Source organism: Pelophylax lessonae (genome assembly GCF_965119305.1).
Source record: "Pelophylax lessonae genome assembly, chromosome: 9".
NCBI lineage: Eukaryota > Metazoa > Chordata > Amphibia > Anura > Ranidae > Pelophylax > Pelophylax lessonae.
Window position 1 is genome coordinate 125,163,567 of NC_138776.1, and position 60,948 is coordinate 125,224,514.

The 60,948-nt window shown below is 40.8% G+C and overlaps 2 protein-coding genes across 2 annotated transcripts in view; both read left to right on the forward strand.

Annotated features, from left to right (window-relative positions):
- The window catches only part of LOC309563624 (lysosomal acid lipase/cholesteryl ester hydrolase-like), a 66,556-nt gene extending 60,121 nt beyond the window's left edge, over window positions 1-6,435 (forward strand). The window contains exons 9-10 of the mRNA XM_082268168.1: window positions 1,055-1,123; window positions 6,048-6,435. Of these exons, the coding sequence (XP_082124294.1) occupies window positions 1,055-1,123; window positions 6,048-6,281 (303 nt within the window). The 3' untranslated portion in view covers window positions 6,282-6,435. The remainder of the gene's footprint in view (window positions 1-1,054; window positions 1,124-6,047) is intronic.
- Window positions 6,436-19,425: 12,990 nt separating this feature from the next.
- LOC309563625 (lysosomal acid lipase/cholesteryl ester hydrolase-like) lies at window positions 19,426-60,068 on the forward strand. The gene is made up of 10 exons (XM_082268169.1): window positions 19,426-19,526; window positions 25,471-25,597; window positions 28,304-28,418; window positions 41,986-42,184; window positions 45,758-45,867; window positions 50,087-50,223; window positions 50,995-51,141; window positions 55,167-55,238; window positions 57,920-57,988; window positions 59,690-60,068. Exons 2-10 carry the CDS (start codon window positions 25,478-25,480, stop codon window positions 59,921-59,923), a joined length of 1,203 nt encoding a protein of 400 aa, XP_082124295.1. The 5' UTR covers window positions 19,426-19,526; window positions 25,471-25,477; the 3' UTR covers window positions 59,924-60,068.
- The last annotated feature ends 880 nt before the right edge of the window (window positions 60,069-60,948 follow it).

The following is a 60,948-nucleotide window of genomic DNA, read 5'->3' on the forward strand; positions in this document are numbered from 1 at the left end:
GTCACCAGAATAGGATTAGAGGGGAAACTATTAGTTGGGACTCTAGTTCTGGTGACAACTTGGGATTTCCTCTAAGGTTCTGTTTTGTCTATGGGATCGGAAAGGAAATCACACCCCTGGGAAACAGATGGGAAAATAAAGCTGAGAAAGGTTATAATCCTCCCTTACTCTGTCCAAAAGGAAAAAAAGTTTTACCCTCAGTTCTACTTTAACTGTCATCGAAAGGCTGTGTAGGTTAGAATCCTAGGTGGTATGCCACCCATCTGCATGCAATGATAGGCTCAAAAAAGCAATCACCTGTGTCTGTTCTGAGCTAGTCACAGAATAATATGCACCTTTTTGTATGGTAACAGGCCGCAACAGTTCTTATTGAACTACAATTGCCAACCGTGTATCTAAAATATAACAAAGTCCACAAAAGTTCAACAAGATCAGAGGATCAAACAAAAAATAGTCTTTAAGGGCTCCAATACACTAGCAGCAGCCCATGCCACCCTCCTGAAAAGTGATTTGCCATGAATCACTTTTTAGAGGGTGGTTGACAGGCGGCTGGGAGGTGATATGTTACCTCCTCAGTACTTGTTTTAACCCTGAAAAGCCCACACCATCACAACTGCATGCATTGCACACGCTTGCAGGGCAGTTGCGGCCCAGCTGTGTTCACTTGACATGAGGTGAAATTTTTGCCACAGCCGTAAAGCAAAGTATTGTGACATAGGTATAACCCCATCTGGCTGCTTTACTGAGTTAAAGGGAGTGGTTGGGAGGTGGTAAAACCATGGCTCAACCGCTGATGCTCAGTTTTTTCTTTTTTCTGTAATCCTGGGGGTTAAATGAGAGAAAATCAGTTAATTCCCTCATCTTTGCTGACAGCATAGATGAAACATTGTCCACTGCTAGCTATTGTATTCAGGCAGCCGCAGCATCTGATTGGATTTTTGGACCCACTGTAAGCTTGCAGGGTCATGGGCAAAGTTTGAGCTGCATAGGGCCAGCTTAAGGGATAGGCAGCCACAAGCTATCTGCATTTACAGTGTGGATTATTTTTTTGCAGGCTGTGAAGTGCGGTGAGCTGAAGGCATTTGACTATGGTACCAAGGGTAATCTTATCCATTACAATCAGGTAAGTTTATTATGTTCCCTTTATGGTTAGAGCTTATCAGTTGTTTCCTGACACAAGCATGACAGCATACATGTATGGGTATAGGCTCTGTCCCTCGCCCAATCAGAATTGGTTATACTATTTAAATGAGTCGCCTCCCCCCAAGGCAGCATTCTCCTTTTAGTCCTTAAATGCTCAACCGAGTAATACTATGGAAAGAAGATTTTTATTTTTGCCCTCACCTTGCCGGCGTGGCCAGCCGCACAGGTTCAGCCTCTCCTGTGTTGAAGTTCCCTCTGTTCGAATGTAAACCGCCTATACAAGGAAAGTCTCCCCAAGGTCCAGGCACTGGGGGTAGGATACTGGTCTCTGGGGACAGTTAAGTAACTTCTCCGGTGACATAGGTTTCTCTCTTCTTTTTCCTGGCTCTCCATGGCTGTAAGGTTCCCTCAGGCTGCTGGGGTCGTGTATGCGCTTTTTGGGGGTGAAACATCAGGCAGTCAGCAGAGAAACGACCGGTAGGGCGGCTGCCTATTTCCAAAATGGCACCCAGTGACTTCCGGCGGCCGTGCTACAGACTACCCTATCCAAAATGGCGCCCGGCAGACTTCCGGTGGGCAGAGGTGCACCAAGATGGCACCGGGTGCCCTCCAGTTTGCTGTAGGCAGCCGGGAAGCTCTGGGAGAGGCTCAGGCAGCAATTGGGGAAGGCAACCGCGCTTATCTCTCAACTAGAAAAGATATCGACACTCTCATACCTCACGGCCTCCCAATGTCTCAGGCTGTTAGGATTGCTAGTGGCTACGATACCCATGGTAAAGTGGGCCCACTGGCGGATGAGGACCTTCCAGGTGGAATTCCTGAGACCATGTAAGAGCCGCTCCACATGTCAACATGCCAGACTGTCACCAGCGATGAAGCGTTCCCTGGATTGGTGGCAGAAACCAACCAATTTGTCAAATTGCCACCAACTCAACGACTGACACCAGTAGTGATCACATTGAATGCATCAGCTGTAGGCTGGGGAGCACATTTCAACAGTCATCTAGCCCAGGGCCAGTGGAGAAGCAGACGGAATGTAGTCTCCAATGTATTAGAACTGAAGGCAGCCTTCCAAGCTCTAATAGCATTCCAAGACCAAGTCAGAGGGACCAGTGTAATACTTCAGATGGACAACAGGGCAGCAGTCACTTATATACGCCGTTAAGGAGGAACGAGGAGTCAAGCACTCCTAGCGGAGGTCGCGCCCATTATGAACTTGGTTCAACAGATGTTTCAAGTCTATCAGACACTTATATCCCAGTTCAACAGAAGGAGGCACTGACCCGGAAAACATTGGACAACAACGAATGGGTACTGAACCAGTCAGTCTTCAGTGGATTTGCAGTCAGTGGAGTCATCCAGACTTCGACTTAATGGCATCCCCGACCAACGGGAAATGCAGACGTTTCTTAGCAGGGGGCAAAATTCCCACAGGCGGAAACAGTGGATGCACTCCGCTCCGAATGGATCTGTACCTTAGCATATGTAATCCCACCAATAACTATAATTCCAATGTTACTCTACAGAATACGCAAACACCCAGGGGTGCTTATAGCAATTATTCCTTGTTGGCTCCAGAGGCTGTGGTGCCTACTACTACAGGCTTTGATGTTTGAATCCCCAATCCTACTACCAGGGATACCAGATCTCGTCCAGCAAGGTTAGTTGCATCACTAATCCCACCAGGCTTCATCTTGCGACTTGGAGATTGAGAGGAGAAGGCTAGGGGAGGCAGCTTGCTCGGCCTCAGTCATCAAAACCTTGCTGAAAGCAAGAGCGGCAACAACGAACAGTACCTACTCAAGCATATGGGAAAAGTTTGCCACCTTCTCCAAGTCCAGGGGATTCGACCCATTAGTGCCACGGGAATCACAGGTGCTAGAATTCCTTCAAACAGGCCTTAAATTAGGCCTACAGGCAAACACACTCAGAGTTCAAGTCTCAGCCATTTCGGCCTTGCCAGGAGTAAGATGGGTTACCCAGCAGTTTGTATGCCAATTCCTGAAAGCTTGCAGTAGAGTTTGTCCTCAAAGAAGGTGATTTGTTCTTCCATGGGACTTACAGGTGGTATTACAGATGTTCCCAACCTCCTTTTTCAGGTGACCAAGCAACCTTGTTATGGAATAGAACGATGAAAGCAGTTTTGCTCACTGCCATTACATCAGGAAGAAGAATATTGGATATTCAGGCCATACGATGCAAACCTATTTATTGTTGCCACTTACCGAATAGATTGATATTAAGAACTCTGCCACAATATCTACCAAAGGTAAACAAACCATTTAATCGGAAACAAGGCCTCTTTCTCCCATCAATACAAGAGAGACACATCTAATCAGAAGCACAAGTTAAATGTCAGGTCTATCTTGGAAGTATACATACAGAGAACAGCCTCTTTCAGAAGAACAGAAAACCTGTTTGTCATCCCAGGTGGGACAAGAAAAGGGCTAGCAGCATCTACCAGAACACTAGTGTTGTGGCTGGTCAAGAACATCAAGAGGGCTTATGAGGCAAGAAGTTTAGAACCTCCAACCATTGTGAGAGCTCACTTGACGAGAAGCCTGGCGGCATCCTGGGCAGAATTCAAGGGTGTATCCCCAGAAATAATATGTAGAGCCGCAACATGGTCTACATAAAGAACATTTTTGACTCACTATAAATTGAAATCGGCAGCCTTAACTACTGTAGAGTTTGGCTGTCCTGTACTGGCCGGAGTTAACAATGAATAAAATACTTCAGCATACATCCCCTTGTGGTTTTATTTGGGCGTGCTACATCCCATACGTGTATGCTGACATGCTTGTGTCAGGAAAACTGAAAATTTTATACTTACCTGATGGTAATTTTCCTTTCCTGATGCATAAGCATTACAGCATACAGATCCCTTCCTTTGGGGCTTATATTTGAGTCTAGTTACGAGAATACCGCTTTATAAAAGGCAACTCATTTATATAGTATAACCAGTCCTATTTGGGCGAGGGGCAGAGCCTATACCCATACATGTATGCTGTCATGCCTTTGCATCAGGAAAAGAAAATTACCATCAGGTAAGTATAACATTTTCTGTTATGATGATGCCTAATGGGGATGCATTATGATTGTACACTATACAATACTGAAATATTCAAGAATAGCTTTTGGGAGTTTTCCCACAACTGTGAACCAGTCTGCATGTATGAAACACTTTAGGCTGCATTCACACTGATCAGTTCTTCGTCTGTTTTTGAGTTTAAAAAAAAAACAGAAGAAAAACACATGACCATTAAAATCTATGGAACTCCTCACTCTGGTTGGTCAGTTGCATGTCCGTTGTATTTTTCAAAGTCTTGCAAACTGTATTTTTGGTGCATGATTGGTGTGGTAAAAAAAGAAGTGCACCAAAAACGCACCTCCCCATTAAAATGAATGGAAAACGCATTGAAAAGGAACCACCTGTTGCGTTTTTGTGTGTTTTTTCAGCCACGTCCTTTTTTCACAGATGCAAAATGCAGCAAAAACACATATGTGTTTTTACAACATTTTTGCTACAGAGCAGTGTGAAAGTAACCTAAAGATTGGAACAGGGAACTTTGGAAAAACTATTTTAATTTTTGCAGAATGTTTGCAGAATGTTCTGTTTTGTTCCAGCTTGTTCGTGCTGCAACATTGGATAAAAATCATTGAAAATATTATACGCCCCCTTTAAGTTACTTTTGTGGTCCCCAAACAGTGACCATTGTTTTCTTGGTGCATCCTCGGGCCAGTAAAAGAAAAATATTTTTTATTCTTTTGCTGTATCTATAGATCAGGACAATCCATAATTGAGTGGTCACCACTTCCTGTTGTGTCTATAAGACAGCAAGTGAATTAAAATCTCACAAATTGAACACAGATGGCAAAACTTTTCTTTTTACAGGAACTCTATCCCTACCCTGCTCATTCCAAAAGAAAATAAAACATTGAGCTTTAGATCTACTTTAAGATTCTTTTAACATGTGTGCCTTTTCAAAGTTACATGACTTTCAGTGTGACTTTTGGCGTGACTTTGATCCGACTTTACATTCTGTGGACCAAAGCCATATCAAAAGTCACACCAAAGTGCAGGCACCTTTTCAAAGTCATTGCAACTTGAACGGGTGCGACTTGTCACTTTGATGTCCAAAGTCACATGACAAGTACCACAAGTGTGAAAGGAGCTTTCATGTCTTTGCTTCTGAGATATTTAAAGATGAACGGCAGCTTTACCTCTTGCACAGCTTTACAGTCTCCTATTTTTGTAGTAAAGTTAATGTGAGCTTCTCACAGTGTGCAGCAGGTCAGATGGAGCCCACTTAATTTTGACTGAAGGGCATCCAGCATCATCTAGGGCTAGGCTCACTCTCTCCGGCCCATTCCCTTCATTCATGGGATTTTAGTTATTTCAATCATTGAAGCTCGCTCAGCATCACATATAGCCTTTGCCTGAGGTGGTTTGCATGCAAATAAATTCTGCCTATGAATGCCCACTCCTCCAGATTGGCACATACCTTTTGAAGGCTGTTTAATGTTTGTATAACCCCTCACAAGAGCCAGCTCACTGCTTCCTTCAAGGTTTTCAGGAAGCTATGTTGAGCAACCTGCCAGCCCCTACCACCAGCCATGATCTGCCTGCAGAGACCCAGTGGTGACATCATTAGGTCCCAGATAGGGTATGTAATAAAAATTTGTGATTATTAGGTGAGTGGGAAAATGGGGGACCAGGGAAGGCAAATCTGGGCAGATTAAACTGTAGCTTTAACCAGTTATTGTTAAATATCTCAGGAGTAACGATGTCAGCGTGGCCCTCACCTAAGTCTGTTTATTTAGATAGTCAATATCTCAAGTCTTATGGATGGTAAAGTTGTGTGCTTGATTCCTTGGTTCATCTCTGCAATGCTGTCTTTCAGACTACTCCTCCTTTCTACAATGTGAAGGACATGAAGATCCCAACCGCTCTGTGGAGTGGAGGCAATGACTGGCTAGCTGACCGCAAGGATATGGCTTTGCTGCTTACTCAAGTCAGCAACCTGGTCTACCACAAGGAGATTCCAGAGTGGGAACATCTAGATTTCATCTGGGGTCTGGACGCTCCTGATCGCATGTACAATGAAATAGTTCAGTTACTGAAGAAAGCTTCCTGAACTTTAACATTTCACAAATAAATGATGTAGCAAATACTAACAGATTTAGCAGGAAAACTTTTAGAAGATGTTTACTATGCCAAAATACTTTTAATTGTGTCAAACCACTGTCTATGGATGGACACCAAACAAACAAGCCATTCTTAAAAGCAACAGGTGTGTCTTGCTGCACCACACTTATTTTGTATAATGTATTTTACCCCCAAGGCTAAAAAGCCAAAGTGTGCCCCCCCACCCCATCCTTGAGCTAAACTACTCCAGCAGCATAGGTTGCACTTGCCTCCTGCTCAACCGCCAGGACGACTGCCTCTACTGCCCACTGCTCAGCCTGGCCTTGACGCTCGTTCAATATTATATGTGTACAAGGGGGACTACTGCAGTGTCCTAGACTTATTTTTACAGGAGGCAAAACATGGCATTAATCTTAGCCTTATGGACCGGTTCACACCATGAATCGCAAAGGAATGCGCTGTGCATTCCTGTGTGATTCACAAGCGATCCGGGTACAGTGTGATTTCAGCCCATGCTTTTGAATTGCACTACTTTAAATGTGCTGAAACCAAATCGCATGGTACTACTTTGTGCAGGCAAACGCACTGCGTTTGCGACCTGTGTTTGGGGTGTCATTAAGTGCAGTGCCTTTTGAACGTGGTGCAGAAAGCGCAATCAGAACACAGGTTTCACGCACCACGTTCTGGTGTGAACTAGTAAGGGGGATTTCTTGGTTTGAGTCAAGAGACTTTATTCTCAGCAGGAGAAACAATTAATTGTGTCCCAGTTGTGATGTCTTTTTTCATAATCCAAACATGTATGTTTTAAAAGGCAAACTCTGCTGTCCATTCTTTAGACTGGCATATCAATTTTTTTTACCGTGTTTTTATTAGTATTAAATGCTTCTCCTTGTACAAACACTGTGCTAATATAGGAATGAATTCTATTTGCAGCTGAAATAGACTGTACAAGCTGCCAGAGGAGGCCTGTGTTGTTGTTACATGGAAGAATCAAATGCACAATGGGGGATCCTGATTAACACTGGAACCCCGCTTTGTAGTCTAGCTATTTTAGTTTGCCTACGAAAAAAGTTTTTGTGTATTTCCAGATTGTATTTTTTTCCTATAGTTCCAAGGTCTAAAGCAGTGGTCTGCAAACTATGGCCCAGGGGCTGAATGTGGCCCTTGGCTTGATTTTCTGACCCTTGGGGCACGGTTCCACCATCTGACACCATTGATGGTTCATTTTCTGCTTGCATTGGGCACAGTCCAGCCCCCCTAAAGTCTGAAGGCCAGGACAATGGTTTGGAGACCCCCGCTCTAGAGTGTATTATCCTTTAGTTCCAGAGTATCATTTTTTTATCTTTTTTATTTGTATGCACACCAAATATAATATATAACATTTCCTTATCAAGTAACTTATAGAAAAATAATTACCTCATTTCCTGTGGTATGTAATGTATTTTCTTGCTCAGGGCACATTAAACATTTTCATTGTGAGAACACACGTTAATGCAGCACATTATCATGCATTAAGGCAGCCCTTAATGCAGCGCCAGACAGTTTATTTTCCATAGGCTAGCAGAGCATTTTAACGCACTTGACCTTTATTTATTTTTATTTTTTTTCAGTGCACCATAGGTTAGCTAGAAATGTGCATTGGGGTTGGCATTCAAAATAAATAGCACTGCATCGTGGATTGCAACTTGATGTGGGTTGTGACAAAATCTGGTAAAATGCGCGTTTTGATATGTTTCGGCAGTTATATGGGCCCATAAAGTTTTACCAGTTCTTTGGTAGTCTGTACACTGGGTTGAATGTTGCATTTTGCACCAGCTACAAAAAAAGTTTCCAATACTCCAACCAGCTTTTCTTTGTGGTGCTGCTATATGGTAGTGTCTATTTTATTACTGGTTCTATGTGGTGCCATCTCATGGCTTATCGTTCACTGCTATACGCGCCACTGGTTATACTAGAACGCTTCTTACTAAATGGTCCTTCAACATAACATGTCTCACGACATGTTTGCTTATCACCATAAACCATTAGGAACAAGACAAAAATTAGGTTAATCCAAAGCACCAAATAATGAACAAGATGTGCTGCAGGAGTCAGCCATCTAATCTCAGTCTTAATAAATCCCTGCACTGCTTTCTACTTCTCAAATACTTGTCATTTATATATATGCAATTTACAAATTGATCTGTACAAGGCCTGTGTGTTTGCTGCCAACAAGGGCGACATTTAGGGCATGGAGTTAAAGTAAAGGCAGTCTTGATTATAGAGCTATTCGTGATTGTGAGAGAAATCCTAAAACTTTGGAAGGTCATGCCCTAGAGATCAGGGTGGGCAGCACTGATTTATGCAATAAAAATGTAGAACCTGTATACAGTATAATGATATATATAATTAGTTGATGCACTCTCATCCTCTAAACCAGCTGTACTCTCAGGATACAAACTGCAATATTTTTTATCGGGTTACAATGTTTGTCTACATGTTTGATACCATAGACTTAACACTATGTGGAAGCTCAGCCATGAAAACAGTGTTGACCACATTACTATAAACTACTTTGTAAAGTATCTGTCCTTAGATTTGTAATCAGAAATTTTACATTCAGTATCTATAAAGACAAACAATCATTGGCGCACTATTTGCTGGATGGAGAATCCAACATTCAGTATCTATAAAGACAAACAATCATTGGCGCACCGTTTGCTGAATGGAAAATCCAACATTCAGTATCTATGCTTACCATATGCAGGATGGATGACTGCAAGGCATGATGACTGTGTACACTCAGGTGCTTAGTGAAGGGTTACATATGTGCTGAGTTACTATTGGATATCAAGCCGGTGGCAGCTAGATACTCTTCTGTACCTATCTGATGGACCAGATAATACTCATACTGATTTTGTGTAGGATTATAATTCAGTATTGAAACAAATCCATAGCTCTATTCCAAACCTCTCCTAATAGGGTGCTAGGGGAAACCATTTTAATTAGATTCCTGCTATCAAATACACAATTTTTATCTTTGAAAATATTGTTTTATTTTTGCATATAGGTTATAGAAAGAAAGTCACATTACTTCTGCATCACACATAAGAGTTATGAAACAAGTATTATGTTAAAAAAATCTATAAAAAAAAAACTTTCAATGATTGCCTTTGAAATGTACAGTATTGTCACTCAGGGTGCTTACAGAGATGCAAAGATTTTCCTAACAGATTGGAAGGGTTTGAGGGAAATTTGATGTTGGAAAGGAAACCCTCAGCCAGATTAATATAATTTAAATACTTATTAGATAGAATGAGTGCAGTTTTAAAGATTTTATGCAGTTTGTGTCCTCTGTATAATCTAAATACTGTACAGCCATATTCCTCGCTGTAAACTCTGTTTGCTTTTTTAAAAAGATTTAATGTTTTAGTGATTTATACACAAGAAAATTGTTCAGGATTTATAGGGGATGTTCCACTTATTATAGGTTGACTGTTATTGACTGGTATGGCTTTTCTTACTATGCTCAGGTCCAATCACAAGTTCTCAAGTTATCCTTTGCTTTTACAAAAAAAAAGATGCTCTTTTTATGTGTGTATATAAACTGTAAGCTAATCACGGTTTTTACCAAGAGCGTGCCAAATAATGTATTTCGAGTGTTTTTCCAGAATAAACTTTTACAGTTAACACCTGTTTGTTTTTTGATAACTTATTTGCTGTTCTTGTGTGTTTATTTAAATTTTTTAAATGTATGAGTTTTTTTTAACAAATCTACCTATAAAACAAGATGTATGGCATATAAACGAGCTAAGCAAATTAGCTAATGTAGGACTTTAAAAAAAAAATCTGAATATTTTTATTTAAGATATTGTACAACATACAAAGTAACTAAGAGGAAACCGAATAATTATGAAATCAAGACAAAAAATACAAAAAAATGTACTTTAGGACAGCACTGTCCAAAAAGCAGCAATACAATTACTGGAGTGGAACAACCGAATGTCCCAAAAAATGAATAATTGGAAAACTGTAATCAATCATGGACAATAACCACAAATTGTCACAGATAAATATAAATAAAGTGAGCAAATAATAAATATTAAAGTGAAATATCTCTTCAATGAAGTGTGAATTATCCCAATAATTTGCATGCAATAGATACAGGTCACAAAAAAAAAACTATAGTGAATAAATCACAAAGGTTGTAACAAAAAATTGTGAAATATTGAACAAATAACTAAATTGAGTGAAAGTCCTTTGTAGTTGAGTGTCCCAAGATGGTGAATAGTAGAAAATAAACGTGAATAATGATTTTCAGCAATACTGGCTTCAACACGGTGCTCCGGTTAAATTAGCATATTCATGAGCTTACCAGAAATCAGAGGAAATAGGCTTGTGTAGAGCAAAAGCTCATATCATCCTTAGGGGAGATCGTGTACTTCAGCTAACTAACTGGGACAGCGATGTTTTTAAGGCACTAATCCTTAATGATATGTCCGGTATTCTCAAAAAAACAAGATAGGCTCCATAGTGTTAAACCGTAAACAATTTATTAAAATAAATGGTAAAATAACTCACATTGTGCAGGAAATAAAACCGCATGAAACAAATAAGCCAGCCGGCTCATAGACTAGCCCGACCCAAACGACGTGCTGACGTCGCCTCGCTTTCTGGAAGGACGGGCTAGTCTATGAGCCGGCCGGCTTATTTGTTTCATGCGGTTTAATTTCCTGCACAATGTGAGTTATTTTACCATTTATTTTAATAAATTGTTTACGGTTTAACACTATGGAACCTATCTTGTTTTTTTGAGAATACCGGACATATTATTAAGGATTAGTGCCTTGGAACATCACTGTCCCAGTTGGTTGGCTGAAGAAAACGATCTCCCCTAAGGATGATATGAGCTTTTGCTCTACACAAGCCTATTTCCTCAGATTTCTGGTAAGCTCATGAATATGCTAATTTAACCGGAGCACCGTGTTGAAGCCATTATTTCTGAAAATCATTATTCACCTTTATTTTTTACTATTCACCATCTTGGGACTCTCAACTACAAGGGATTTTCACTCAATTGAGTTATTTGTTCAATATTTCACTATTTTTGTTACAACCTTTGTGATTTATTCACTATATTTGTTTTTTGTGACCTGTATCTATTGCATGCAAATTATTGGGATAATTCACACTTCATTGAAGAGATATTTCACTTAAATATAAATAAAGTGAGCAAATAATAAATATTAATCTGTGACAGACAATTTGTGGTTATTGTCCATGATTGATTACAGTTTTCCAATTATTCATTTTTTGGGACTTTTAGTTGTTCCACTTCAGATTAGCGCAGCTTTTTATTTTACTTAACTTATGTTTGGTGGTATCTCACTATAAGCTACAGCTGTTTGATCTCTGGCCCCCATTAGAGCGGTTATATACTGGTGTAATACAATTACTGGGTCTATCAAATAACATTTGGAGGTATAGGTAGTGCATTATGCCCAGAGATGTATAGTAACGAAGTAGAACTACTTAAGTACTGTACTTAAGTACCGAAATGCGGTATCTGTACTTTCCTAGAGTAGAATTTTTTTCTCCTACTTCTACTTTTACTTCACTACATTTTTTCGATGATTTTGATACTTCTACTCAAGTATTTTTTTTTTGTGCTGCATAGTTACTCGTTACTTTTAAAAAAATTACCACTGCCAGAACAGTAGATGGCAGGTTGCATAAAGCTCAAAAAAATGTGTATAATGTAATTTGTAAATCAGCGCATACGAAAATAAAGGCTGTGTATAATAAAAGCTGCTATACCAAATCTTTCCAATAAAAAGAAAATATGAAACAAACAAATAAATGGTGCTACAGCGCTTAAAGTGCATCAAGAAACTACTAACAAACACAGGTTAATCATTTGAATAAATCATTTGAAATAATAAAAACAATATGATGTTCAAACTTTTGACTTCTTTAATACCTACATAACACAGTACTTGTACTTCTACTTTCAGTACTTGAGTAGAAATTTTTTTTCAAAACTACTGGTACTTTTTACTTTTAGTACTTAAGTAGCAAATTTTTAGAAAAAACTACTTGCAATACTTAAGTAAAAAAAATGTTGACTACTTTAGTACTTCTACTTAAGTAACTTTTTCTGCAAGCACTTCCACTTCTACTTAAGTCACTTTTTGATCGAGCACTTGTACTTTTACTCAAGTAGAAATTTCGAGTACTTTATACAAGTCTGATTATGCCCAAGTAGTACAAAGTGATGTCATAAACTGGAGACTATCCTGGAGAATATGTTTAGCTTGGTATTAGGTCCAGATAATATCACAGTACAATCCCAAAGGGTAAGTGAACAACAATTTGAAAGTAGTCTGAATGTACAGCCCTGTGTCTGTAAATCAATTAGAAATTGATGGAGAAGGGACAAGAGTCTGACAGTGTAGACGCTCACTATGGGGACCATACTTTATAAAAAGTTTTTGGGCAACACCTGTGCTGGCAATTTCTTTCTCTCCAAGATATCATTAACATTGCTTTGCTATTGAGAAAATGTGGGAGGGTGAGGGAAGAATAACCTTTGGGCTATGAGGCAAGGAAGAATATGCGTATCATTATTAAAGAGGAACTGCAGTCTGCTCACATAATTTGTAATAAAAACATATTTGCCATTCTGAAGCTTCCCTCCAACTACTTTGCATATTATTTTAGATATTCTGACTTGCCAAATATGCTGCAGAAATTACCCTCCACTAAGTCTGGCTGCAGCCTTTTATCTGTGGGCAGCTGAAGCTGCTGCCTGTTCACATCCTGGATTTACACAGACACACATCCACATATTTACAGGCACACATACACACACATACCCAGATACACACACATATATGCTGACAGACACACTTACACCCCTGCCTGCATGCATGCACTTTTCTCCTCTCTTCATGAATACTCATGGATCTCTGCTGTCTCCTGTTATCTCTGCCCTCATCCAGCCCCCTCCAGCTTTGCAGCTCTCCTATGACTCACCCCTCCTCCCTTGCTGGCAAACTCTCACGATGATGGCCAGAGAGAGAGCTGTGCATGATGTCATTAGCCTAGGCTTTTTACCGGACAAGAAAGAAGAAGTGGGCTGTATAAGGTATTTAATAAATAATAAAAACAGTGCAGCACAACTAAACTCATTAAAATCACAATTCAGAGCTCAAATAGAAAAAAGTCCTTAAGAGGAATAAAAGTCCAGAGCCTCAATGAAAATGGATCCTTAAAAGGGAAAACTTCTCTGAAAAGTTCCAACACCTGGAAACATGCATGATTGAGCCCACCACTGGCACACAGATTGCTCGCTCACCTCCAAATTATGACTCCTGACTCAACAGGAAAGTCAAAATACACAGATTCTCATTAGCCTGTGATAGGGCATAATTGTTGCAAAGAAATCTTGGCTGCTCCAGTAATCACACAGTTGTCACAGCATGTATGAAAAAAGTAAAATAAACAAAGTGCTCTCTGTATGTAAAAACGCTTGCTTTATTGCTAAGAACAGTTACACAGTAATCCTCTTGTTATGATGCACATCAAGGCAAGTACAGACACAGCGCCAAACACCTGTGTGTTCCACTCAAGAAATTTCGAATAGCTGTGGGTGACGTCATGGAACGTGGCTCCTCCTACCCGTACGCATTACGTCCTACAGGACCCTGCTGATGAAGTTCCGTACAGTCTGTGACAGCTGTGTGATTACTGGAGTGGCCAAGACTTTTTGCACCAGTTTTGCCCTATCCCAGGCTAGTAGGAATCTTTGTATTTTGACTTTGCTGTTCACTCAGGGGTCATAATTTGAAGGGGAGGGAGCAATCTGTGTGCCAGTGGTGGGCTCAATCACGCATGTTTCCAGGTGTTTGAACATTTCAAAGAAGGAAGTTTTCCCTTTTAAGGATCCCTTTCCATTGGGGCTCTGGACTATTATCCCTCTTAAGGACTTTTTTCTACTTGGACTCTGGCTTGTGACTTGAATGTGTTTTTTAGTTGAGCTGCACTGTTTTTTATTATTTGTCTTTCTGGGTTTTTGTGAAATTTACCCTTGGTCTTCATCCTGCATATAATTTATTAGTAATACTATGGGCTCTTTCACACGGGCGATCCGATCAGATCCGCCTGTCAGTTTTTTAGGCGGATCTGATCGGATCCTCCATGCAGCTCTATGGGGCAGCGGATGTCAGCGGAGACACCTCCGCTGACACCCGCTGCCATCCGCATCCGATCCTGTGCGTGAAATCTGGACGGATGGAAACCCTATTCGATCATCCATAGAGGGCAGCGGGGGCTGAGACACCTCCCTCTCCGCTCTGCAAGCGGAGATGGAGCTGTCATCCGCCGGCTCAGCGGGGATCGCGGATCGATCCCCGCTGAGCAACACGGATCCGCCTACGGAGGCGGACCGTGTGAAAGAGCCCTAAGGGTTGCGCTGATTGTACTTTTTTAATTTTTCTGATGAAGGTTTTTACTGGCAGAAAAAAAAATGTTTTACTATCCAAAGTTAAAACAACAAGGGCAGAGGATTAAATAGATAGAAAGATGAAAAAAGTACTGAAAGTCTGCTCTAACCTAGACATCGGTGATATAAGGTCCTGGGGAAGAATGATCAAAATCGTCCACCATCGGATCAAGCGATAAGGAGATGCTGAGCTAATTGAAAAATGCAAATCCAGTATTTGAAAAGCTTTAAGCAACACCAGAACATATGAATTAAAGAACTGTCAGCACTGGAGCATCTGGGACAGCAAGGTCGGTTAGGCCCCATGGGTGCAATTTCTGGGAGGTGTAATAAACCCTATGTAACAAAGATGGTAATATACTGCGCCAACCTCAATAAAAGCCCATATACCAGCAGCAGCTAACACAAATCCTGAAAAACACATCCATAAAATAGAAAAAATAGGTGTACAATAGTCCACAAAGAATGGTGACCAGAGACCAGTGTCAGCAAATCTTGACGGTAGTGTTTCATTCAAGGACCACCACCAGTAACAGCACCCAAGTGTCAGAGCCTCTTACCGGATAAGACTGACCCTCATTACAAAGGCCAATCAGATGCACAAATATATGTCGCCAGGAAAGCTCGCAAACACTCCCCCTCACGGTCCTCGGTCAATAACCCGATATTAGCAGTACCAGACCTCAGATCAGATAGAAGAGGGAGAGACTCCTCATGGTGCAGATGTATCACAAACTATTAAAAATGTCAGGCAACTTACAAGCAAATCAAGTAAACGGGCTCTCCATGTGATAAAGCAGCTGGCTAGATAACCTATGTAATATGATCAAATAGGTTAATCTCTGGGATGGGGAGAGTTACAGTGGGTACCGCCTCCAGGGCCATTGTTCATTGGTCATCAGTAATTGCCCCTATGTCCTGTCTACATCTCTCCACAGCGCAAATGCATTTTGGAAGATGAATTCAGAAAAGGAACAGAGTAAATATCTCTAATTAGGGCTTTTTTGGTAGTATTCGGAGGTGCTACCATACCAAGGATAGTGGAAGGGTTTTACACTAATAGTGATTGGCGAGATGCCCCTGTATGGCATGGCAGAGTTGTAAATATTGCAAAGCTGATATTGGTCCACCAGTAATTGATAAGGAACAGTATATTATTGTCAAATAATTGACATAGATAATTTATACCTGCCTGCTTCCAGTGGCTAAAGCCTTCCAGTTTTCCCCAAATCTGGGTACCTGATATTGTCCCACATAGGCATATATTGAGAGTAGTCGGAATGACACATTACTGTTTGGGTACCCCTCCAAATTTTGTGAATCAGCAAAAGGGTAGGGAATTGTTGTGAAGGTATGAAAATATCCGGCCTTCAAGGAAGAGACCAGTGGATCTTGTGGCAGTCAGGACAACAAGACGCTTAATGTGGGGGCTTACAATGCCAATTCCCCCCAGCCAGTAAGGTGTTGAATTTGTTAGAACAGAAAATACAGGTTAGGGTTGGGACCTGCTAATTCACCACCATCCTTTGGGAGTTGGAGCACCTCCAGCTAATTCCTTGGCCGTCTACCTTTCCATATGGGATCCCTGAACAAAGAATACATTTTCCTAGAAATGTTTTGGGATATCCATATGGGAACGTTTTGTAGGGCATAAAATAAATGTGACATCCATACATTTGTAAAGGGTTGACTCTACCAATAAAAATAATGGGTAGCTTGAACCAAGCAGTGTGGTTCCTTCTTCTTTTAGTAAATGGTGGATCTTTATTCAGGGTAACGTATTCAAACAATGTGGAAAAAACCTTCATCTCTAGAAATTTAAAGGATGAGACCAAGGCTCTCTGGCTGACAACAGGGAGGAGTGTGTCTGTTATGGGTTATATCGGGATACCCTTTTTGAAGTCGTATTGATAATAAAGGTTAAGGTGTTACTAAACCCACAATAGCAAAATCAAGCATGCTTTACTGTATATACAGGCTATTATACTCACTGTGGTGATCCTTAATCCTCCACATTGTGTAAAAAGGCCGTTTGATCTTTGCTTCTATGATCCTCCCATTCTTTTAATGTACCCTAACTATCTTCTGATAGCCTTGAGGCACACTGCTCATGCTCAGTTTGGTGTATAGTGCTAGAGAGTTTTTTTTTTTTTTTTTCATAGGAGGGTGCATGTGATTGGCACAGGGTCCACTGTCCACACAGAGGGACAGGGGTCCTGCAGCCTCATAGGAAAGTCAGAGTAGAATGAAATCTCCTCCTACAAGCTTTAACCAGACATTGAAAGAAGTAACAAGACTGCTTTATACTGCTGATGAGAAAAGGTATTTAGCAGTTTATATTTACTAAAAATATAGCATTTCCATGTTCTGAGTTCTGTGGGAGACCAAATATAGTGAATGCAGGGTCCTGGGTTTAGTATCACTTTAATTCCCAGAAAAAGTATATTAAAGGACAACTAAAAATCCATCAGGGCTTACCCCCTTACCTGGTCTGATATTTACAGTAGCTCTCCCCAAATTCCAACATTTCTTACTAAGCGGCCCTGCCTGGAGCCACAAAACCATTCTTCAAAAGCATCCTTGCAGAGTTCTCTTTATCCCACAGAGAGCATTTATTTATAACGCCCTCTAGTGGCTCTTCAGAGTATGGCTCTCCTTAGCGGAAAGCATTGGACCATGGTGCCTATGAGCAAGATTAAGGGAATCCAGCAAGGAAGCTTCCTGAAGAAAGACTGCTTCTCTGGGCAATGCGGGCAGGCCCACATAGTAAAGAATGCTGGAAAGGGGGCAGTGGTAAGTTTCAGAACTAGATTGGCCACATTCAGGGGAGGGACCATGCCTTAAAGGACAACCTTTTCAAAAAGTACAGGTCTTTTAAATCTGAATACCACACATAAAATATTTCTCACCATGTGCCCAATCCTTCTATAGTTATATTTATGCAATGGTTTTGCCTTGTGTTTCTTACAGACTCCTGATATCTGCAAAGGCTAAGATTATGTTGTTTGGATCCCATAGTCTTTAGCTAATGACAAACTAACATGATAGAAATGCCTACCTACCATGGGTTCAAAGGATATTTTATCCTGGTCCCCAGTGTATTTGGGTTTGGAGGTGCTCTTTTTCGTGTACATGTAGTAGCTCTGACAATTTTAAAACGTTTTCTAGTGTTTACATTACTATGAAATAAAGCTGTTGTTTATGGTGCTCATTAGCTGAAGCTGAAATTGACACACACAAGTGAATAACTCAGGGCAGCCTTTGTACAGCTCTCTCAAAGGTTTCTGTAAGAGACAACTTACCAGATAACTATTACTGCTGGAGTGCAATAGCCCCAAAGCTTAGTAAATGATGTAAAGCTTCACTTTGCAAAGAGTACTCAATCAAATGCAAGGAACATTTAATAAAAAAAATACCGTATATACTCGAGTATAAGCCAACCCGAGTATAAGCTGAGGCCCCTACATTTACCACAAAAAGATGGGAAAAATCATTGACTCGAGTATAAGCCTAGGGTGAGAATGCAGGGCGGCGGGCATGGTACAGGAGAATACAGGGTACTGGCATGGTGCAGGAGAATGCAGGGTACTGGCATGGTGCAGGAGAATGCAGGGTACTGGCATGGTGCAGGAGAATGCAGGGTACTGGCATGGTACAGGAGAATTTAGGGTACTGGCATGGTGCAGGAGAATGCAGGGTACTGGCATGGTACAGGAGAATGCAGGGTACTGGCATGGTGCAGGAGAATGCAGGGTACTGGCATGGTGCAGGAGAATGCAGGGTACTGGCATGGTGCAGGAGAATGCAGGGTATTGGCATGGTACAGGAGAATGCAGGGTACTGGCATGGTACAGGAGAATGCAGGGTACTGGCATGGTGCAGGAGAATGCAGGGTACTGGCATGGTACAGGAGAATGCAGGGTACTAGCATGGTACAGGAGAATGCAGGGTACTGGCATGGTACAAGAGGATCCGGGGTTGTGGGCATACTACAGGAGATGCAGTGCTGTGGGCATGGTACATGTGGACCATGCCCGCAGCACTGCATCCCTTGTAGTGTGCCCGCAGCCCTGCATAATGGCAAGTAGTGAAGCTGTTTCACTTACCTGTTCCAGAGGCGCCTTCATTTTAAAAATTGCGCCGCCCGGCGCCGACACGTCATTGCGCACGCGCCGCCGCCGCTCGTATAATTTCGGCTATTCCCGGCCTCTCCCGAGCGGCGGCGGCGCGTGCGCGGTGACATGTATGCGACGGGCGGCACCATTTTTAAAGCTTAAGCCCGTCGGAGCGGGCAGGGACTTTTTTTTTTTCCTTGACTCGAGTATAAGCCGAGGGGGACGTTTTCAGCACACAAAAAATGTGCTGAAAAACTCGGCTTATACTCGAGTATATACGGTAAATTAAAAAAACAGCATTTTTTGCTTGCACATAATTTGATGCCAGCGAAGCTTCCCCTTATTTACCAAGCCCTGGGAGAGTGCACAGTCTATTTGCCTTTAGTAAATAAACCCCATTGATAAGATTTACATTAAGCCGAACTCTTTTATATGCTTCCCTAAAAAATGTAATGCACTTCTTTTAATTCTGCATTGCAAAAATGCAATGTCAGTGTCAGATTATTATTTTTTTTTTTGTTCAGCCTACATACTTCAGATAAAGCAAGGCGTGTCAGCGGAGTGAGTTGGGACATCTTGCAATACAAATTGTCTAGTTCCTGGTAGTTCTGACAGTACGTTATTTCTGGTACCTTGGGTGAGTAAGATCTTTTTCTATATGATAGAGTTTAGAGTTTAAGTGATACCCGTTATTGGCTAACTTGACTTAATAAACATGAAAGCTTTGGGACAACTCAGATCCCTTCATCAGGCTTTAAAATATTTCTGAAAATGGTTCTGAACTTCGCATATTTGTACAGTTACAAGGAGGTGCAATGAATTCCACACATTGAAAAATTCTAATATTTTTTCTTGACACATTTTAGTGGTAATACAATGCTTCTCTGTGTGTTAGTATATCTGCTGTGTTTGTATTGTTACATGAAATATGTTTAGTGCAAAATTGCTGATAGCTTACCATTTTTTTTAGGGACTTTGTTCATTTGGATTCATCAGACGCTTTATATATATATATATATATATATATATATATACACACACACACACACACACACACACACACACACACACACACACACACACACAAACATACATACATGAAAGGCTCTGCTAGCCAAAAATGTAAAAAACTTAACTGTCCATATTATTGCCAATAGGTGCTAATAATGTCATATGTAAAATTCATAAAATAGATATTGTAGGACAGATAAGATAAAGAACAGAAAATCATGGACATTGTGGTTATTTTTTTGTTACAATCTGTTGTATTTATCATAATGTACAATACTATAATAAATATATTTTATATTTTATATATTTATAATATATAAAATAATGCTATATAATACAAATTATTGTATGTTGTTTTATTTGCTTCTGGTAACCTCTAGAATAGAAGTAATCTTATTCTTTTATTTTTTAAAACTAGAGCTGGAAGTTAGTATTTCGATTTTCAGGAAGTTTCTAACTAGTTAACTTTATACACAGAAACTTTGCTTTACATTCTTATAATACAATTAAAATGTACAATTAACCATTATAGCTATATGGATACTGTATGCAAATCATCACTTCCATTTTGTTTTTAGAAAACTCATTACATTCATCAAGGTCTAACAAGTCATAAAAATCTAATTAATGCTGGTTCACACTAGTGCGACTTAAGTCACACATAATGCCATGACAATAGAGCCCATTCACATTAATGTGACTCAACACAGTACTACTTTGTTGCGATGTACAGTGTGACTTGTCCCCATAGAATATGAAAAAATGCAGTCCAGACGCATCAAAGTTGCACTACATAATCGCACTGAAAATTGCAGCAATATCACATCGCAGTTTTGTGAACAGAGCCTTAACATTACCTACAAAGGAAATGAAAAACCCAAATGTTCATATAAAAGATGTGGGGCTATAAATGTCAAGTATTATAGTTTATGATGTATGGACAGCACTCCAAAAACTGAGACTGCTTTCCTATTTCATCTTACAATATTAGAGAAAGATTGTGGTTCCTAGTAGGAGTAAAACATTTCTTACAGCACTTCCAGAGGGCCGCACAATAGCAGTGCGTTTTCCCCCACTGAGGTGTATTGCATCAAGCTAGCCAGCCCTTTCAAAAGGGACAGGCTGTACCATACCTCAATACCCAAAAGTTTTTGTCCTGCTACATTTTTTCAATAGAAAAGTAAAAACCCCCAATTGGGAGGGACTTCACTGGCCTACTGTTTTCAAAGAAGTAGAATTAATTAGTAAAAAATACATAATATTTATTCATTAATATTTAAAATCAATAAGAACATGCATCAAAATATACAACATAGAACCTATAATGGAAAGTATGAAAAAACCTCTTCTGACTACATGTGTACAAGATGCTGGTCACAATGAGGACCTGTTGCCTATCACGTGACCCTAGTCCAGAGAACACCCAACGTGTTTCGGAGAATTTCCTTCTTCATGGGTGTGAGGTTCTTGAATGTTCGACACACATTTCTACAATATGAAGAAAGATCTACGTAATATATAGTGTATTCTTATCTCAGTGTGAGTGATTAGTATAGTCTTACAGCTGTATTGCGAGTACACTTACATGGTAGTAGAGGTTATACAAAGAAGCCACCTAATATATATAAAAACAATGGCAAGTTTCAACCGATCATATGAAGCTAAAAAAGACTCAAAGAGTGCAAAAAGTTGTCATCATCCGCACACTCCAACAAGACCCGGCAGACCATCACATGGGTCCAAGAATGAAGTGTATAGGCACAGAGCCTGGCAGGCGGGAATTAAGATATATGATAATGAATAGTTGCATATAATCTCACATTTTATGTAAAAACTGAGATAATGTGGACAGCGCCCAATAGGCAGAAGCTTGCCTTTAAGTATACGGTGCACATCCACCTAGCCATATAGCTATGCATCTGGAATATAATGTATAGTAAAGAAAACATTTTTTTTTAATTATATATAATAATGAAGTAGCTGCTAAGCAGTCTGCCCATAAAAAAAAAAAAAAAAACCAAACGCATCAGGCTGACAAACAAGGCTGATATCAACAATGGAAAAACAACATGACTGTTAGGGGTTTCAAATGCGTAGCTCAGGCATGTCCAACCTGTGGCCTGGGGGCCGCATTCGGCCCGGATCCGCAGGCAATGCGGCCCACTGCCCCCTGACAATTTTTTTTTTTTGCTGGAGAGGAAGGAAGTTGAGTCGGGGGCACAGCCACAGAGGCAGCCTCGGTGGGGATCATCCACTAGTTGTGTTAAATTAGTGCTGGGGGGGCGCGGCAGCACGGGAAGGGGGCGCGGCGGCGTTTTATTACTTGTATACCTTAACTAATGGTATATATTTTATATGCAGCCTGAGAAAATTTCTCTACACTCAATGTGGCCCAGAGAAGCCAAAAGGTTGGACACCCATGGCGTAGCTATATGGCTTGGTGAACATGCACCATATACTTAAAGGCAAGGTTCTGCCTATTGGGCACTGTCCACATGATCTCAGTTTTTTACATTTTAAGTTCTATGTTGTAGCCTCAATGTCATATTTTGATGCGTGTTCTTTTTAATTTTAAATATTAAATAATAAATATTATGTATTTTTTACTAATTAATTCTACTTATTTGAAAACAGTAAACCAGTAAAGTCCCTCCCAATTGGGGTTTTCCCTTTTCTATTTGAAAGTTTGTGATGAAGGCCACTTTATTTCTTGCTCCACTCACTCCTTATCCTTTTCTGCTGCATTTTTGCAGCATACTGCAAAGCACATTGAATAGAGAATTGGCCTACAATAAGCTACATCATTAGTGTCATTGGGCACTATCAGAGCCTCTAGAGTTGTTGTCAGTGGATGCAATAATAACCCACCAATGTTGGAGTCAATGGCCACAACAAAAACTCCCAGCATTGGCGTCAGCAGCGGCAATATCTCCCAGTGCTGGAGTTGGCAGATGTAATATAAACCCCCATCACAGGTGTCAGTGGATGCAATAATAACTCCCATGATTGGTGCCAGTGGATACCATAATAATTCCCAGCTTTGGTGTCAGTGGATCCAATATTAGCTCCCAACATTGGTGTCAAAGACTGCAACAACAACTCCCATCATTGTTGCCAGTGGACGCAATAATAACTCCCATCATTGGTGCCAGTGGATACAATAATAACCCCCAACTTTAGTGTCAGTGATCCAATATTAACCCCCAACATTGGTGTCAAAGACTGCAATAATAACTCACAGCATTGGTGTCAGCAGTCACAATAACTCCCAACACTGGTGTCGCTTCTATCATTGGTGTCAGTGGACACAATAAACCCCAACATTGGTGTCAGTTGACATAATAATAAACCCCAACATTGGTGTCAGTGGATGCAATAACAATAACCTCCACATAACCTCCCTTTATTGATGGCTAGTGGCAGTGTTTTTTAACCCTCACTTGTTGATGGCTAGTAGCAAGGAAGCGGAGCTTTGGATGTCCGCATCATAGCACAGTGGCTCGGAAGATTCCGGATGGATCTCGGACCATTACATTTTGTGTTGCTCATGTTTTATCTTACTCTATGTGAGTGCTTTTAATCTTTTATCTTAATACATTTCTTGAGCCTACTGCACTTAGAGGCGCCTTGCCTTTTTGTTTATGTTTTTCTTACCCCCTCCCATTGGTCATTAGTGGTAGTGCAGTTTAACCCCCCCTCATTGGTGGTTAATGACAGTTTTTTTTAATCCCCAACATGCTTCAGCTCCGTTCTTTTTCTTCTAGAGGCCAGGACTTTACCAGTACTGTGAGGTAGAGATAACTTCTCCTCACAGTAAAGTTTTTTCAATGCCAGGTGCTGGAACAGAGAGAATGTTTCAGCACCCTGCACCTTGCTCTAGTGCCCAGCAGGTGGTGGGCCCAGCCACACACAGCGGGCTTCACACAGAAATTGTTGGGACGTGTATTGGGCACCAGGGGGGTTAGGATCTGTTAGGTTTCAGTGGGCACACTTGATTTGTTTACAGCTGTGAAAGGTAAGATTTCCTCTTACATTGAGAAGGTTTCCACAAACTTCTGTTGGGTTTTTGATGCAGGAAATGAGGTGAAATCTCCCAGGAGTGGACACAGACAACAGTAAAACCCTGACGGAGGGTCTAACCCAGGGGTACTCAAATGTAAACTTGAAAGGTCCACTTACCAATTTTCCATTCAGTCCGAGGTCCGGAAAACTGACCGTCAAATTCCAAATACAGAACGCCAACAACAAAAGGCATTCCCCCAAAACTTTTGAACTATACACAAAAAAATGACCTAACAAATACACAACCAATATGTGAAATATGATGTTTGATCCATAGATAGAGAGAGACTGCAAACAAAATTTTGTGTCTTTTAGCTATTCTTCCCGTCAGCCTGATTTATAATTTCAGCCATTGTGGCGGCAATGATGGAAAACAAATATATATGTGCATGTAAAATAAATCTATAATTTTAACTATACAGAACTACAGAAATGTTTTTGAAAAGATTAATGTATTTCACCTGCATATCCACTGAAAATATACAGCAAAAAATAGTTTGTACTACTGTAAACCATAAAAATGAAGTCTCACTGCATTTTTAAAGAATTATTTTCATTATATTATATGAAAATAATTCTTTAAAAATGCAGTGAGACTTCATTTTTATGGTTTACAGTAGTACAAACTATTTTTTGCTGTATATTTTCAGTGGATATGCAGGTGAAATACATTATTCTTTTTAAAAACATTTCTGTAGTTCTGTATAGATAAAATTATAGATTTATTTTACATTCAAGCATTCCCGCACTTACTTGTCTTCCTAGTTGCTGTAGTGTAGAGAAAAGAAACCCCCTTCCTCTAAGGTGGCATGATCGGTGGTCGGTCGGGGATGCAGGGATGGTCAGGATGTGAGTTTGGAGTGACCCTCTTCGATGTGGTAGGTCCCGGTCTTTCTGCTTGGCAAGGAGATGAGCTCTCAGACGCCCATGCACCTAGCCACCGAGCAGATGTCTCTTCACCACCTGCCGCCGAAGCCCGGCTTCCCTCAGCTCAGTGTCCACAGACTACAACTCCCGGAATGCAGCGCGGCGGGGGTGCTTAGGCGCGAGGAGGAATAAGTTCCTCCTCCGCTGTGAATGCTGGGCGACGGGCAGGGCGGCGGTTGGGTGAAAAGGAATAGGCAGCAGCTTCAGCACAGACAGACCGCCGCGGTCCAGAGCTAAGCGCGCCTGGGTCCGGACGCGGCCCGGAGTCCGCCTATTGAGGACCCGGGGTCTAACCTTTTAATACTAAGAAGTTTTATCAGCCTAATTTGGTATAAATTCTATAGCAGTATAACAGGTCAGGATAAGCATCTTATTGTCAAAAAGTGACAGTAATTTTCAGCAAACTCCAATTATATTTGAAAATTAGGGTCACATACAGGATCTTATCCTTGCATTAGGCATGACAAATATTAGCCTATTGTGAAACATTAAAACTAGAAAAAGTAAAACAAAATCTATTGCGAAAAAAGTACAGATGTGTTGTGCTATTTATATGCTGTGTTTCCTTTTTCTCTTACCAGTTTCGAGATGTGGGTGTTGATGGCTGTGACCATTTTGATTTCCGGATCTATTATAGAAACATTGAACATTCCAGGTGAAGAAAATCAAATGAATCGAAAAGTGGACCCTGAAGTATACATGAATGTTGTAAGTTGTTCTCAGTCGGTGGGATAGAATTTGAAAATGCTGAAGTGTAAAATAACATTAACCAGTGAAAATTATAACACATTACTGTCACTGTGTCATCACATTGGTAGTCACCATCTATTAATACCTAACGAAAACCTTTCCTGAGAAACACATGGGGGCAGCCATTGCCAGTTGTATTTTGAAGATGCTAGTTGCCCGTATGGTACAAGGTTTGAGTCACTGATCTGGAACAAGTACAGTATGCATATCTGTAAAGTAAGACATCTTTATTTTCAAAGGAATTAAAAAAAAAAAAAAAAAAAAAGGTCACCACACTAATGTAATGACATTACATAAGGAAGTCCTGTTGGGTGAAATGCGTTAGGTAGAGGATTTCGTGGGTTGTTAGTTCTAATAAACTGGGATCCATGTGGTCATTGGAGTGTGGCGGCCTGTTTTTTCTTCCTGTGTGTTTGGAGCACGAATGACGCTGTATTATTATTATTATAATACAGGATTTATATAGCGACAACAGTTTGAGCAGCGCTTTAAAATGTAGAGGGGGGCAGTAAAATTACAATACAGTTCAATACAGAAGGGACGGGAGGACCCTACTCGTGGAGCTTACAATCTAAAGGCAAGGGGAGGTGGTACAAAAGGTAATAGCTGCAGGGGATGATCTGATGAAGGTGGCCTGGGCACGGTTCTTAGGTGGAGGTGGGATAGGCTTACCTGAATAAGTGCCTTTTCAGAAATCGCCTAAAGGTGGACAGGGTAGGGGCTGACTGGACCTTCTGGGGTAGAGAGTTCCAGAGGATGGGAGAAGCTCTCGAGAAGTCTTGAAGGCGAGCATGGAAGGAGGTAACGAGGGAGCTAGAGATCAGGAGTTCTTGAGAGGATGATTTGTGCGGTATCTGCAGATGAGGTTGTTGATGTAGCTGGGGGTGATGTTGTGGATGGCCTTGTATGTTGTGGTTAGTATTTTGAATTTTATACAGTGGGGTAGGGGAAGCCAGTAAAGGGATTGGCAGAGGGAGGCAGCAGTCAAGCAAGGCCCGGAGTAAGGGAAGAAGAACCTAGACAGAGGGCCGACATGACAGGGTTAAAAGGGGGTTTGGAGTGGCAATTCAAGGAGGGTAAAAGGAAATAAGGGAAACTTACTGGATTGGTGGAGCGTAGGGAATAGGTGGGGCTTTAGGGCTCAAACAGTAGGAGGGTCCTGGAGAGGTCTTCAGTCACGAGAGAGACAGCATTGAAACAACTTCCCACCCTCCCTCCCCTTTTGTTTGGTGCTTACGTTCTTGTGTGATTTTGGGCTGTTTTACGGGGTGGTATGTCAAAGGCAGCTGGCGGGGTACAAGGTCCTTGTATGTGCTTTATTTGATAAATAAAAATTGGTAGGGACCCGTCTTGGGTACGGCTCCCTGTGGTTTGTCTGGGTTGTACCTGCTAATAGTGGTGTTGTCTCCGAGTCGGTGTTTTGCGTCTGGAGGCCTAAGTTTAGTTAAGCAGGTACGTGAAGTAGTGGTGCCTACAAGGACCTTGGGGGCTCCAAATTTCAGAATGTACTTACTGTTGCTGGTATGATTTATATATGTTATTTATACAATTTGGTTTAATAAAAGGCTGCTTTGGCCATTAAACTCCAATTATGGTGTCCAGTGTTTTACTTGGGTAAAGAAATAAGGTAGATTGTTGGTCAAGCAGTTCACAGAGACAAAATCATCTTTTATACCCTAGTCATGGATCGGTTAGTAAGGTGTATTAGTCTAGCAGCAGTGTTCATTATAAACTGAAGGGGGGATAGCCTGTGTAATGTTAGGCCAGTGAGGAGAGGAGAGAGTTGCAGTAGACAAGGCTGGAAATAACCAAAGAGTGAATACGTTGTTTTGTGGTGTCGTTAATCAGGAAGGGGCGAATTCTGGAAATGTTGTGGAGGTTAAGGCGGCAAGATGAAGCCAGTGATTGGATGTGGGGGCTGAAGGAGAGGTCAGAGTCTAGGATTACACCCAGCACTCTGACATGTGTGGAGGGACCAATGGTTGTGCCATTAATCTTAATGGTAAAGTCATGGGGAGGGGATCGGGGAGGAGGAAATATTGCAAGCTCAGTTTTTTTGAGATTGAGTTTTAGGAAGTAGTGTGACATCCATACTGATACGTCACTCAGTAAGTTTTCGATAGGGGAGGAGATTGAGTTGGTAAGTTGAGGAGTGGCGAGATAGATCTTGGTGGCGTCCACAAAGAGGTGGTATTGAAAGCCATGGGAGGTTATCAACTGGCCTAGGGAAGAGGTAAAGAGAGAATAGGAGGGGCCCAAGGACGGAGCCGTGGGGTACCCCAAAAAAAGAGGAAGAGGAGCAGGGGAGATGGTGTTGTATGTAACACTGAAAGTGTGGTGAGATAGGTAGGAACAGAACCATGAAAGAGCAGAATCACGAAGGCCAAGAGAGCGGAGTTTGTTGAGGAGGAGCCAGTGGTCTACTGTGTGGAAGGCAGCAGAAAGGTCCAGGAGTATGAGTATGGAGTATTAGCTTGGTTTTGGCAGTTAGAAATTCGTTGGTGAGATGGCCTTTATGTGTTTTTTTTTTTAAGCTGCCTGTAATTTTTTTGGGCATTGGTCCATATAGTATACAATTTTAGCTGGCAACCCTAAACCGTTACTAGAAAAACCTGCTGTTTTGCAATATTAATGACATATAATAACATGCGTATAATTTTATAGAGTGAGCTGATCACATACAGAGGATACCCCAGTGAGGAGTATGAGGTGGTAACTGATGATGGTTATATCCTGACTGTAAACAGAATTCCACATGGAACCAAGTTAAAGCCTGCAGGTATGTTCACCCTCTGCGGGGTGATGTCACATTTTCTGTGCGTTTTACTAAAAATGAAAGCTCTGAAGAAATTTAGTATTACTGAGCTGACCTTAAAAATGATGATACAGTGGGGTTGGTTCATTAAACACAAATAGACTGTTCAGTTTCCAAGGGAATTTTCCCTAGCTTAGTGAAAGAGGTGAAGCTCTGCCGACTTCCATCATCCAATCACGTGCAAGCAAAAATTCAATTTTTTTATTTCCCGTGCATGAGATTAAGGATTTTTGATCATTTACAAAGGTCTTGGGAAAATTCTCTTGCAAAGTGCAACTTTCCTTGCACAGTAAACCGTCTTTTTGACTTTAGTAAATCGAACTCCAGTGCGTTGCTATTACATACTGGATTGATTCCCTGATAGAGAAAAGCATTTGCACTCAGCTACACACTGAAATAAAGCTGATTTCAGATGGGCGATTCTGTTCCCCTGTAGACAGATGCAACTGCTAATTCATGAATGCTAGCAATGGGAGCAACATCTCGCTGCCTTGGTTACCAAGGGAGTGATTATTTAGGCCCTTACACATTGGTCCAGTCCTCCAGTGGATTCGCCTGCTCAGCAGGGAATCTCTCCACTGATACCACCGATCCGCCAGATGGATGGGGAACATATCCCCTTCCATCTGTTTTTAGCAGACAGGATCAGATAGGATGTTGGCGGGTCCGTTGACATCTGCTGCACCATAGAGCACAATGGATAGTCCATCAGGTCCTCCTGTGTGAAAGGGACCTTAGGCTGGACATACACTATACAATTTTCTTATTCAACTCTCTTTAGATTTACCTTCATCTATGTAGTGCAAGGGAATGCCTGATTGCATAAACATTGAAAGATGTTAAGATATATGACATTTTGTTTATATGCCCTTATACAGCTTATCCATTGATCTACAGTCATATGAATATGTTGTCTGTTTGTTAACCAGGAAGTGTTTAAATAAAGTTGCACTCACTAAAAAAAAAAAAAAAGGGGAGAAAAGAGGCAGCAGAGACTGCAGTGTGTTTCTTCTGCTGACAGTTAACAGGTAGCATTGTACCCAGCTACCTTCCTTGAATACAAAACACCTCCACTTAAAGTATGGCAAGAAGGAAGCATTATATAATGCTAGCATGCTTCCTAGGGTGACAATGTTGTTCCTTCTAAAAAAAAAAAAAATACAGTTGTCACACTAGGAAAGGAATTGTGTTAAAGGCAGGATTACGAGATGAAAACAAAAAAAGTGTAAAAAAAAAACGAATGCAACCTTCAGGGTAAGCATACTGCTTGATTTACTAAAACTGGAGAGTGCAACATCTTGTGCAGCTGTGCATGGTAGCCAATCAGGTTCTAACTTCAGCCTGTTCAATCAAACTTTGACAAAAGACCTGGGAGACAATTGGTTTCTATGCAGAGCTGCATCAGATTTTGCACTTTCCAGTTTTCCAGTAAATCCACCTCTTTGTATTTTTTCTATTGGGTTTAGATATTCTTTAATGCAATTTATGTTACAAAACATGCTAGTAACATTCACATTACATAACAGTACCCTTATCTGCACCCAAACTATTTTTTTATTATTTATCAAAAAGCAGTTTACAGAATATCAAGACAGTAGGAAACAAATGTTGTACAGCCATAGATGGGAAATACATCCGTAAACTTCTGTTAGTCATGACTGCCAAAGAGAATAGGTAATCAGGGTAAATAACATGTATAAATTAAGTGAAGCGGAGCTAACATTAACCGCTTGCCGACCGCCGCACGAACATATACTGCGGCGGTCAGCCCCTCACAGGCAGAGTGACGTATCGGTACGTCACTAGCCTGGGAGGGTCTGGGGAGCGAGCGCGCGCCGCCGGCGGCGCGCTCCCGCGCGGTCACGGACCCCCCCCCCCCGCGCGTGTGACCGGCGGACCCGATGTCCGCTGGTCACTCGGCAATCGGCGGGGGAGAGGGAGAAAGGCAGGCAGCTTGTGTAAACAAGCTGCCTGTCAGTTCTCCCTGTGTAGAAACACTTATCATACGGTTCTACTATGTAGAACCGTTGATCAGTGTAACTACACCTCAAGCCACAGCCAATCACAGTTAGAATCACGCCCCTAGGGACACACACAGCCCCTCCCTCTCAAATAAAGTTAACCCCTTCACTGCCAGTGTATTTTTACAGTAACAGTGCATATATATAGCACTGCTTACTGTAGAAATGTCACTGGTAACCCCAAAAGTGTCAAAAATGTCAGTCAAGGGTCCAATCTGTCCGCCGCAATGTCGCAGTACCGCAAAAGAAAACGCAGATCGCCGCCATTACGCGTTAAAAGAAAAAACAACAAAAATGACAAAAATCTTTCCCTTTGTTAGTAAACGCAAAAACTTTTGCGCAAACCAATCAAAATACGCTTTTTGCGATTTTTGTAACAAACATATGTAGCATAAAACAAATTGGCCGAAAATTTTAAAAAAATTAGATTTTTACTTTTTTTTTTGGGGGAATTTCATATAAAAAAATTTGAAAAATATTGTTATTTTTCCAAATTGACGCTCTTTTTTTGTTTATAGCGCGTGATCAAAAAATCGCACAGGTGATCAAATACCACCAAAAGAAAGCTCTGTTTGTGGGAAAAAAAGGACGTCAAATTCGTTTAGGTACAGCGTCGCACGACCGCGCAATTGTCCGTTAAAGTCACGCAGTGGCGAATCGCAAAATACCCCCTGGTCAGGAAGGGGGTAAAATCTTCCGGGGCTTAAGTGGTTAATATATTCAAGGGTAGGTCCATACCGTGAAAGGGTGAAAATAAGGTTCAAAACAACATGAAGATCTGTAGACCAGAGTTGGACCCTAATTAGAAGGAATAATAAGATTATTGGAGGAAGAAGAGTGAGAAGATAAATTAGAAGTAGAAGGGAGAGGGGGAGAGAAAGAAAAAGAAAAAGGGGGGGGGGATTGCGGAGGGGATGGGTAAAGGTTGACCTGTCAGGGGGAAGGAACCATCCGCACCCATCAGCCCGTGGTACTCAAAGAGTGGGCTTTACCCTACTTAGAGAAGACAAACATGTTCCACAAAGTCCAGATTTTAGAGTATGGGTACAGCGACGCTGTACCCAAATTAAATTGACATCCTTTTTTTCTCAAAAACAGAGCTTTCTTTTGGTGCTATTTGATCACCTGTGCGATTTTTTACTTTTTGCGCTATAAACAAAAAAAGAGCGACAATTTTGAAAAAATAACAATATTTTTCACATTTTTTTATATGAAATTCCCCCAAAAAAATATGTAAAAATCTAAATTTTTTAACATTTTAGGCCAATTTGTTTTCTGCTACATATTTTTGGTAAAAAAAAATTGCAATAAGCGTATTTTGATTGGTTTGCGCAAAAGTTATTGCGTTTACTAACTAAGGGAAAGATTTATGTCATTTTTATTGTTTTTTTTTAACGAGTAATGGCGGCGATCTGCGATTTTTTTTGCGGGACTGTGACATTGCGGAGGACAGATCGGACCCTTGACTGACATTTTTGACACTTTTGGGGGTACCAGCGACATTACTACAGTAATCGGTGCTATACATATGCACAGTTACTGTAAAAATGACACTGGCAGGGAAGGGGTTAATTTTATTAGTGATCAAGGGGTTAAGGGGGTTAAGTGTGTCCCTAGGGGTGTGCTTCTAACTGTTAAGGGGTGTGGCTTTTGATGTAACCACAGAGACATACGATCTTACATAGCAGGATCATATGATCTCTGCTGTTACATCAGGGAGAATGACAGGCGGCTTTGTTTACATCAGCCGCCTGTCTTTCTCCCTCTCCACGGAGAGATGCGCGGGGATGCAGGGGAACGAGCGGGGGCGGGAGCGAGCCTCCGGCGGTGCACGCTCGCCCCCTGCAGGCTCCTGGGCGAGCGACGTAGTACTACGTGACTTTGCCCAGGAGGGGCTGACTGCCGCAGTAAATATAGTGTGGGCGGTCGGCAAGTGGTTAACTTTATTGAGCCAGAGCCCCCAAACTAATATTTCACATTTGGTTAGCTTTGCTGGGCCTCGTACTCCATATGTGTTGCATTTTTACCCTTGCCGAGTCTCTGTTCATTATCATTATGCAGTATTTCTTTTACATCGGACAACTTTAAAGATATATTTAGAATCCTTTAAGTAGAATTATAGATTTGGATGTGTACTGAGAAATAATGTTGGCGGTAAATGGAACATATAAAATGATTAGAAGAGATTATCCTATGTGGAATGGTGAACTGGAGCTGCGGCTAATTTGTAAGGCTGAACAGCCGCGTGTCTAAGTATTGTGCTGCCTGCAGTCCTATGAGTCATCATTCGAGTCTTACTTTATCCTTCCTCCTCCTGAACACCCACTTTATCTATTATGAAAGACTCTCTGGAGAAACGCTGCTCATATTAAGGACACTTAACCGCATACCTTTTACTCCAAGAGCTCTTAAACTTTGTTCTCTTTAATTCAGGCAGACCACTGAAAAATAAAAAACCCAATGAAATTAGATTTATTAAAAGTCAATCTTATAAAATGCATGAAATCTTTGGAAGGCCATTCCTATTTTTAGCATAGAAAGATAGAAATATAAAATTAATTTACCCTGAGCCTACAATAAACCACAAAGATCCACATAAAAATGCTCTTAATATCAGTTTAAAGGGACATTGCCAGATGGTGTTGGTGTAAAAGCCTCCCCCCGACCCAATAATACTCCCCTTGCCAGTGTTCCCTAGCTGCACCTTCCTCTAGGGCAGCCAACGCCAGATTCCTCAATTTTGGCTGGTGTCAGACACTAGAGGGAACAGTCACATCACTGCCTTCTTCATGTCACAGTGTTTAGGCCTAGCAATTGTTGTTATTTGTTGCTAGACCCCAGCACTGTCACATGGGAAGGGGGTCACATTTTCTACTGTAGACTTTTTTCTAAGCAAGCAGTAGAAGTGATGGCAGATCACATGCATAGTGTAAGCGTTACCATTTGATTGGAGACTTTTATTTGTACATTTGTATGCACATTTTTCATGCGACCTGTAGTACAGGAGCCTGCCCCCATTCAGACCTGACTGTTCCTGTCTTGTGATAACGCTCAAGATGAGCAGAAACACACATTTTTGGCACCATAATCTTTAATGGGAGCGCTTGAGTGTATGTGTGTTTATGTATGTTTTTCAGGCACTTCCGTTTATGTCTCATGAGGCAAAAAACACTTCATTCTATGCGCCAGCAAGTAAACCTAAGCCTAATCTTTGACCTTGACCCAAAACCTAACCCTAACCCCCAGCTATATACATTTTGTGACAGTGCTAGGCCCTGCCACTCTGTGGAAGTAGGCAAAATCAACACAGGGTTCTCACAAATGCAGGGTGAGAGGCTCCAGGGTGTCTTTACTGAGCGAAAAAGATTGGGATTTCAGTTTTCTCCAGATTTTGTAATCCTGGATCGGAATCCAGAGTCCGAAAGCTTCAAAGAGTCTTGGATGGGATGAAGCCTTCTATCCTGTGTCCAGGTTTTATTAGAGACCTGAAGTCTGCGGGAGTGTGCAGATGTGGACACTTTGTATATGCAAAGATCTCACCATTGTGCAGGGATCCCATCAGGAGACAGGTTTACTCCTGTAGCAGGTTTTCCAGGCATTGAGCCTGAGGTGTTGTTACCGGTTACCTCTCCAGCCCATGTGAGCTGTGACCCCAGGTGTGAGAACTGAGACAATGACAATTCCGGCATCTTTGGTTTGGTTGTTTTATTGTATTTAAGGGATCGGAGAAGGGGATGAGTGGGATATTCCTCTGGCTCAAGTAGGTACAACTTTGGGACTCTTCTAGCAAAAATGCCTGTTAGCGCTGTCTAACGCCTGACACCAGCCGACGCTAGCCAACGCTTCCTGACGCTTGAATACACTGTAACACTGCAAGCTGTGGTGGAACCCTGACTTTAATCTAGAAGATCCAGGACTGTAGAATACTTGACTTAAGACACTGCTTTGCTCAAAAGTCCCTGATAGGCTCCCTCCAGCCCTGCGCTGGCTTGAGGTAGCTCTTTGCAAATTCCTGTGCTGCTGCAACTCTCAACTGGTACACTCCACACTGTACACTGACTCTTCAGGGCCCAAACCGCAGGTGCCCCTTTAGCACTTCAGGGCCCTCTGACTAGGTACCCCCTCTAACGTCAGGGTCCTCTGACTAGGTACCCCCTCTAACGTCAGGGTCCTCTGACTAGGCACCCCCTTTACAGCTAGCTGACACTTGGATCCCCAGAACCTCCTCCGGAGTGGGCCCCTCTGACACTAGGCAGACCCCAGGGGCAATCCACAGTACTCACGACCTTTGTAGGCTTTCCTGGGACTGGACCCCTCTCTCTCCACTGGTTCTCGGCACTCTGGATCCCCTTCAGCTCAACTCAGCACCCTCTGGACTCTCAGTCAGCACACCAAGACATCAGATTCCTCTGACAGGAGGAGAGACAGCCGTACTCTCCCTCCTGGGACTCTGCTTCCCGCCAAAGACAATGAGTCATGCACTCCCCTCAAACTTATACCCACTCCCAGAATTCTCTGAGGCAGAATCTGCCTTCTGGGGTAGTTACAAGCCTGAATGTGTCTCTGATTGGGTTTCCTCCACTGCCCAATGGAAAGCCTCTCACAGGGCTAGTGGGGAGACTCTCAGCAGACACAAGTGGGAGCCATGACGACCTACCTGACCAAAAGAAATCATGGCTCTGCTGTTAGGCAGACAAAGCACACTATATTTTACCTAGCACCTACCTGTAGGGTGCTACACTCCTATTAGGAGAGGCACTCTACTGCACTCCATGTTGTGGGAGAGATTTCTTATTCACTGGACTGAGAGAGTTGGGACAGCTAAGCAAGTTTGAAGGACTGGGAGAGCTGAGGCGACTAGGCAAGTCCAGTGGATGAAGGAATCTGTAAGTCTTAGAGGAGTGAAAAAATCCCGGAGTGTCAGGAGAACCCCTATTGAGAGGCCAGGAGTGGGCCCGTACAGCAGGAAGCTTTTACTACAGGCCGAGTGAGCTAGGAGAGCTGGGTTAGATGGTTTGAGAGACCAGTGAAAGAACAGTGATGCTGCTAAAGGGAACCAATGGCTTGGTATTTTCATTTTCTGTTTTGTTGATAAAAATCCCCTGTGTGGGCAAAGGGTGGACTTTACATTTGTTTAAAGAGGAAGTAAACCCTCCTCTGACACTTGTACCTATAGGTAAGCCTATAATAAGGCTTACCTATAGGCACTGTAAATATCTCCTAAACATGTTCCGTTTAGGAGATATTTACCTTACATGCATCCAGTGGCGTCACTGGCGCATGCGCTCTGAAGGAACGGCCGCTGGCTTCAGAACTCCGTGCCGTGACCGTTGGCTCCCGCACGCGTGCGTGGGAGTGACGTCACCGCAGCTCCAGCCAATCAGATGGCCGGATGCCGCGATCCCGGAAGACGGGCGACTGGACATGTCGCCCGTCATACAGCTAAGCGGGCGGCACGGCGGGGGCTCGTTCTAAGGTAAGTATTTCATAATGAGCTAGTATGTGATGCATACTAGCTCATTATGTGTTTCTCTTTCAGGGTAAAAAAGAAAAAAAAAAAAAAAAGGGTTTACAACCTCTTTAATAAAAGTGGACTGGAAAGCCCTAAACTACAGTTTAGATTGGCATGGACTAAATAAAAATGCTTCTACCACTGAGCTGAATTCCTCAAGATCACAATTCTGAAAGTTCTTTTAAGTTGTAACCTGTAAGACCTGCTTTAACCTAAAGTATATCTAAAGCCAAAACTTTTTTATTTTTAGTTTTTGGTAGAGGAAATAATGATTAAAACATGTTTTTGTTTATCAGTATCCCATTGAGGAAATGTTCACTTTATGTGCTGAACACAGAAGAAATGAATGGAAATCTCAACTGTTAGACAGTTGTCCCTGGAACAAGTGTCCCCATTGGAGGACTTCTACTCTAGTCCTGTTCTAGTGACAAACCCACACCATAATGTTTGCAACTAATTTACTCCTGTCCTGATTCTTACTTTATGGACTTCTTTATGACTGAAGTTCTTTTTATACCTTTGTGTGGAGGCATATTACACTTGAGATTTGTGTGACGTTCTATACGCATACAATACAAAAAGGCAGGGTACAATGATCACTGTTTTTTTCTTCCTACTTTATCACAGCCAGAGAGGGTCAAAATGTAGAGAGATCCCCTGTTTCACTTTTATCTAATTAATATTAAAGGGCAGCTGAAACATTGGGTCAACAAAATAAATAAAATAAAGGTTAAAAAAAAGCGAGTTTTCAATGATTGTGATAATTTTGAACCATCAATCAGCATAATATCTGCTTGCTTTGTATTGTCCTTACAAAGGGACATACTTGGCCTAGAGATTTCTTATGGAAATTCAAACATCTACTGACGTACATAATTCAGATCCAAATGAAATCAAATAAAGTTAAAGCTGTCCATATTTTGAGAGTTTATTTATAAGCTCCGAGTTTTCTGTATTTTTGTGTTTTTTTTTTCATTCCCACATACAGGCTGAATTTTTTCAATCGAACAGCTGTGATGTTTCTATTACAAAATGAACAATTTGGAGGCAGCTGCTTCCTGAGCTCTTCACAAGTAGCCATGTTTGTATTAGTAAAGTAACAAATTGAAGGCTTTGGTTCTGCTGGATAGAAAGAAAGAAAAAGATGCAGCTGGAATGCTAAGCAGGGAATGATGGCTAGACAGGAAAAGGAAAGGATAAATAAGGAGATTAAAGAGTGCATATAAAAGAGAAAAAAAATGTTTACCCATTGAAACTGCACGTAAAAAAAAAAAAAAAAAGGTTTTTAAACGATATTCTCTGCAGATCAAATGTTATTCGGTGAAGCAAAAAGACTGTGTAAATGGGGGAAATACCACATTATGGCCACCAGATGGTGCTAAGGAGAATTTTTATTTCATAAAATACTCTGCATCTTCTCATGGCCAACATACCATATTTTTCTCCATTCACACATTTTTTTCGTTCAACCTGCAGAGAATATGGTCTGAGAACATTTGATTTTGCCCCCATTTCTACACAAGAATTTATGGGTTGTATTTTTTAAATTAAATCTGTCAGGAGAGAAGTACAGGGTCTGCCACTGATGACCACCTACTGAAAGTCCAAGTTGCCTCGCTGTTATTCTGACCTATTGGCAATAATACTTTTCAAGTCACTGACACACAACAACTACTTGGATCAGGAGTCCTGCCTTTACTTGACACATAGTTACATAGTTACGTAGTTGGTAAGGTTGAATAAAGACAACAGTCCATCCAGTTCAACCTGTATTGGTGTATATGTGTGTGTACGTGTAGAAAATCATTTTCCATATCCCCATATATTGTGTTTGCTAAGATGCACGTCCACGAGTGTTTTAAAACTATCCATACTTGCTGCTGACACCACTGATTGTGGAAGAGGGTTCCACATCCATACTGCCTTGACAGTGAAAAAATATGTTTAAACCGCTTCTCTTTCCAGTCTCATTGTGTGGCCCTGTGTCCTCTTACACTCCCTTGGACTGAAAAGTTTCATACTTATGCTGGGATCACCATTGCGATATTTGTAAATCGCTATCATATCTCCTCTCAAGGGTCTCTTCTCCAGGGACAATAAATGTAGTTTGTAGTCGTTCCTTATAATTGAGGTCCTCCAGTCCCCATATTCATTTTGTTGCCCTTCTCTGGACTCTCTCCAGTTCCAACACATCCCTCCTGAGGACTGGTGAACAGAACTGGATGGAATACTCCAGATGTGGCAGAACCAGAGTTTTTTAAAGTGTCAGGAATATGATTTTATCTTTGAAGTAAATTCCCTTTTTAATGCATGCTAATATTCTGCTGGCTTTGCTTGCTGCAGCTTGGCATTGCATATGACTCAGTCTGTCTTTTACTAGGACCCCAAGATCCTTCTTTATCCTGGAATCCCCTAGGTGTTCTACTCCTAGTAGGTAACATACACACATATACCTACACAGGTTGAACTGAATGGACTATTGCCTTTATTCAACCCTACCTATTATGAAACTTGTGGTATACTTGAGTGCTTCGTAAAGTACTGAAGGTGAAGGATCAGCATGACAGCCAAGCAACTAGCATTTTAAAAAGAATGTCTGTAGTAGCAGCCTATTTTCATCATGACTGGCATCCTTCAAACAGCAGAAGCAGGGAGAGTGACAAGAATTAGAGAAACAATTCATAGCAAGATAATTTTTTTGCTGGAGGTCCTGATGTGTATAAGAAAAAAGTGAAAAAGTGGGGCATTCCACCCACTATTCCCCATCCATAACTAAAATTTCAGTATTGGCTGCTTTAACATTTTTCATGGGAATATAGAATGGCGACACATTTAAAACAGCATTTAGAATTATACAAAAAAAGTAAGGTATATAATAAAGCTAAACTTCCGGCACAAATGTTTTCATTAAAATATACTGTATTTCTCAGCAACCACAAGACATATACATTCACTTTGTGTGCACCAAATGTCTTTCCAAACCTTCTCTTGTAAACGTAGTAGTGACATCATCACCATGCTTTACATAGCCAGTGCACAGAGCAGAGTTGTGGGAGGGGTTTAGCAGGCCCCACCCATTACAAGCTGCCTGCAGAAAACTACATGAGGATACAATCACCCAGTCACCCTACAGAAGGAACGGGCGTCAGTGAGCAGTCTTTATTACAGGAAGCTCCTGCACAGAGGCAAAGTCTCACACTGGCTTACTGAACAGACCCGAAAGAAATACACAAAATACACCAAGATTCAAGAAAGAATACACATGTCTTTTGTATTTAGACTTTGGGTTCAATGAGCAAAAAACACTTCTAAAATATTGCATGCGCTAAAATGTAATTATTTTATGGTATTTAACACATTTTTGCACCTTATTTTACTGCAGGCTGCAGCAGAAATGAAACCTTTAGCGGTAGTATCCTTGCCATGGCTAAATGATACAGTTCCAGCTCAGAGATGCTGGTTGTCAAGGAGCTGGCATCCGTCAGCATCCTAACAACCAATGACTCATCCCTGCTCTGCTCATTCAGTTGTCAATTGGGGATTCCCAGCTGACAAGCAAATTAATCAAAGGAGCAGGGATGTATTTAAAAGAAAAAAAAACGTTGTGGATATTACCCCCACAATACATACAAGGCACTTCAGGGCTACTTTTAATTTTAAGGGGTACCCAACACCAAAAAAAAATAAAGAAAATGGCTGAGGGTTCCCCCCAAATTCTATACCAGACCATTATCCAAGCCTAGCTGGCCAGGAAAAGGAGAATGAGTGTGTGGCCCCTCTCCTTCTATACTAAGCCACATGCCCTCAATGTGGTGGGAAGACGCCCTTGTCCTCATCAACATGGATACCACACCCCCCCATGTTGAGAGCTTTCGGTCTGATATAGTTCAGGAAGGGTGAGGCACACGCTCGTTTTCCCCCTTTGGTGTATCGGGCTGCGTACTTGGAAGGATCTCATATGAGATTTGGGGAGGACCTCACGCAATTTTCTATTGGTGTTGTATCCCCCCTTAAACCTATACCAGATTAGAAGGGCCTGGTATGAATTGTGGGGGAACTCCCCCCCCCCCCACCACACTGTTTTTTAACTTTTTTTTTATCTGTCCTGGCTACTTTGTTTACATTCATCTGTCACTCGGGAATCCCTGGGTGACAGCTAAATGAGCAGTGCAGGAATAATTCGCTGGTTGTTAGGACTACAGCGGGTGCCGGCTCCAATTCAATTTATATATTCGTATAATAGCGAGTGGCTAGGCCATTAAATATTTTATGAATGTGTTATTTACCATTCATTTCTTGTTTTTTCAGTAATTACTACATCAAAAGATAATTAATTCACATTTTCTTTATGGCATCCAATATCTGAATAAAATGGGTCACATGATCCAAATATCACATGTGATATTGCTTTGTGAATTGAGACCAATATTACTTATCTCAGAGTTCAGCTTTAATACTGTCCACTCTTTACTTGTTTTCCTGCCAACAGACATAGTTAATGTACCTATGTGTTCTTGTTAAAATGTTTACTCTTTAAATAACTTTGATGCTGGTCATGTTCTCTTAATAGCTAAGAGGCTTTCAGCAGACATTCAAAATATGAACACAGCAAATGAGCCAAACAATACTGGATTGCTTGATCTGCCAAGAAAAAAGAATTTACATCTCTCATAATGGTCATTACATAAAAACTTGCCACATAAGTCTGTATACCTTAACACACTGAGCCAGATAAACTATTGTCAATGTGCCAAATAATGGTGTCAAATAAACCTGCTTTTTTAATGCTCCAAATTGTGAATTGACTTTCACATACAAAATACCACAAAGTATATCGCTCCTTATATCTCAGCTAGTTTGGGGCTACCATTATTTGTGAGGTTCTATGAGTTATCTGCAGGAGGGATTAGTTGAGGGCCCATTCATACCTCTCTATACACATGAATGTGCATTAAATCCTGTGTTTTAATGGTTGTTGACGCAATATATGATAGCACATGGTGTATTGAAGTGCCAACATTTTTTTGGCTTTAATTGCCCACTTTGACTTATTAATTGCCGTCTAAACTGAAAAGGATGTCTTAAAGCAACTTGCATTGGCATACAAAAAGTAATGTATTATCCCTTGTATTAACACACACACAGAGGTGCGATGGGGTTCTTTAACTGGTTGGGGTTAGGAATTTTCCTAATGTATAAAAAATCATTTATATGGCAACGTTTCTTTTATAAGACCGTTCTAAGAGATACTAAAAATACTAAAAGTTCAACAGCTTTATATTTGAAGTTTATATTTTGCCCAGGTAAAGCAGAACTAAAGGCAAAACTTTATTTTTCATTTCGGGGAGACTAAGCTGTCTGTTTTTTTTTTTTTGTTATCTGTGTCCAGTTGGGAAGATTTTTCTTAGTTTCCTGTCCTATAGCGAAAACACGAAATTAAAGATATCCATCTAAAGTGAGGAAACTCCTGGTTGCTACCAGGACAAGTGTCCTCAATGGAAGATGTCCCATCTATTCCAGTTCTGGTGACAACCAAAAATTAAGAATCGCAGAAAGCAATAAAAATTTGACAGATGTTCTAATCCCTCTCCTCTATCCAAAAAAACAAACAGAAAAGTTTTGCCTTCAGGCATAATTTAATAATGATCTTAATGAAAAAAAAAATAGCAGTAAAAATGGAAGTGTGGAACACTTTGCATGCCAAATTTCTTTCAATAAATTCACAAACATAATTCTATGTGATGTTTATGTAAAGGAATTTAATGTTTTGTTAAAAATGTTAAAAAATTTTTTTTTGGGGGGGGGATGAGTACACTTGTATATGTCAGCATAGAGAAAGAGGAGCAGATGTGTATATGCGTGTTACCCTTTCAGTGTTGTGTGTCTTCTTATAGCAAGTTATTAGACTGCTAATTTAAAATATATATTAAACTTGAGCTGTCACAACCAACATTTTCATATTAACAATTCTCCACAATAACCTATTTTGATCTTCTAGGTGGTAAACCTGTAGTATTCTTACAACATGGCCTGCTTGCGGATGCCAGTATCTGGGTCTCTAATTTCGAGTACAATAGTCTGGGGTTTATCCTGGCTGATGCTGGCTATGATGTCTGGATGGGAAATAGCCGGGGCAGCACCTCGTCCCGGAAACACAAGAGCCTGTCACCTAAAGATAGAGAATTCTGGGCCTTTAGGTGTGTAAGCATGCTATAATTTATTTCACTCTGACTATTATTTATAATTATTTGTGAGGTTAATCTATAATAGGTTTATATTTATTTGTAAGGGGCAAAGGCAAAAGTGCAAAGTGCAGAAGCTAACTAGAATGCACATAGGAACCAATAGGATTTCACTTTGCTAAATCCACAATAGTAAAACATGAAGTCTGATTGGTTACTAGAGCAGCCTTTTTTTTTAACTTGGGGTGCCTTCAGGTTTCTTCAGGGGTGCCTTGATAAAATTTCACAAAATTTGTATTAAATCCAGCGGATGAATAAGGCCTGCCTTTTAGTTGCGCAAAGAAAAGGTTTTCATGTATCTTTACTACTTTCGAGCTGCCAGCATCCTAACAACCAAATATGTCATCGGTTGATAAGGAGGACATCAGGTGCCTTCAGAGCTGATAAGGAAGACGTCAGGCACCTGCACAGCATCCTTGTTTGCCCCTCCCCTGCCCTTTGCTGTCAGCACAGGGGTTACATTAGCTTAGTGAGAGGGAGAAGGGAAACATTGGAATACTAGCCAACACCAGTGTGCAAAGGTGTATTTGCTTTGGAATAATAAATCACCTCTAACGTTGGGTGTCCTACATGTGTGGATGTTGCTGCATTACGTAAAACTATTAGTTTATTTTTTTACATTTTAGAGTGGGGTGCCCCGAGAGTGTGCATAATTTTAAAGGGTGCCTGGCCTAAAAAAAGGTTGAGAAACATTGTACTACAGCAATTTCACTTTGAACCTAGAGATGTTGGTGTATAATCTTGATGTTGCCATTTTAATAGTATGTTTTTAATTTACTACTTAAACCATGGATACTTTCACAATTTCTTTTGCCTATGCACAGTCAGCTTTTTAGCCCATGACTGTTATCTATAGAAAAAAGGTTTAAAATTTGGCGCCTACCTCTTTAAAATTATTTTATGTAGTATCGCCATCAATTTAAGTTTTATGCTTAAATCTAGTTGATTCGTTTATGTGAGGCGCTACTATCACTTGGGAGATTAAGGTGGAAAAACTCAGTAAAAGGTGTCTTCGTGCCCTTAATAAAGTGCAAGCGTGCTAAAAAGGTGCCAATAATTTCTATTATATCTATATGAAAATAGAATATACAATGCTTATAACTGTGCAATACAAAATAACAGATACACAAAATAGGTTAATTTAGTATTCAAATAAATTAATATTCAAATATTTGTGCAAAAAAATGTATATATCTGTGAACAGTTCATCAGTCTCTTATATTAAAAGAGGAAATTCTTCTCCGTATTTCTGAAAAGGGATAAGTGTTTCAAATCAATAAGGTGCGTGTAAATATGTGCTCCGTGCTCCACCACCTTGGCAAGTAATGGCCACTCACCAGAATCTACAGCTTGGATTAACCTCCTCTGGTATAGAGATGTGTCACTCCTTATTCCAATGGATGGGCTTACTTATATTTCCAAAGTGGCTGACCCAATCGTGGTTTATGTATTCAATATTCCCATGAATATTCCCATGAATATTGCCATTTATTAAAATATTCTTGCAGAAATCAATAAAATACACTCACATTAAAAAGTGCTTCCAGTAGCACTAACTTGAAGAGCCTGTTTGGATATGGTGTGGAAACGCCACTTCCAGTAGCATGCGTTCAACATGTGTTCCACCTTGCCAAGAAGTGAAGTAAACCAGATGTAAAGCCGCTGCGTAAGACCTCAATGCATTTCACTGGAAATGGCGTCCTCAGGAAGTCATGATGAGGTGTAACGCAGGTGGAATGCACGCTATGGGAAGCGACGTTTCCACACCATTTTCAAACAGGCTCTTCAAGGGAATTTCATGGGAATATTGAATACATAAACCATGATTGGGTCAGCCACTTTGAAAATATAAGCAAGCTCATCCATTGGAACAAGGAGTGAAACATCTCTATACCAGAGGAGGTTATTCCTAGCTGTATAGGTCCTGATGGCCTGATTGATTCTGGTGAGTGGTCATTACTTACCAAGGTGGTGGAGCACGGAGCACATATTTACAAGCACCTTATTGTTTTGAAGCACTTATCACTTTTTGGAAACACGAAGAAGAATTTCCTATTTTTTTAACCACTTTACCACCGGAGGATTTTGCTGTCTTACGTCCAGGCCACTTTTTGCGATTCGGCACTGTGCGAATTTAACGGACAATTGCACGGTCGTGCGACGCCGTACCCAAATGAAATTGACATCCTTTTTTTCCCACAAACAGAGCTTTCTTTTGGTGGTATTTGATCACCTGTGCGATTTTTACTTTTTGCGCTATAAACAAAAAAAGTTCGAAAATTTTGAAAAAATAACAATATTTTTCACATTTTTTTATATGAAATTCCCCCCCAAAAAATGTAAAAAATCAAAGTTTTTTATCATTTTTGGCCAATTTGTTTTCTGCTACGTATTTTTGGTAAAAAAAATAGCAAGAAGCGTATTTTGATTGGTTTGCGCAAAAGTTATTACGTTTACTAACGAAGGGAAAGATTTCTGTCATTTTTGGTGGGTTTTTTTTTAACGAGTATTGGCGGCGATCTGCGATTTTTTTTGCAGTACTGCGACATTGCGGCGGACAGATCGGACCCTTGACTGACATTTTTGACACTTCTGGGGGTACCAGTGACATTACTACAGTAATCAGTCCTATAAATATGCACTGTTACTGTAAAAATGACACTGGCAGGGAAGGGGTTAATTTTATTGGAGAGGGAGGGGTTAATGTATGCCTGGTGCTTACTGACATGTGTGGGGGGAGGTGACTGAGTGACACAGGGACAGATCTCAGGTTCAGCTATGCTGAATCCTGCAATCTGTCACTGCCTGTCACTTAGGAGATCCGCTCGCTTTGTTTACACAAGCGGGCGGATCTCCAAACTCGATTCCCCGACGATCGGGGAAGAGCAGCGGCGATCGCCTGGCCTGGCCTGGCCTGGCCTGACTCCCGCTGTGACTGAACGCAGTGACTGAACACAGCGGGAGCGCGCCGCCCACAAGGGGAGGAGTCCATTGACGTAGGTCTACGTCGCTGGACGATTATGAGCCACATTGCCGCAGTAGCAGCAATGTGAGCGGGGGTAAAGCAGTTAATATAAGAGTCTGATGAACTGTTCACAGATATATTATGTTTTTTGCACAAATATTTGAATATTAATTTATTTGAACACTTAATTACCCTATTTTGTGTAGCTGTTATTTTGTATTCCACAGTTCTAAGCATTGTATATTCTATTTTCATATAGATATAATAGAAATGTTATCCATAGAAACCTTTTCAACAAATAGTGCAAGGAGCAAAGTGCTAAGGGCAGAGTACAATAAACCAGAGAAATGTATCATAATTCACTGAAACCACGCTAGTGCAAGCTGAAACCTGATTGGTTGCTCTAGATAATACACTTGGCTTCTACCACTGTGTTATTGATTAAGTTCATTAGAATATAGTCCACAGAGGGCTAGGTATGTTATCATGACCATAAAGACTAATGCAAACCTAAAATAAATTAGAGTTGTGTAAGTTCTATTCACTTTTCTTTTTTCCCTCAGCTATGATGAAATGGCAAAGAAAGATATTCCTGCTGTTATAAATTTAATTTTGGAGACAACAGGTCAGAAACAAATATATTACATTGGCCATTCCCAAGGAACCACTATAGGTGAGTTTTGATTCATTAGTGCAAGTTACTTGTAAATCTATGACTTTTCATGTTTAGGTTTCATTTATGAATAGTGACAACTCATCTTCCTTTCCAGTACGCTCTCCTATCATAGGCTTATTTAATAAGTAGAGATCAGTGGCTGCAGTAACTCACAACGACAAGACAGAATTCAATTTACTCAATAGTCAGACCAGTGAAAGATGACTTCTGACTGGTTGCCAAGAACTATTGCACTTTGTACTATATTAAAACAAACAAGTAAAAATTTGGACTTTTTGAATTAAGCATATGGGAAAAAAAATGTCCTGGTGTCTCCATGGCAGCATACGTGTGATAGTAGCCCCGCCTACTTCTGCCCACAGGACCAGTGCATAGCTAGAAAATATTAACACCCACACAACAGCCCATTTGCCTTTTTTTGTCCTCTCGAAACTTACAACCAGTGTGAAAACCTTTACCTGCCACCTTTGGTGGTCTCTGCATTGAAGGGGGCATATACGCTGGTCTCTGCATTGAAGGGGGCATGTATGCTGGTCACTGCATTGAAAGGGGCATGTAGGCTGGTCTCTGCATTGAAGGGGGCATGTAAGCTGGTCTCTGCATTGAAGGGGGCATGTATGCTGGTCACTGCCTTGAAGGGGGCATGTACGCTGGTCACTGCATTGTAGGGGCATGTATGCTGGTCACTGCATTGAAGGAGGCATGCTCACTGGTCTCTGCATTGAAGGGGGCATGTACGCTGGTCACTGCATTGAAGGGGGCATGTACGCTGATCTCTGCATTGAAGGGGGCATGTACGCTGGTCACTGCATTGAAGGGGGCATGTATGCTGTTCACTGCATTGAAGGGGGCATGTACGCTGGTCTCTGCATTGGAGGGGGCATGTATGCTGGTCACTGCATTGAAGGGGGCATGTATGCTGGTCACTGCATTGAAGGGGGCATGTATGCTGGTCACTCCATTAAAGGGTGCATGTACGCTGGTCACTGCATTGAAGGGGGCATGTACGCTGGTCACTGCATTGAAGGGGTTTATGTACGCTGGTCACTGCATTGAAAGGGGCATGTACGTTGGTCACTGCATTGAAGGGGGCATGTACGCTGGTCACTGCATTGAAGGGGGCATGTACGCTGGTCACTGCATTGAAGGGGGCATGTATGCTCGTCACTGCATTGAAGGGGGCATGTATGCTGGTCACTGTATTGAAGGGGGCATGTATGCTGGTCACTGCATTGAAGGGGGTATGTACACTGGTCTCTGCATTGAAGGGGGCACGCTGGTCAGTGTTTTGAAGGGGGCATGCTGGTCACTGTGCATTGAAAGGGGGCACACTGGTCACTGTGTATTGAAAGGGGGCTCGCTTGTCACTGTGCATTGAAAGGGGGCACGCTGGTCACTGTGCATTGAAAGGGGGCATGCTGGTCTCTCTGCATTGAAAGGGGGCACACTGGTCTCTCTGCTTTGAAAGGGGGCACGCTGGTCACTCTGCATTGAAGGGGGCACACTATACCTTAATTACTGAAGGCCCCTTTCACACTTTTGCGACCTCAAAGTGACGCAATTTTTTACAGCGTTTTTTGCCGCAAAGCAATGTCTATTACATTTTTCTTTTTGCGCCCTCCCAAAACTTTTGAGCACCAGCCGTCACTACATCCAACTTCAAGATGCCTTTGACAGCTTGATAATTGAATCTTAAATTTTTAGACCGGGCATCATGGAGTCTAGGAATCCCTTGATGCTAAGCAGGGAGGTCTACTTCTTCATGTTAAATCTATTGCTGGACATGTGGTGATTGCTTATCTTGTAAGCCTTAGAACTTTCTCCCAAAAAGTTTCTTCACTGGACAAGTCCTATCCTGCAGCTAGTCCTAAGTCAGCATTTAGCTCTTAATATTGCTGCCCATGTCACTTTGTAGCATCTTAAGTAGTTCACTCGTAGCCTTCACTTGGAGAGGTGACTGTTCGAGACTGGTGACCTTGTCTGGCATGGAACCTTTCACAGGTTTAACATAAGACAAGGTTGTTAGAACCCAGTTCTCCATCTTGTTCAAGTTAGTTTCCATCTGTCTCCTCAATCAGGACATCCTTATTTAGTTCTTTGATCTGCATCCAATTCACCCAAAGAAAGTTTCCGTCTCTTGGTTAGATGTGGTCATGTTGGAAAGTTTATCTCTCAGCCTTTACTTTCCTCTTATATTTCAAGATGGATCCTGTACTGATGCTCCATTTTTCTATCTCTATCATTTCAAGTTGACTCAGCAAACCATCAACCAACTCCATGGTCTAGGGTTCAGGTTCCATCCTGTCCTGACAAGATGCACTCTACTAAATCTATGAATGCATCCTGAGCATTTGGCTGCAGACTACAGTTTCTCAGATCGGCAAGGCTACCACCTAGGCTTCTAGCCTCACTTTCCCTGTGTTCTACCAGGGGCTTGGGGTGATTGTAGCCGGATTAACGCACTTGCTGCGGGAGCATTTGGGTGTTTTTCGTTGTCCTTTTTCCATCTGTGCTGTAATTTTTGGGGCAGGTTTTGGGGGTATGTCCCTTTTGAGGGTGTGCATGCCAAGTGCCTGTCCCGGGAATTTGCATGTTGATGCAGATGGGGAGGGTATCACAGATGGTGCTCAATTGTTTTTCTACCAGACAGAAATTCGCCCTTATCCGAAGCCAGCTTCTGGTGTGAGAAATATTGAGGAAGCTCTTTAAGCTGCAGGAAATTCACAGCCTTGCTGTTGTCATGGCAAAAAGAGCCGGTGGGCATTTGTTTGCCTATCCCGTAGTGAGATCGCTTTGTCCGACCTGGGTGAAGTACTCCTTCAATACATCCAGATCAATGATGGCACACTTGCAAATAGTTATTAGCAAGCCAAAGTTGCTAACCTAGTTCCTTGGTAGAAGGCTCTATTGCACAATCACCTTGCGGTTCCTAAAGTTAATTCTATGGTCCCCCCTATATGGCCGGGCTGCAACGACCTAAAGTAATTGCTGTACATTCCTCCAGCAGCATCTGAACATCGCGGGCACCTTATACAGAGATGTCAGACAACATGACAGGCAGAGGAGCCAATCCAGTTCCATTATTGCACATTTATTCAGCACTAATGATGGGCTAAGTAGTCCTCACTACACCTGTCTTTGGCAGGAAGCCAGTAGCTTACTCACTTTCCTATGATGGCATTTTCTGAAACTTCCCACCCTGATAGCTAGTTATTGATCTATCACACGTATGCTGCCATGGAGGCACCAGGAAAACAGGAAATTGTATTAAATTTACTGTAATTTTCTTTTCCTGGTGCCTATCCATGGCAGCATACCACACCCATCCAGTTTGTTCCTAGGGATGTACAGGGAATGGGCTGTTGTGTGGGCATTAACATTTTATAGCTATGCACTGGTCCTGTGGGTGGAAGTAGGAGGGGCTACTATCACATGTATGCTACAATGGATAGGCACCAGGAAAATAAAATTACAGTAAGGATGAAACAATTTTTTGTTTAAGCTGAGGTTGCCATCGTGTCAGAATAGTCACTAATTTAGAGATATAGGGAGCTGGTGCATATCTGAATGTCCTCTTTCCCATATAAGCTTGGCCTGTCCTCATCCTATCTCTGTAGCCTCCCTGTTTCCTCTTTAATATGATGGGAGGTCTCATTAACCCATAATGCTGCTCAGAAGGATGGAGGGGTGGGATTCGAGAGCGTCATATGAATTCAGCTGCCTATATCTCTGGATGTACGGATTATACCACTAGAGGTTACCTTCTGTTTATACAAATGTCGGGTAGCTGGCCTTATAGAACATATAAATTGTAAGACTACAAAGTTTATTTTTATTAGTGTTTACACTTTCTTTTTTTGCAGTTTGCACATAAAAACCTTGACCCATCTGAGTAGCATAAACAGCTATTGGCGGGACCTTGTGTTTGATTATGTTACTTTGTGCTCATTAATTTGACAAGTTTAGGACATTTTATTTAAATAGATTAGGCTGCCTGGGTTCTTTTTTACAAATTTGTACTAAATATTTCCAGGTAGAGGTGAAAAAGTAGGGGTGCCAAATAGTATGGTTGGGAGGGCAAAGCATGAGTATAGCGCAAGATTTCAGCCAGACCTGGCTGGTGCATAAAACTGTTGCACTATTTACAGGATGTAGTTTTAGATAATTATTTGTGCTATTTTATTCATGCTTAACATTGTTTTTTTTCTCTTTCCAGCATTTATAGCATTCTCTGCTATGCCCCAGGTGGCCAAAAAAATCAAAATATTTTTTGCCCTTGCTCCGGTAGTTACCCTTCAACATTCCATTGGTCCAATTGCAGCTTTCAAATTTGTGCCAGGCTGTCTTATTGAGGTATGACAATAGAGGAAGGATGGTGGGCCTTATGTTTTGAGGAGCCTAAGTTACAATACAATGTATGGTATTTCACTGATACCAGTCAGATTAAGTCTTGCATTTTCTGTTTGCTACCAATTAAAGTTTTGAGCATTATTGGCTGGTATACTGTAAGTGTAATTTTGACAAACAACATTATGGTAATTCTCTGCAAGCACTACAGGGCATGAGTGCCACAGTTCAAAGCTTGGTGTTAGATGCCTCCTAGGTCATTCAGAGAAAAGGGCATGTTGTTGACAGTTGATGATCAGCCCACCTAGAAGGACCCCTGCCAATCAGTTCCAATGGCTTTAACACTAGAGTTGCTAAGCCAGAACAAGTGTTCAGATCTGGAGTCCTGGCTTTACCTGGTCTATGCGTAATAATGAGTCAATATTTAAGACAAAGGATTGAAGCTAGAGATAGCCAAGCAATGGTTAATTTCAAAAGAAGATCTGCAGTGGGATCTTAGCACACACTTCAAGGTGGGATCTTAGCTACATCACTGTCTTCAAAGGGTGAAATCCACCTCCAGCCTAGGTAAAGGGTGCAATTTTCACACTGAAATTTCTGGACAGCTCTGTTGCAATACTAAAAACCTAAATTAAGGCAAGAAACCTCTTTAATGTAAACTTATTGTTGACTGCATTCCTGTTTTTTTTGTTTTTTACAAATATATTTTACCTGTAATATACTGTATATCAGTTATGTTGTGAACATTAGTTTTATTTTTATTTTTTTAAATTTTAGGAAATTTTTGGTCACAAAGAATTTCTGCCATCATCAAGCATTATCAAACTGCTGGCCGATAAATTCTGTAGTCATGCTGTACTGGAAGAAATATGTGGCAATACTTTCTTCATCCTGTGTGGATTTAATAAGTGGAACCTGAATATGGTATTTGTAGTATTGTAAAAGTAATCAAATGTCGGAATATTGGCATCAACTTAGGCACTGAATAACCATGGGAAGGGAGAACCAAGTTACGGGTTTGGGATCCCACTGTATTGATGACATTCCCGAATCCCCATGCTCTGACAATGTCATGTTTTAATAGTATCATTTCATTGTACAGTATAGTCTTGTAATGGGTTTACAATTGATTGAGCACATATAGATAGGGCCAGAGGGTATCATAATACCTGATCAGCAGTCTGCTTACATATAAAAAGGCCAATGGATGGATGAAAATTCTAATGATAGACCTAGGAATGGAGGTTTTATACCACCCAAAGCTCTACAAAGCCTCTGCTTCTTAGCTTATTTAAGCAAATAAAATTGTTTTCTCCTCAGCAGCCATACTCCCTGAAACCCCTAATCATGAATACATGAATATCTAGGTGACATATGCACACTGTCCATATTCCTGCCAGCAAGTGCTTTAGAATTAATTTATATATAGATGATTACAATATATATATATATATATATATATATATATATATATATATATATATATATATATATATATATATATATATATATACTATATATATATACTATATATATATATATTTACTGTATATATATATATATATATACTGTATATATATATATATACTGTATATATATATATATATATATATATATATATATATAATAGATCTTGAGAGTCATTGTTCTGACTCATCCAGTTATGTGTAAAGTTTCACTCACTTTGATCTATCTAATCTGAACATCTGGGAGGGGGATAGAGCAATAAAAAGAAGTCTAGAGCTCCACTTGCTGGCAGAATAAATGACTACAATTAAATTGCTTCAAATTACTATTTTAATTTGCAATATGTGCATATTACCTGATATTGGCTAAACAAAACAGAACATAATAAAGAAAGGTAACAGCTAGAAAAAATAGACATTCCTTTAATGTGGAAATCGATCCATTTTGACGTCTAAGATTGGGGTTTTTTTTTAAACATATTTTTATTGGAGTTTTTTCTTTACAAGAAAAAGCAAATAACTAAAACATAGAACTGATAACATTGCAAGTGACAAGACAGCACTCATCAGATAAAGCATAGATTTGGTTTTATAAAAGTGGCATGATTGATAACAGGACCGTGATCACAGGACACAATATATCTAAAGAACCTTTACTGAAACGTTTAGTTCATGTTTTAGGTGCATGAACTGGTCTGTTTTGTCTCAGCTAAGTCAAATCACCTTCAGATCATACGCTGTATGGTCAAGGACAGTTTCTTCTATGCAATCACAGAAAGCTGTCACCACCAAAGTCAATACTGACTCGCATGGAAGGGATTTTTAGTGTGTTACTGATCTAGGGAAAAAAATAAAGCACGAGATGAATGAATATTACAGGAACCCCTAGATAAAAAAAAGGGAGGTGGGCAACTACATGGCAGATGAGGTTCAATATTAAAAAATTTAAGTTTATGAACTTGGGCACTAAAGATATGCATGCAACTTACTCTTTGGGAAGAGCTGCTCTAGGTAACCCTGTGATGAAAAAAGGATTTGGGGGTCCTTGTAGATTACAGACTTAGCTTACAGCATGCAATGCCAACCTGCAGCTAACAAAGCTAGCTTGCCGCTGAGAGCCTGAGCCAGCCATTCCTGCCCCCTGCACAGCCAGGGAACACTGGAGGAGCAGAGCACAGAGCGCTGACTGACAGTCATCACTTTATGCTAACTGAAGACTGAGACCTAAACAATCACTGGTCATGTGACCAATCAGTTCTCAGGCTTTTAGCCAGCAAGGGAAAATTGCAGCATCGGATCAATGCTGCAGCCATATACTGTATATGTGTTTTTTTTTTTATTCCTGCAATTCTTCTTTAAAGGTGATTATATAAACTGTAATAACCCATTCACTCTAAGGTCCCTGAAGAAGACATGTTGCCACAATTTAAAAAGGCAAAAAGCTATTTATTTTTAAACTGTGAAAGGTTTTTTTTTTACAGATACAGCAGTGAAAATATGTAACTTCCTTTCCCCAGAATTGGTGTGGACTAATTTAATGTCAGCGTAATACTTTGGGCTATGGGAATTCTTAGGTTCGAAAGGAGGTTGACCAGGCAGCAAACAACTAGTATAAAAGATTCAACTATTAGTGACGTAAAAATACACGGGGTCTTCATAAATTTTCCGCACTTTTATATATATATCTTAGCTAAAAGAACTGCAAAAACAAAAAAAAGTAAAAAAAAAAAAAAAAGAACTGCAAAAACTTTTTTAAGAACCCTTGTATATATGGCATGATGGCTAAAGAATTATTCTGCTAAACCCATACTGTAACATTCTGAGATAGGAACATTACTAATCCTGTCTGTTGCAGATAAACTTAATCTCACTTCCATTAACCACCTGCCGACTTGCCGATTTACTGCGGCAGGACGGCTTGGCTGCGCATAATTACGTAGATCTACGTGATTATGTGCATGTGGATTCGGCGGCGCGCAAGCGGGAGCCAGACTGTGGGAGGAGCGGGCTCGATCACCAATCGGCTGGAATGACAGAAGAGCCGCCTGCTGTAAACAAAGCAGGCGGCTTTTCTGTCAGAGAGGCAGGGAAAGATTGTGTGATTCTCTCCCTGCCTCTGTCCAACCCATCCCCCAACACAGTCAATAAGCACTATTAGGCATACACTTAACCCCTTGATCACACCCAGTTTTAACCCCTTCCCTGCCAGTGTCATTTATACAGTAGCAGTGCAGAATATTTAGCACTGATTACTATATTAATGTCACTGGTCCCCAAAAAGTGTAAAAATGTCAGTTAGGTGTCCGATCTGTCCGCCGCAATGTCGCAGTCACGCTAAAAATCGCTGATCCCCGCCATTACTAATAAAAAATAAATAAATAAAAAGTCCAAAAATCTATCCCGTAGTTTGTAAACGCTATAAATTTGTGCAAACCAATTAAAATACGCTTTTTGTGATTTTTTTCTTTTTTTTTACCAAAAATATGTAGCAAAATACAAATTGGCCTAAACTGATCAAAGAATGTGATTTCAAATTTTTTTATTGGGACTGTTTTATAGCAGAAAGTAAAAAATATTGCGTTTATTTATTGTTTATAGCATAAAATCTAAAAACCGCACAGGTCATCAAATACCACCAAAAGAAAGCTCTATTTGTGGGGAAAAAAAGGACATCAATTGTATTTGGGTACAGTGTCGCACGACCACGCAATTTTCAGTTAAAGCAATGTAGTGCGGAATCGCAAAAAATGGCCTGGTCATTAAGGGGGTAAAACCTTCCGGGGCTGGAATGGTTAAGACAATACAACCTTAGTACAGTGCACTATGATCTGCGTTGTCAGGCAACTGGACCTAGAAGAATGGGTGCGCACAGTAAACATGTATTATGGTATAACTGAAGGGAAAACATTTGTTTTGTTTTGCATATAATGGAGAGGGATTAGAACAGCTGTCAGATTTATTGCTTTCATTTATTTTATTGCTGTGCCCCCATTAGGGAGATTCACCCTCTCTATTTGTTCTGGTGGTGGTTATCAACAAGTGTGAAGGGGACAGAAATCAAACATTTTGGGTTAACAATAGAACAGTGAAGGAGGGAAAATCTTCCAATGGGGATACTAGATCTGATGACAACCAAGAATTCTCTCATTTTGGAGGGATTTCTTCTCACTTCCTGTTTGGCTATGGGACAGGAAGTGAAGGGAGATCTTAGCAATGGGGCAGGGATTGCAAAAAAAAAAAAAATTACAGGGTTATAACCTTACTTTACTCTATTCAGAATTCCTTACAGGACATTTCGTCCTGAGCAACTCAAGGGAAGTGTAGGGTGATGGCCTTTAAATGAATAGGTGTGCTGCAAGAAAAATGCTAAGCGTTTATATTTAGTGATTTTTTTTTCTTAATTTGAAAATCATCCATTTTAATTATACTGAATTTCCTCTCTAAACTGACATTCTTTATGTATTACTTGTTTGTGATTTGCAGAGTCGGGTGCCTGTGTATTTGTCTCACTGTCCTGCTGGAACATCTGTGCAAAATATGCGCCACTGGTCACAGGTACTGTATTATGGGACGTATTTTATATAATCAGAAAGCATTTAAATAATGCTAACACGGGTATATCTGTAGGATTCTAACAATGCAGGGCTTCCCAAACTTTTTTGGGCCGAGACCCACTTCTAAATACAGTTATTCTTCAGGACCCACTTGCTTATAATTGAATATTGTAAAGCGCTACAGAAATTGTTGGTGCTATATAAATGCAAATAATAATAATAATAATGCATATTTTAAAGGGAGGGGATGTTAAATTAAAAATTTTAATTTACTACTTTTCAATTGAATATTGAATACACTTGCCAGATGTTCTAAGTGAGGGATCAGAAACCTGTGGCATATAAGCGGAGTTGTAAGTAATCAACACCCTCATAGACAGTATAAGGCAGGCAGGGAACAGAAATCAACCACCCCAGGACAGTGATCAGCAGGCTATACATGACAACCAGGGATTCCTTCACTTTGGAGGGATTTCCTCTAACTTTCTGTTTCATCAATGGGACAGAACGTGACAAAAAATTCTTCCCAATGGGACACAGCTGGTCAAAATAAAGTTAACAGCAGTTATAACTCTCCCATAAGCCAGCCATACATGGATCCCTGCTGAACCGTCTGAGTTTCGATTCATGTATGGGAACCCTGAGTGTACACAAGGTAATCTATTGGTTGACTTGTGTACAACCAGCCTGTCGGGTTTTTTCCGAACAATTAGTCCCGCCAGCTATAGCCAGCAACACTAATCATTGTGTTCTCCTGGCAGAAAAGGCTTCCTGTCTGCAGAACACAATAGCACTGTGGGAGGGATTCCCCTAGCAACAATGAATGTGTTGATGGGGTAATGGAGCAATTTTCTTTCCTTCCACCTGTGGTGGAAAGAAAGAAAATTACATAATTGATGGCCTGCCTTACTCTCCCCAAAATAAAAAATAAAAAGTGTTTGCCTTTAGTTTTACTTTAAATACATAGGCAAAAATCAATTGGCCTGACAAAAGGAAACTATGCCAGATACTTGATCACTTCTACAAACTAGTCAGAAGTTTGGAGCTTCCTCTGAATTAATATGTTATTGACTGGATAGAGGGATTGAATTCCAGGGAATGGCAATTCTCTGTAGTTACCTAAATGAATACATTAGTACTAATTAGAATCTTTGGAAATGTTTGAATATGCTAAAAATTAAAGTAAACATGTTGCCTGCTTTCACCCCAGCTTCTTGAGTGCCTTTGGATCCCAAACAGTGCATTTGGATCCCAAACATGAGTCTTACTGACAATAACTGAGGTATGGGAGGCAAGAGGAGACAGGCCATAGCCTGGCATCTCTGGGCTTTCAGGGTACTCAAGCAGATATCTAGTAATACACAACAATCAGTCATAATATTATGACCACTGACAGGCAAAGTGAATAACATTACTTATCTACATACAATGACACTTGAAAGTGGGTGGGATATATCAGGCAGTAAGTGAACATGTCCTTGAAGTAAAAAAAAATGGACAAGTATAAGCATTTGAGCGACTTTGATAAGGGTCAAAATGTAATGTCTAGACGACTGGGTCAGAGCAACTCCAAAACTGCAGCTCTTGTGGGATGTTCCCAGTCTAGAGTGGTCAAGATCTACCAAAAGTGGTCCCAGGAAGAATGACTGGCAAACTGGCAACAGAGTCATAGGTGGCCAAGGCTTATTGATGTACGTGGGGAGCGAAGGCTAGCCCCTGTAGTCTGATCCAATAGAAGAGCTACTGTAGCTCAAATTGCTAAAAAAAAATAATGCTGGTTCTGATAGAAAGGTGTCAGAGCACACAATGCATCACAGTTTGTTGCATAGGGGGCTGTGTGTACATAGACCGGTCAGGGTGACCATGCTGACTTGTGTCCACAGATAAAAGTGCCTACAATGGGCACATAAGCATCAGAACTGGAGCAATAGAAGAAGGTGGCCTGCTCTGATGACTCACATATTTTTTTACATCATGTGGATGGCCAGGGGTGTGCTTACTTGGGGCAGAGATGGCACTAGGATGCAATATGGGAATATGGGCATATTTACCAGTCATGTTAGAAACATAACCATGAACTTCTAGTGCTGCTGAAATTGTTGATCAAGTGACCTTCTAATATTTAATGGCAGAAGAAGAACTCTAATGCTGAAGCTCCATAGCAGAATTATTGTAAAATCCCTTCTCAGTCTACTGTATTCATAGCAGTGTAAGGGGATCTGTATAAGTGCCTGTGCTGACGGGCATTGGGCTTGTGTTAATGGCATCAATTTAAAAGCAGACTGAGACACTTCTGAGATCATTTAGAATTCTTTGACATGTGCATTTGACCTGCAGTTGACCTCCTTCTTTCTGTACTGTAACTTGCATTTGACCAGCTTTAAGGGGGGTTTGCATTCCCATAGATTTGTATGAAAATGCAAAAATAATTTTAGATTGAACAAAGGCAATACGGCCCATAAATATTCCAATAATTGGATTTGCTTGTAGAAGGTCAGTGCTAACTGAAGACATTTTTATGCAGTCCATTTGAATTGAGCAATATTTTAGTAATTACGGTACATTGGTTTCAAAGCTGTAGATTATAATTGCAGAGTGTAAAGATTAAAGGATGGATTTAATTTTTGCCTTACTACTCAATGAATGTATTCAGCTAAATTCATTTTTTAACGTTCTACTCAGACTCTGCATTCGGGCCAGCTGCAGGCTTATGACTGGGGTCGAGAAGGAAATATTAAGCATTACAACCAGGTAATAATATTGATACAATGGATTAAAGTGTGGGTTTTGGTCATTACAAATAAACCATGATTTCAAGTTGTACATTTGTTTAAGGCTGGTCATACAATTTACAATCACATGGTTCAATTGATGAACAATCCCCCTTAGATTTATACACACTATATAATGTAAGGCAACCTTTCTCAATCCCTTGAAATATATTTCATGTCAGGTAACCAATGCTAAATTATATCTCTAGCTCATGATATATTTATGTGGTTAGTAATTTGTAAATATAAAAATATAGAAAGTTGCTATAGCAAGAAAAAAAAATGTTTCAATAACAAACATAATATGGGACAATAACAATAATTGCCCAAAAAGAAACACAGACAGTAAAAATTGTAGTGCCCGCTACATTGGTGGTCAGTGGAAAAGTTCCTTTTTACATTGGTATTCGGCGTAGTGTCCTATACATTGGTGGACAATGTGAGAAGGACCCCTTACATTGTCAACCAGTAGGAAGGCTGCCCCTTCTACAGACAGCTAAAAAGATAATTTATATCAGAAGTTAGTGAGAGTTAGGAATTGTTCTTTGTGAAGTGAAACTCTTGTGACCTCTGGAGAACATCCAGAATTCTACAGAAACCGGGTTGAGAAACCCTGCTGTAAAAACCTACCTAAACTTTGCAGTCAGTCTCCATGTAGTCAGGCAGGCCTTTGTACTATATCGTTTTTGGTTTATATATATAGTATATTGCACAGGCAGGTCGTAATACACTATGTTTTCTAAAGTATTGGGACCCCTGCCTTTACACACACATGAACTTTAATGACATCCCAGTCTTAGTCCGTAGGGTTCAATATTGAGTTCGTTCACCCTTTTTATAGCTATAACTGCTTCAACTCTTCTGGGAAGGCTGTCCACAAGGTTTAGGTGTGTGTCTATAGGAATGTTTGACCATTCTTCCAGAAACGCGTTTGTGAGGTGAGGTCAGGCACTGATGTTGGACGAGAAGATCTGGCTCACAGTCTCCGCTCCAATTAATCCCAAAGGTGATCTATCAGATTGAAGTCATGACTCTGTCCACCCCAAACTCGCATATCCATGTCTTTATGGACCTTGCTTTATGCACTGGTGCACAGTCATGTTGGAACAGGAAGGGGCTCTGCATCCCCCTTAAAGCGACTTGTCCCCATGTTGATGGGAACAAGGGCCTATTCCTGACAACCCTGGGTGGTGGTTGTGGGGGTCTGCAGTCAGGGGCCTTATTGGATTGAGGTCAGTCAATTTCCTCCACCCCAAACTCACTCCTCCATGTCTATATGGACCTTTCTTTGTGCACTGGTCCAAATTATTTGGTGGAGGGGGGATTATGGTGTGGGGTTCTTTCCAGGGGTTGGGCTTGGCCCCTTAGTTCCAGAGAAGGGAACTCTTAGGGCGTCAGCATACCAAGACATTTTGGACAATTTCATGCTCCCAACATTTTGGGAACAGTTAGGGGATGGCCCCTTCCTGTTCCAACAGGACTGCGCACCAGTGCACAAAGCAAGGTCCATAAAGACATGGATAAGCAAGTTTTTTTTACCTTTCCTCCTGTTAGTTTGAGCTCATGTCCTCGATTCATTTAAAACAGATTATATTTCTATATTTTAAATGGTCCAATAAAGCTTTTTTTTGAGATGTGCATTTCTTGTCATGATATTTCTGTATTTTTTCAATTTGTGTAGACCACCCCTCCTTTGTACAAAATAAAAGACATGAAGGTTCCCACAGCTGCATGGAGTGGGGGTAATGACTGGTTGGCCGATCGTAAGGATGTTGCCCAATTACTACGTGAAATAAACAACCTGGTCTATTACAAGGAGATCCCAGAGTGGCAACATCTAGATTTCATCTGGGGTCTGGATGCTCCATACAGAATGTACAATGAAATTCTTCACCTCCTGAAAAAGTTTTCATAAATTATAACGTGTCACTATTTTTCTGTTTTCTATAGAAAGTTCCCAGGCAATAATGATTTTAAAGGCAGTGGATATGCAGTATCTTTGTTGTAAGGAGTATTTAAAATGTTTGTAAACCCCAACAATAAATGTCTATATTCTCCTATTGGTCTGTTAAAGTGTAATTAAAACCACATCATAAAAACTATCAATAAATGTTGTATTACCTGCTGTTCGTACTCACTCAGTCACTATGGGATTCGTTTTCTGCATTCTGCAAAAAAAACTGGTTGATCCCGCAGTTCTCTGTCTCCCCTCCTGTCAATGTCCCCAGTGCAATTCGGGAATTTGCAAATCAGTGTTGACAGCTAGCGCATATGCTCAGCTTCCAGTGTATTTTCTACTCTTACATTTCCTCCCCATCACATCTGTGCAGCCCATATGACTATAAAGTCACACATGTGGGCATATACACAGTGATAAATGATAGCCCACTCCCTTCCTCTTGCTCCATGCCCACTAACCAGCTAAACATACAATGAGGGTGGGATATTACATCTTGATTATTGGTGGCTTCACCTCCTTCTAATTTTAAGGCACATGCTGGAGGGGTGTGATGCCTGTGACTGGCAGAAATCTACCCACGCCATGTTAGTGCCAAAAAATAATAATAATTTGATTTCAAATATATATTTGTATAATATTTTAAAACAGTTTATTGATAATATGTATTTATTTATTTTTACACTATATTCCTAAGGCTGCATTCACACTTGAGCGTAGCGTTTTTTACCGCGATTTTACCACAATTTTTACCGCGATTTTTACCACGATTTTACCGCGATTTTTTCAGGCGTTTTTCATTGACATTTATCAAAAACGCTGGTAATCAGCCCAAAAAGAAGCTCATGTACTTTTTTCAGCTACAGGCGTTTTGCAAAACGCTCAGATGTGAACAGGGGCCATTTAAATGAATGGGGTTTTACTTGTTGGGCGTTTTGGAAGCGTTTCTTTTGAGCGTTTTTGGAGCTGAAAACGCCCAGGTG

Bases quoted from the DNA above. Each gene is read 5' to 3' on its own strand.
- LOC309563625 (XM_082268169.1), top strand. From the start codon at position 25,478: ATGTGGGTGTTGATGGCTGTGACCATTTTGATTTCCGGATCTATTATA. The intron at 50,224-50,994 runs GTATGACAATAG...TTTAAATTTTAG, and splicing joins TGCCAGGCTGTCTTATTGAG to GAAATTTTTGGTCACAAAGA. The intron at 57,989-59,689 runs GTAATAATATTG...CAATTTGTGTAG, and splicing joins ATATTAAGCATTACAACCAG to ACCACCCCTCCTTTGTACAA.